The following is a 72,089-nucleotide window of genomic DNA, read 5'->3' on the forward strand; positions in this document are numbered from 1 at the left end:
AGTTGGAGAATACAGTGAAGCAAAATTGGGAAGAATTGGCTGAGGCCTTTGTTGATCAGTATTCTTACAATACCCAAGTTAAAATGACCATCCAAGAGCGTGAAGCAACCCGCCAGAACCCAACAGAACCTTTTGTGGAGTTTGTTACGAGGTGGAGAGCAAAGGCAACACAGATGTCAGATCGTCGCCCTTCTGAGAGGGATCAAGTGCAAATGATGGTGCGAAACCTCGAGCATGACATGTTGCAAAAGTTGATAGTCGCTCCGCTATTCACTTTCAAAAGTTTGCATGAACTGGGGGTTCAGATCGAGAATGCGTTCAACAGTGGGATCATTCCCAGAACAAGTGAACCAACAAGGAGGGTTTTTGCAGGGAGTACCAATGCTGGTAGTAGCGTTATTCCCAAACCCACCGAAATCAATGCAGTGCCACAGCCAACCCTTTTTCCAAACCAAGCCTACAAACAGCCGGCCCAGCCCGAGCTCAGGGCAGAACTTTCACCCCCCTCTATATGAGCCTGACTAGCGCACTAAAAGTCTTGATGGAAAGAGGGTATCTCAAACCCCTCAATCCTCAACCTCTGTCTGACCCACTCCCAGCCAGACATAACCCCTCCAAGTACTATGTGTACCATCATCAACGCGGTCATGGCACCGACCGTTGCTACCGCCTTCGTCACGAGGTCCAAAATCTCATCGACAACCGGACGATAGCTCCACTTTCAGACCCCAATGACCAAACATCTCGCGCCTACCTCAATCTCATCCATATATTGCCATCCACCTATGACCCCAGCATATACATCACCCTGGCCCATCTACCCAAGCCTGAGGTGTTCATTCCAGAAAGCATGGACTTATGCATGATGGATGCACCTGGATCCCAATCATCTCAAACCCATGAGCCCACTATTTCTGAGTTGAAGAGAATGATCAAAGATCTTCAGAGAACTGTGACAAATCTGGCCTCCAAGACATTGGCTCCCTCATCGACCACATCACATACTGGGAATTTCATGACAAAAGGCTCTCCAATCTTGGGACTGGCTGCATTTGAAGAAAGCCAAGCCCTTGGCAAAGGGGAAGTAGGTGGTAAGAACAAGGTAAGGGTAGGCATTGGTCCCCGTGAACACCTTCAACGGGTTGTTGAGGCTTTGAAGACCGAAGGACTAAACAAACAGCAAGTGCTTGTAGTGGTTGCAAAAACTATGGATGATACTTTTGCCACTCAAGTTGGGGGCAGTCTGAATCAAGGGGCAAGCCGAGACAAGAGATGTTGTACCAGAAACACCCCTTTCAGCTCCAATCCTACACTCGGAAGAGATCATCAAAAGTCAGCACCTACCGACCCTTTTGCCGGTACATCCAATACAACCAGCTCACAACCTGCCAAATACCCACCTCGGGGCCAGAGGGTGTTCACCCCACTGGACATGTCTCTGTCAATGGCCCTGAGGGTCCTGATCGAAAAGGGACATCTGAAGCCCCTGGAGCCGCGGCCATTACTGAATAAACTTCCTCTCTCCCACAACCCGGCAAAGTACTGTGTCTTTCATCAACAAGCTAGCCATGACATTGACATGTGTCTTCGTCTTCAGCATGAAATACAAGATCTGATTGATAAAAAGGTTATCTTCGCGTCAGGTCCTGCAAAGTCTATCGGCACTGGATCGGTGAACTTGGGGGATAATGTGAGCATGTGATTGGGGGATGAACCGCCTGCGGATGGCACTCAGTTTACTCCAGATATGGTGGATGCATGCACTGTTTTGAGCACATTTGCGAATGTTGTTAATTTGTACTTTTTGACTTAGGTATTGGGTTAGTCTTGTTATTTTGTATAGAGTCAGTCTTTTCTTACTGAGTCAGTTGGGTCTGTCTTGTTGTACCGAGTCAGTCCTATTTTGTTTGAATCGGGTGATTTTGGGGGTGTTACCTCGGACATCACTTACTTGTTTTGTGTTTGTCTTTTCGTTTTCTTTTGAGTCTGTTTCTGCCTTGGAGCCAGTAATGCCAACAGATTTGAATGAACAGCAGTGATTTTCACATTCTTGTGTTCGCTTCTACCTTGTGCCAGTTGTGCCAAAAGTTTGAATGAAACGACAGTGCTTTTCACCTGCTTTTCTGTGCTTTGAAAATCATTGCATTGACCTAAGTTTCTCAAAACTTTTTGAATATTGTGATGAAAACGAAGAGGGAGGAATTCCTCGGGTTTTGCAAAATTTGATCAACTGAGAGAAAGAGAGACGTGCTAAGCCCTTAATGAATGAAATCATGCTTGTTAATGTGAGTATTGAGAAGGATCCTGACTTGATCCAGATTGGTCTTACACTGTCTTCAGCGCGAGCAATTAGTCGCTTTCTTAAAAGGTTTCAAAAATGTTTTGCGCCGTCCTGCGAAGACCTGTGTGGAATCGCTCTTGAGATTGTGCAGCCTAGGATCGCTCTCAGTCTCGAGACTCGACCCCTTGCTTTCGAACCTTGAACTTAGATTCAGAATGTTCAACGGTCAACCAGCATGTAAGGCCTGTGTGGCTGAATCAGAAGCACCCCTCGAACTTGGGGCAGGGAAGTCAGATCAAGAAGATCAGAAGTCATGAAAAGGAGCTTGCAAAGTTAGATCAGAAGCACCCCTCGAACTAGGGGCAAAAGATGCCAGATTGTACTCGAAGAGCCGAAGATGGATCATTCCACAAATCAATGAAGATCGGCAAGAATGCCAAACCCCCGAAGCGAGGACAGAAGAAGACATTGCTGAAGGACAACCTAGTTCCTATCCACAACACTAGGGGCAAATTCACCCTCCATTGGATGGACTTCTACATTATCAGCGAACAGCAGCCATTCTCCTGGATTCAGATGACTTCAAGATCTCAAACCATTCAACATGGACAAAGCTACACTTTTACCCTTGAGAGGCTCGCTGGGCCGAAAACCCGGAAGGGCGACCCAGGCAAAAGTTAGAGCAAGAAAAAGAAGAAAAAGAACAAAGAAAAAGAAAAGAAAAGAAAAGAAGAAAAAAATGAAGAAAATGAAAAGAAAAGATGAAAAAGAAAAAAAAAAGAACAAAAATAATTGAAAAGAAGAAAAATAGAGCTCGCAAGGTTGAAAACCCGGAAGGGCGGCCTTGGCAAAAGTTAGATCGCAAAAGGAGAGGTTAATACCCGAGTGTACCTTAACCCCGAACTATGTAAGGCTTGATTCCCATCTTTGGGATACGAAGGCAACTTCATTCTGAAGTCTAGCCGTAAAACACTTCAAATTGATTGTGCCCATGTAATGGTTTTGATCATCTTCGCCTTCTCTGTATCCGAGAATTTGGTTGTGTTCGTCACTCTGAGGATTGACTACAATGCGCTGCAGTGCCATTCAAACAAGGGGCAACTTTTCGTTGCCATTCAATGCGCCGCGGTGCCGTTCAAACAGGGGGTAACTCTCCGTTGCCATGCAGCTCTCTTCAAGCAAGGCGCAATTTTCCTTCGGATCTGAGGTTATGCATCTCAAGAGTAAGTTCCGTGTTGGTCGAGCAGTGGCCATTTGCAAAAATAGTTTTTGAGAATTTTTACTGAGGTTGACTGATTCTCTCGAAAATTATTCCACTTTTTTCAAAAACTGGACTCTTTCTTGGACCCAAAAAAGGAAAATTTTCAATGCTCATGACCTAACTTGCATGATTTTCAAAATCAAAAAGTTGAACAAGTGTGTTAATCTAACTCTCATATTTGTCAAATTGTTTTAGTAGAAAACCAAAAAAACAAAAAATGGTCAAAATGATGAACTAGAGGCACAATTGAGTTAGGTGTTCTGTCTTTTCCCCATTGTTAACATGCCTGCCAGAAAGGGCACTCTACCTGCCAGAAAAGGGCACAGCTGAAGCTAACAGCAAAATGTCGAAAGCTCTCTCATCCTCCAAGGAACGAGCTATAAAGCCAAGTGCGAAGCACGAAATGGAATGGACTAAGATATTCCACTTCCTTGTTTGGACACATCTAATCACACCGAAACTCCTGAGCAGAGCATCGTCAACCGGTGTCAGCTGCTGATTTGCTACACACCCAGTTGTAGCGCAACTCCTCTGTGGGAGGACTCACTAGCTGTGCACAGAAGAAAAAGAATCTAGCAAAATGCTAGGGGTAGGAGCCCGCAATTTCTTGTTTATCCATCAACCACCCAGGGGAGGGATAAAAAATGAGAGGTTAAAGAATAGAGAGATGTGCGCTGAGAGAAAAAGTGAGGAAAAGGGTTTTGTGAGAAAAGCCGAGCCTGAGAGCCGAGTGATGTGAGAATCACAAATAAGAAAGGGTGGGAAACAATACTCGGAGAAACTAGCTCCTCGTGCACCGAGAGGTCTCTTGCCTTTGTAACACAGCTGAGTGTTGTGTTTGTGTATTTTGTTTGTCTCGATTCTTGTTTTGAGTCATTTGTGTGTCAATAGATGTGTTGAGGTTGTTTTACCTTGTTTTTCCTTTGTTAAGTTGTGTTTAGATTGTTCTACCTTTGTTTTCCGTTGTTGAGTCGTTTTTACTGTGGTCAGTTGTAGGCTCAATACGCGGTTGAGAACCCTTTTCTCATTTCAATTTCAAAAATCGTTTTGTGCTCAGAGTGCCTTGTCGTTCTCTACATTTGTGCAAAACGGGATTGGTTCTTTCATAAAGCCGCAGGGTTCAACCCAGGTCATGTCAGAATAGTAAAACAAGGACCTATCTGAAGCTATTTAGGTTCCGGACTGCAAAGCAAAAGAAAAGAGGGAAAATTTGGAGCATCTTAGCATGTTTCAACTTTAGCAAAATCCGAGATTGCATTCCAGGTGCATCTTGTCAGGCCTCACCTTCCTCTGGAGTATGAGTGTATCTCGACCTCAAGTGTAAGCCTGCTTCAAGTCAGAATGGCAGTCCAAGCAACACCCGAGGGTTTCACATACAGATGTTATCTCTCGCCAATATGAACAGGGTGTGCCCTTTTTGAGCTGAGCGTATTGCGAAGTCCTCTAAGAGGCAAATCAGAGGCACCAGAGTACATATTTGATACTCCTCTATTGCATAGAATGTGAACTTCCATATACATTGTTGTTGCATGCGTGCCGCGCATCGTTATGATTCATGCATAGAATATGCTTTGCTTGTCTCATACATAAATATGCTTTCAATATTGCATAGAATGTGCTTCCATACTTGCATAGAAAATGCTCGTATCTTTTGCGTAAAAAATGCCCCCATACTTGCATAGAAGATGCATTTTATCGCACTATTTTGTGCATTTCAAATCACTCACGCTATTTAGCGTATTGCACTGTTTAGTGCATTTCAAATCAATCGCACTATTTAGCGTATCACACTGTTTTGTGCAGTTTACATTCGCGTTATTTTGCGCATCGCACTGTTTTGTGCAGTTTATCGTTCGCGCTATTTTGCGCACCTCAATCGCACTGTTTTGTGCATTTCAAATCACTCGCGCTGTTTAGCGTATCGCACTGTTTAGTGCATTTCAAATCACTCGCGCTGTTTAGCGTATCGCACTGGTTAGTGCATTGCAAATTATCCGCGCTATTTTGCACACCTAAATCGCACTGTTTTGTGCAGTTTACATTCGCGCTATTTTGCGCACCTCAATCGCACTATTTTGTGCAGTTTACATTCGCGCTATTTTACGCATCGCACTGTTTTGTGCAGTTTACATTTGCGCTATTTTGCGCACCTCAATCGCATTGTTTTGTGCAGTTTACATTCGCGCTATTTTGCGCATCGCACTATTTTGTGCAGTTTACATTCGCGCTATTTTTTGTGCCCACCTCAATCGCACTGTTTTGTGCATTTCAAATCACTCGCGCTGTTTAGCGTATCGCGCTGTTTAGCGTATCGCACTGTTTAGTGCATTTCAAATCACTCGAACTGTTTAGCGTATCGCACTATTTAGTGCATTTCAAATCATTCGCGCTATTTTGCGCATCGCACTGTTTTGTGCAATTTACATTCGTGCTATTTTGTGCACCTCAATCGCATTGTTTTGTGCAGTTTACATTCGCGCTATTTTGCGCACCTCAATCGCACTATTTTGTGCAGTTTACATTCGCACTATTTTGCGCATCGCACTGTTTTGTGCGGTTTACATTCACGCTATTTTGCGTACCTCAATCGTACTGTTTTGTGTAGTTTACATTCGTGCTATTTTGCGCATCGCACTGTTTTGTGCAGTTTACATTCGCACTATTTTTTTTGCGCACCTTAATCACACTGTTTTGTGCAGTTTACATTCGCGCTCTTTTGTGCATTGCACTGTTTTGTGCAGTTTATCATTCGCACTATTTTACGCACCTCAATCACACTGTTTTGTGCAGTTTACATTCGCGCTATTTTACACATCGCACTGTCCTGTGCATTGCATTCATTCGCGCTATTTTGCGCACCTCAATCGCACTGTCTTGTGCTTTGCATATCACATCGCGCTATCTTGCGCATCTTACCTGCACTTGTTAGTGCATTGCATCGCGCTATCTTGCGCACCTTACCTGCACTTGTTAGTGCATTGTATCGCGCTATCTTGCGCACCTTATCTGTATCGCACTGATTTTGTGCATTCACCCTGCTCGTACTATTTTGTACACCTTTAGCATCGCACTATTTTGTGCATCTGTTTAGCACTGTTTTGTGCATTCACTCTGCATCGCACTGTCTTGTGCACATTGTATTTTTGTATCATCCGCATTGTCTTGTGCACTCCCTGGTCTAGGAGACCTTAAATCCTCTAATCTAGGAGACCTTAAATCCTGCATCTTTATTCGCACTGTCTTGTGCACCCTCCGGTCTAGGAGACCTTAAATCCTCTAAAGGTGCAAATCCTTTGGTGTTTGTCATGCCCGAACGACTTCCAGTGGTCTGGTATAGCCACATACTTGTGTTAGCAGTGAGTTCCTAGGAGACCAACTGAGACGGTGGAAACTAGAGTTCGAATGGCTCGTGTCTAGAACGCAAAGGTTCGGGATTTCCGAGACTAAAGTCTGGTTTAAATACCCAGAGATATATCCTCGGCTTGAAATCTGTATGGCAACCCCATAGATTGAGATAGCATGTGTATGCGCCTCAATTCTAGATACCGAATCAACCTAGTCTGTCACCCTGTTGGAGAATAGGGAAAGCTGCGACCATGGCCAGGGAAGAAAGTAGTACCTGCGGTTCAACCAAGAAGAAGCGAAAGATCCCCAGTAGCATGAGGTAAGTCATTGCCAATTTCCCCTGTAAGGTACCTTCACCTCTTAGCCATTACATTGCATTTTAGCCACTACATTACAGTGCATTGCATAAATCCTTAAGTTCCAAACTGGCTTCGCGTAGCGTATAAGTCCAATTTTCAAAACGATTTTGCGTAGCGTATAAGTCCAATTATCAAATCGGCTTCGCGTAACGTATAAGTCCAATTTTCAAACCGACTTCGCGTAGCGAATAAGTCCAATTTTCAAACCGGTTTCGCGTAGCGTTTAAGTCCAATTATCAAAATCTTCCGGCATAACATTTTGCATCCTGCCCCTAAACTACGCTTGTTTGATTCCTTGCAAAAGGATATGTAGGCAGCCTGCGAGTTCAACCAACTACATCTGTATTTTGTCTGTTTGTCCAAGTCTTCGGCCTTGTCAAAAATGGGTCGTCTCTGGGCTTCGACATTCACTCTCGTCACTTCTTGACTTCTGAGTTCTGTCAAAGAGGGGCAACTGTAGACACCCCATTTTTTACCGCCCCGAAGACTTGGGCACTATTGATGGTTTACTTGGTGAAGAAAGGTGTGCAGGGCAAAGGTTCAGTTTCTTCGGCAAGGAAAACGTCAAATCTCAAATTCATCCCCCTTTTTTGGACCAAAGCCATTTTGGATGATTTTAGACCTTAAAACTCTCTCTTTCAAAACTTTTTTGAAATAAAGTTTCTACGATGCTCTGAGGCTCGTATTTTGTTAAATGTTACGCTTTTCGGTAAACCGAGCAAGGGTAGAGTTGAAATGAATGAAAGAGAGTTGAAATCTTTGAAAAATCTTTCAAAACACCTTTTTTAGGGGTTTGGAGTTGAAGAAAAGAGGAGAAGAGAGAGGAAAACTAGTTTGGGAGAAGTTCGGCATGAATCCGGGTAGGACCAAATCTGCGCGGCTTCACCGAAACGGGCATAACTCTTTGTACAGAAGGAATTTTGATGCAAGGTTGGCGCCATTGGAAAGATAACTTTCGGGGCTTGAATGTGTCCACATGGTCAACCAAAAAATCAGATGGAAGGCCACTTAGGTGGTCAAAAGTGGTTCGACATGAATCCGGGTAGGAGAGAGAGGAACAGCCCTCGCTGAATCGGGCTGATTTGTTTGCATACTTGGATTTAAGATGTGAGGCCATTACCGTTGGAAAGGAGACTTTCGGGGCTTCATTTAACACTCAAGAATATCCCGAGTGGGGGAGATACGGTTGGTTGAAGTAGGGCATCAATCCGGTTGGACGGAATCTGCGCGGCTTCACCAAAATAGGCATAACTTTTTGCACAGAAGGAATTTTAATGCAAGGCTGGCACCATTGGAAAGCTAACTTCTGGGGCTTCATCTAGGGGGTGGCCGACCACCTTGGACCTTTTGACCTGCTCGGCCGACCAGGTCAAGTGGTCGGCCAACCAGGTCAAGTGGTCGGCCGACCACTTGAACTAGTCGGCCAACTCCCCCCTTTTTTGTCTCTCCAAGTGTGTTCCAGTTGTGCCAGTGGGGAGGCATTTCCTGCATCCTCCATACACGTATATGGAGGATGATTCACCTAGCTTTGAAGCTTCTTGGAGAAGTTTTAGCCTCTCCTCTCTATAAAGGAAGGGCTCCTCTTCCATTGCAAGGGTTGAAGAAGTGGCTGAGGCATATACATCATATCTCCCTCTTGTCTCTATTTCTTATGTTAGAAAGAGTCTTGTTCTTGACCCCTATTTACACACCACCTTACAACCACACTTCCACCATAGCTTGGAGGTTCTTGGAGGCTGTTTCCAGAGGCTAAGGAGCTAGTTTTTGAGACCAAAGACTGTTGGAGTTCTTGGCTACAAGGGTAACATACTCTTTCCCTCTTTTGGCCTTCATTTTGCTCCTTATTTTTTCCATAATTTGAAGCATATTTGGGCCTTGGCATAAACTAAAAAAATTCTTATTTTGAGCTCCTCTTGAAGTTCGTTTAAGGTCATTTTTCTGTTGGGGGTCATCTCCCCCCTTGCATGCTTGTTTTCATCTTGTTTTGAGCTATGCATTAAGGCCGTTGTACTGTGCTTGGTTTGGTCTTTTAGCCACTGAAATCCAGTGGATTTTTAGTGGCTAGCATGCTGTTTGGAGCCCCAAAATCAGAGAGGGGTGACCCTCTCACCCCTTGTTTTGTTTACTAGCTTTCTTAGCCTTAGAAAGGGGCACCTATTTGCATGTTTTCAAGCCATGTTTTAGGCCACTTTTTGTGAGTTTTATGACCTGCATGAACTCTGTCCAGAGTTTTTTTTTCCATGCTAGGTGTCCCTCTTGCATGTGTAGAGTAACCCTCTACATGGCCTTTCAAAGGAGCCTTTACTTGCATTCTTCCTAGCCTCATTTTCAGGCCCTTTTTAGTGAGTTTTAGGGTCTTCATAACCTCTGTCCAGAGGTGGTTTTGTCATATTGAATGTCTATCTTGCATGTGTAGAACAACCCCTAGCATGACCTTCCAAAGGAGCACCTCATTCTAACTTGTGTTGACTGAGTTTCAGTGGGTTTTTGGTCATATTTTGGCATGCCATGTTTCTGTTTTTGGCTAGTTTGGTGACCTCTCATGTGCTTCATATAGTTGTAGTGCAAATCATGGTTCACTAGCTTACTTTGCATGCTTTGTTGACCCTTTGTTCTATCACTTTTTGACCATGCCTTAAACTAATGTTGTGCATATTTTGGACTACCTTAGCTCTGTTTTTGGGTCTCATGGTCGAATGATGTTTGTTTTGCATGCTTGTAGTTCAATGTCCATGCTTAGCTTTGAGTTTCGAGGTCTATTACATGCATATACTGAGGTGTTTTCATGTTTTAGGGCCATTATACATCATATTTCAGAGCTTACATGTATGCCACATTCCCATGATTTCCACTCTTTAAATGTGTTTGAGAGTTGTGTGTGAATGCCTTGTTTTCAGACCATTGAATGAGTTTCCTTTCTTTGCATGTTGAGCCATCATTTTAGGCCATTTTCCCACTGTCTTGGACCTGCCTAGGGTCTGTTTGGGGCTAGTCTTGCCATTTGTGCATCGCTTTGTCTACCTCTAGTGTAATCCGCTTCACTAGTTTCGGTAATAGTGCCATCTAGCATGCATTGTGTGAAGTGTTTGCATGATTCGGGACCATTGTGCATCATGTTTTAGAGCTAGAGAATGTGTGTTTGTGTACCATATTTCATCCCTTGCCATGCTTTGTTAGAGTTGCTTGTTGTGCCTTAGGATCGGTCCTTGGCATTCGTTCATGTTTGCATGTATTTCGGTTGTCTCATTTTCATCATATGGCCACTGATTTGAGTGTGGCTGAGGTCCATTCATTTTAGTTTAAGTCCATCTATCATTGTGTATGCCATATCCATGTTGTTGCATGATTGATCTTCGCATTTTGTATGCTTTGATTATGCCTTTGTGTATGTCCATCTTCGTATGCGTGCATTGTGTATGCCATATAGCTCATGAGCATTGTCTATGCCCTTTTAGTCCATAGCATTGTGTATGCTAGGTTGCATGTTTGCATATCATCCCTCGCATGCCAACATGATTAGGTTGCATTGCATTTAGGGTTTCATGTTAGTCGCATTGCGTATGCCATCTTGTTGCATTGTGTTTGGAGTAGGGTTAGTCCAAACACGAGAAACGAGAGACGTTTCGTACTCGGAGCGACGAAACGTGTCTCAATTCCCGGTCGCTGACACTCCGGATCAGCCATGATGGAGTTTAGGCCTTGTTGTGTTTTCATGTGCATTCATTTCACATCGAGTCGTGCAATTCAACTCCTCGGCCATCATGCATTGAGATGCGAGATTAGTGGCACGAGGATCGAGATATACACTCCTTAGATCTTGTGCAATGACGGGGAGAGTAGTCGTGCACACATATGTGAAAATACTTTGTCATGCCCCTTTCTTGTTCTCTGTTGCAGCAAACTGGGAATCGACAGCAAAACTGGTCAACAACCTTCTGGAGCTTTGTACAGCATTCCGGGATCAATTGCAAATAGAAGCAAATCGGGACATCGCAAGGAATTTCCCGACGAGGCGACTCGACCATGCATCCATCTTTCATCATTCGGAACAGAGCTGAGGCAGTCCATCCTATTTAACTTGCATGTTAATTTATTTGCTTTTCTAGTTAATTTGTTAATTAATTAGGGTTTTGTAATATTTAATTAGCTAGAGTAATTAATTGTTTATTCGGACCGTATTATTTATTCGGACCCTCCGAGCGAGGGCAATTGTGTAATAAGTGTGCGTGTGTATGATGTATGTCTTCCAACCCCACGTCTTTCTCTCTTTTATTTACCAGCTTATGATGGTTAGATTACAGCATGTTTCAATTAGCATACTTATGCTTGCATGTTTGCATCATTCATCTGTGTTGCATGCACCGGGCTCGGCGCATCACACTAACTGCATTGTATTTCAATTCCGAGTTGAATATGTGTTATTTGTAACATCTCATATGCCATTCTTAGGATAGCCGAGCCTATTTCTAGTTGCATTTTGCATGTGTTGCATTAGCCGTCTTAACATGAAACTAGGATCATGCATATGATTATTAACTAGTTTCTGTTTTGGCTCAGAGTACTCGGTGAGTGTTTATGCTTTAGCATCCTTGCATGCGTGTGAGTGTTTCCATGATAGCATGCTTACCATGAGGCTAACTGCTTATGTGATATAACTGCCTGAATGCCTGTGGGTGAAGGTTAGGTTATTTTGATTGGAACAATTCGTCGATTGCGAGTTTTAAGCCCACTAGATAGTGGCAAAACCATGTTTTCTAAGCCCACTTGAGGGTGGCAAATTCACGTCTTAGCCTACTTGCGAGTAGCACCATCAAACCACTTTCATAAACAAACATGAAATGTTTTGTTCCAATTCAGGCGATCCAGTCTATACTTATATGTTGTGCGCATCACATAGTAAATCTAGGCTAATAACCAAAATAAGAACGCATAATGTTTTCAAAACAAGATATCATGGTTAGTAGAGGCCGATCTTTGATCGGGCGAGCGGGGGTGCTCACGAAGTGACCTTCCCCGATCGTACCCAAGTTCCCGAGCCGAGGCAACTTTGGTGATGACGGACACATGGCCTTAGGCAACGAGTCAGGGTTTCCTAAATTTCCCAAAATAAAATATTTAGGTGGCGACTCTGTATCTGGCAAAGCAGTCCATGTTTGGCACTTCTTTCAAAAAATCTATTTTCAAAAACTATTTGCCAGATTTGGACTCTTTGATGATTCATCGGTTTTGCATTGCACTCTGCGAGATTAGATACAGGACCGTGACTTTGAGTCCTGAACTGTAGTGAGCCTAAATGAACAGAACGGGATTCCCTCCTGGGACGTTCAAGGACGTCTACAACGACAGTAATTTTTGTTTTAGGATTTTGAATGTAATGTTACAGCTTTTTTCTTAGGATTTTGAATGTAATGTTACAGCTTTTGTTTTAGAATTTTGAATGTCATGTCACAGCTTTTGTTTTGTAGCTTTCGTATGTAAAATGGCCACAAATTTATGTCCAATTTACTAATGAAATTTTCCTTTTTACTTTGCTATTATTTGTGCTAAATTTTGTTATGGATGAATGGTATTGCTTTTAATTGTAAAATGGCAACGTTTTCTTTTCAATACCAAGTGCATGAGCTTCAAAAGCCAGATAGGACTAGCTCATGGAGTGGCTGCAGCATAAATCGATTGGCGTTGGGTTTAAATACTTGGCCTATCAGATTAATAAATATGCCCTTACCCCAGCTAGTGCATAAGCTTCGAAAGCCGGATAGGACTAGCTCATGGAGTGGCTGTGGCATAAATCGATCGGTGTTGGGTTTAAATACTTGGCCGATCAGATTAATAAATCTTCCATTGCCCCAGCTAGTGTATGAGCTTTGAAAGTCAGATAGGACTAGCTCATGGAGTAGCTACGGCATAAATCGATCGGCGTTGGGTTTAGATATTTGGCCGATCAGATTAACAAATCTGCCCTTGCCCCAGCTAGTGCATGAGCTTCGAAAGCCGGATAGGGCTAGCTCATGGAGTGGTTGCGACATAAATCGATCGGCGTTGGGTTTAAATACTTGGCCGATCAGATAATAAATCTGTCATTGCCCCAGCCAGTGCATGAGCATCATAAGTCAAATAGAACTCGGTTATAGAATGGTCCGATCGGCGTCTAGCTTTTGGCATTTGGCATTAATGACGTCGCACCAGTGATTCCACTTATTCTTGTTCAGACTCAATTTAAACTAGCTTGGGGCAAGTGCGAATGTCAAACAGACTGTTCTTCAATAGCAGAGGAGAAGGACGAACGTTGGCTGAGCTAGATGCGATGAATCGCAGTATTGAGCCTATATGCACAAGAGGAAGGACGTCCAAGGAACGGGAAAAAGTCAGCCCCCAAGTCGTCGAAGCAGATCACCCCGAAAAGAAAAATAGCAACAAGGAAGTTCCCCGCGACCGTGACCGAAGAACAAGCCAGACGTGACGCCACGACCATTGAGTTTTGCAATTTTCGTGGGGAATAAACTGATGACCAGACGGATTCCATCGTTAATGATCCGGGTTTAGCGGTCGAGTTCGCTCGACAAATCTTTCTACCGGAGGTCCAGCAATCGATGGTTGGACGACAAGATTTCGAAGTATTTCGAGAAGGTATCCATGAGGCGGTGAAGGGGTTGTACACCGCCTACAAAGTCGGCATGCGCCTGCGCGCCGTGCGACGGGAATAGAGAAGAAGGACGAATGAATCTGCAGTTTGGAGGCTCGCGCGGAGAGGGCCGAGCGTGAGCTTAAGGAGCTTAGGAAGGCTCAAGCCACTAAGCCGCGTGTGGCGGGTCAATCTAACCTGATTGTGGAAGAGAGGGTGACCCAACGGCTGTTAAGTCACGCCATCGCCGACCGAGATACGGCAAGCATGTTTGCCGTAGAAAATGTAAGGACCATGGGTTATGAACAAGGCTTCCATGCGGGCCAGCAGGTCGGGATCGACAAAACCAAAGAAAAACTTGCAGAAGAGGTCTGCCAATGCGAGAACCGGGGCTTCTGACACGGTTGGATCGAGGCACTTCAGGCCACGGAGGCTCTCCAAGCAAAAGGTGTTGATTCGGTGCTGTCGCTGTACCAAAGTGGTCATTTTTCCTTTTCCACTTTTGAAGTCGAAAAGAGTAACGATGAAGGAGACGTCGTATAAAAGTAGACATTGTAGGCGTTGTAATGAAAAATTCATGTAATTTTCAGCTAATTGAATAATAGTGCATTTTTTATCTCATGTCTTTTCAATTATTTTGAACGTTCACATGTTTTAGCCTGGAGTCGCCGTATAAAAGTAGACATTGCAGGCGTTATAATGAAAAATTCATGTGATTTTCAGCTAATTGAATAATAGTACATTTTTTATCTCATGTGTTTTCAATTACTTTGAATGTTGTGATGTCTCGGCCTTCATTTATAGAACGCTGCGAATTCGGAGACTTTGTTTGGCCAATCGTGACATCCATGAATGGCGTTTTGAATCCGGAGACTTTATCGGCCCAAAGGCGTTATGCGCCGATGGGGCTCCGAATTCGGAGACTGGCCAATCGTGATATCCATGAAGGGCGCTCCGAATCCGGAGGCTTTTTTGGCCCAAAGGCGTCATACGCCGATGGGGCTCCGAATCCGAAGACTGGCCAATCGTGATATCCAAGAAGGGCCCTCCAAATCCAAATGCTTTTTCGGCCCAAAGACGTCATGCGCTGATGGGGCTCTGAATCCGGAGGCTTTTTCGGTCCGAAGATGTCATGTGCCGATGAGGCTCTGAATCCGGAGACTATTTGGCCAATCGTGATATCCACGAAGGGCGCTCCGAATCCGGAGGCTTTTTTGGCCCAAAGACGTCATGCGCCGATGGGGCTCTGAATTCGGAGACTTTATTTGGCCAATCATGATATTCACGAAGGGCGCTCTGAATCCGGAGGCTCTTTCGGCCCAAAGATGTCATGCGCTGATGGGGCTCTGAATCCGGAGACTTTATTTGGCCAATCGTGATATCCACGAAGGGCACTCCGAATCCGGAGGCTCTTTCGGCCCAAAGACGTCATGCGCCGATGGGGCTCCGAATCCGGAGACTTTATTTGGCCAATTGTGATATCCATGAAGGGCGCTCCGAATCCGGAGCCTCTTTCGGCCCAAAGACGTCATGCGCCGATGCAGCTCCGAATCCGAAGACTTTTTCGGCCCAAAGACATGATGCGCCGATGGGGCTCCGAATCTGGAGACTTTATTTGGCCAATCGTGATATCCACGAAGGGCGCTCTGAATCCGGAGGCTTTTTCGGCCCAAAGACGTCACGCGCCGATGGGGCTCCAAATTCGTAGACTATTTGGCCAATCGTGATACCCACGAAGGGCGCTCCGAATCTAGAGGCTTTTTTGGCCCAAAGACGTCATGCGCCGATGGGGCTCCGAATCCGAAGAATTTATTTGGCTAATCGTGATATCCACGAAGGGCGCTCTGAATCCGAAGGCTTTTTCGGTCCAAAGACGTCAGATGCCAATGGGGCTCCGAATCCGAAGACTATTTGGCAAATCGTGATATCCACGAAGGGCGCTCCAAATCCGGAGGCTTTTTCGGCCCAAAGATGTCATGCGCCAGTGGGGCTCCGAACCCGGAGGCTTTATTTGGCCAATCGTGATATCCACGAAGGGCGCTCCGAATCTGGAGGCTTTTTTGGCCCAAAGACGTCATGCACTGATGGGGCTCCGAATCCGAAGACTTTATTTGGCCAATCGTGATATCCACGAAGGACGCTCCGAATCCAGAGACTTTTTCGGCCCAAAGACGTCATGCGCCGATGGGGCTCTGAATCCGGAGACTATTTGGCCATTCGTGATATCTACGAAGGGCGCTCCGAATCCGGAGGCTCTTCGGCCCAAAGACGTCATGCGCCGATAGGGCTCCGAATCCGGAGACTTTATTTGGCCAATCGTGATATCCACGAAGCGTGCTCCGAATCCAGAGGCTCTTTCAACCCAAAGACGTCATGCGTCGATGGGGCTCTAAATCCGGAGACTTTTTCGACCCAAAGACGTCATGCGCCGATGGGGCTCCGAATCCGAAGACTTTATTTGGCCAATCGTGATATCCACGAAGGGTGCTTTGAATCCGGAGGCTTTTATCAAAAATCTTTTGAACTAGATTGTACAGTGAGTAAACAAGAATCTTTGCATTACAAAAGTGGAATGTGTACATGGTATGCCATTCAAAACCAATATCATTCCCCACAGGTCGAGTTTAATGATAGAATTTGCCCAAGTGCGTTGAATTTCAAGGCCGTGGCAGACTCCTTCCAGACATGTCTTTGAGCCAATATGGCCCCACTCCTGCGATCGAATCAATCTGATAGGGGCCGTCCCAGTTAGGACCCAATTTTCCATCCGCCGGTTTCTTGGCAGCTGGGAGTACCTTTTTCTGGACCAACTCTCCTGGTGTGTAGCGGCGCAGCTGAACATGTTGATTATATGACATGGCAAGTTACTGCTGGTACCGCGCTGTCACGACCCAAACCCGGCCCTATGGGTTTAGCACCGTAACCGGCCAGTAATCCGAGATGACCGAAGGCCTGCAGGACAGTAATACAGTAAAACAGAGTACAGGGCCTGGCGGAAGCCAAAACAGTAAATAAACAATGCCCAATGAGCTGCGACAGTCTATATGAAAAGATTTTTCATACATTTATACGTAAACAGTACAGAACGGTATGCATAATATTTACAATCATTCAGACTAGGGACTCAACCCTAGATAACAGTACGGTAAACATTCAGTCTATACAAAACAGTGAAACAGTACAAAAGGGGGAATTGTAAAACACCCCTAAGCCCTAACACGTTAGGGTCGGAACCTCGCAGTGAAGCACAAAGGCTGGCTTGACAAAACTGGAGTAACCCTGACGCCTCTAGCTTCAATCCGGTGCCTGTACACCTACATATATATATGAGCAGTGAGCTAAGGCCCAGTGAATAACATAAAGCGTAAAGGGGTTTAGAATGAATGTCCTTACAGTAATGAAAACAGTTCATTTCAATCAGTATTTCAATTGCTCAGTACAGTAAACAGTCATATGTGGTACATCCATTAGCATAACAGTAACAGTAGGTCTTAAAAGACCGAACAGTAATGATGGCCATCAGTCAGTAAACAGTAGTGGTTCCAACGAGGGAACCGACAGAGAATTCTGTCACAGTAACAATAAGCAGTAGGTGCCAAGGATGCCACAATACAGTTCAGAATGTAGGACATACATTCATCCAGTTAACAGTAATCAGTTCAGAAAACAGTACAGTTCAGTTGTTTAGAAAATAATCATTTGTGAACATATCTTTACACATTCGTTACTCACAGAGTTCGGGCTATAGTATGCTAGAGCGTGCCTCTCCAGTCGCCAACCCTACACAATTAACAGATTGAACACACTAAGCTACACAGCTGGGAAAGATAATAACTTAACCCCTAATGCCTCGGTGTGTTCTACATCTATATCCTCAACAAGATGTCTACAACTAGGCCTAAGAATGCCTAGAATGAGATGAGGATGCAAAGATGCACATTTAAAAGCATTTTCAGAAAAACAGAGTTCCACTCGAGCGCAGGTTTCCCCGCTCGAGCGGTAATGCAACAAAGGTACACGCTCGAGCGTAAACTTTCCCGCTCGAGCGTACTGTAAAAGTACTGGATGAGTGAAATCTCCGCTCGACGCCCGCTCGAGCGTGAGACATGACTCCGCTCGAGCGCCCAATCCTTCGCTCGAGCGGACTGCAAAACAGTGCAGAGAGATGCTGGATGCTCGGATTCCACGCTCGAGCGCCACTTTCCCCGCTCGAGCGTAAGTGCAAAATCTGGGAATTCCAGATTGCACCTCCAAGCTCCAACTCACACTCAAATGCATCAAAACCAATCCTCTTGGGCCCATTTTCTAGAAAACATTTATAAACACATAGTATAACATGGTTCAAAGCTCAATTTTGAGAAATCAAAGCCCAAGGGTGTTTAATTCAAGCTCAATTTCAAATCATTTTCAAGAACAATCTTCAAACATGACATGCATGATCTTTAAATAACTTTCAAGCTTCAAAACATGCTCTAGTGAGCCAATTGATTCACAAACAAGATGAAAACATGGACCATTACAAAATTATGGACATGCATGTGACAATTTTCCATGAATTCAACTCAAAATCCAACAATTCAAACATGCATGCATGAATTATGTTTTATTTCAACATGTATGAACTAAAACAAGACTTAGCTCCTTAATTTGACATGAATCATGCAAGAACAAGCTCAATTCATAAGCAAGAGGGTAATTACTCTACCTTAGGTCTAGAATTAGAAGACTAGGAGCTCAATTTAGCAATCTACACTTCAATTCTCTTCAAATTCTAAGCAATATTGAGATGAACTCAACTCCTCAAGTCTCTCTCTCTCTATGGTCGGCTAAGGGTCTCACAAATAGGCTAAAGAAATGTTTGATTCAATGTATAAGGCTCAAGTGTGTGTGTGAGATAGTGGTCCACTAGGGGTAGTTTGGTAAATAAGGCCAACTCTGCAATTGATCAATATTTAATCTAATTTAATCATACCTAATCAGTTTTTAGATAATTATACCATAAAATCATATTAAATATGACGATCATAATACACTAACCCATTTCCGATTCGGCCGCCGATAAGGCCTTCAATTAATAGTTTAAACATAAAACACGAACAGATCAAACAAACAGTCAACAGATAAAATGCAATTCAAACAGATGTATTCACTCAATTCAGTTTCAATTTCGATCAGTCAGTTCAGTACTTTAATCAGTTCAATTCTCAGTCAGTTATCAGTCATTATCAGTTCCGTTTAACAGTAATCGGTGATTATCGGTAATCAATCAGTCATTAATCAGTAAACAGTATGAGGGTTGTTACACGTGCCATGAACGCAAGGGCACGGTCTCTTCGTTCTTTGATCAGAATCAAATCCAAAGCCAGCATCATGTTGTTTCGGCCCATATCAAAAACTTGCAATTTCAAGGTTGGGTGGCCGATCTCGAGGGGTATGATCGCCTGGGTTCCAAAGCATAGAGCAAAAGGCGTTTCTCCAGTGGATCATCTCGGCGTAGTTCGATGAGCCCACAATACACTCGGCAATTCTTTGACCCATTTGCCTTTAGCCTTCTCCAGCCTCTTCTTGATGCCGTCCAAGATGGATTTGTTAGAGGCCTCGGCTTGACCATTGCTTTGTGGGTAAGCCGGCATAGAAAAGTAAGGCTGGATACTATACTTGCTGCACAGCTCTCGGTAGACGTCACAATCAATCTGGGTACCGTTGTCTGAAATAAGAGCTCTTGGAATGCCGAATCGTGTTATGATATTTCTCCATACAAAGCGCATAACATCAGCATCTCGGATGTGCATTAATGCCTCCGCTTCGACCCATTTTGTGAAGTAATCTGCCGCAACGATCAAGTATCGCTTGTTCCCTGGGGCCCTTGGCAATAGTCCCACGATATCAAGTCCCCACTGGGCGAACGGCCAGGGACTGGTAATGGAGCTTAACTCTTCAGCAGGCAGGTGGGTTAACAGAGAGAACTTCTGACACCGTTCACATTTCTTCACATAGCATTCGGCATCAACTCTTATTGTTGGCCAGTAATACCCCTGTGTTATAGCTCGATGGGCCAAAGAGCGCCCGCCAGAATGGGCACCGCAACTGCCTTCATGTATTTTAGTAAGAAGCTCTTCGACTTTGTCCGGGCGTACACATTCCAGGTATGGACCAGAAAGGGATTTTTTATAAAGCTTTCCTTGCGGATCCAAGTAGTATCGCAGGGCTTTGTTTCACAGCTTGTGCGCTTCTTTTTTGTCCGCTGGGAGCTGTTCGGAAGATAGGAATGAAGCAATGGGGTCCATCCAACTCGGTCCTGACTCTATGACATTGACCTAGATTTCCTCCAAGGGGCCAATGCTCGGCTCCGGGATGAAACCTACTTCGATGGTCCATTTAATCTCTGAGTTAATGGCGGAGGCTAGGCAAGCAAGGGCATCTGCATGTGTGTTCTGATTACGTATTATCTGGTTCAATTCATGATGGTCAAATTTTTCCAGCAAGTAGTTGGCCATTTTCATGTAAGCCGCCATACGGTCGTTTCTTGCCGCGTACTCCCCCTTTAGCTGATTGATCGCCAGTTTTGAATCGCAAAATACAAGCAAACGCCGAGCACCCAGAAGATGTGCATTCCATAAACCGGCTAGAAGGGCTTGGTATTCGGCTTCGTTATTTGACACTTTGAAGTCGAGCTTGACAGCCTGCTCAATTATTGCGCCGTCGGGAGCCATGATTACAACTCCGGTTCCACTACCCCGCTGATTGGATGATCCATCACAGTACAACTGCCAAATGTCCCCAATATAAATTCTTCAGTTGGACTCCGATCGAATTTCATCGGTCTTGAAATCGGTAAGACCCCCAGTGAATTCGGCAACAAAGTCGGCAAGCACCTGTCCCTTGACTGAGGTTCTAGGTAGAAACTGAATGTCGTACTGGCTGAGTTCAAGAGCCCACTTTGAAACACGTCCTGATGCTTCTGCACTTCGTAGTACTGATTGGAGCGGATAATCTATTAGCACCCCAATGCTATGTCCTTGGAAGTAATGCATCAATTTTCTTGCCGCCATGACTAGGGCTAGGATGAGTTTTTTCAGCGGAAGGTAGTGTGTTTCGGCGTCAACCATTGCCTTGCTCACATAATACACTGGCCGCTGCTCTCCCAGCTCTTCCTTTATTAGTACGGCACTGACGGCCCTGTCGAAAACTGCCAGATACAAAATGAGCGGGTCACCGGCAACGGGTGTTGTCAAGAGTGGTACTGAGCGAAGATAGGTCTTGAGGCCGTTGAAAGCGGCTTCGCATTCGGCGGACCATTCAAAAGCCTTGCCCTGCCGTAGTGTATGAAAGAATTGTCGGCAGCGATCTGTAGACTGACTGATGAACCTGTTGAGTGCGGCAGCCATCCCCAGTAACTTCTGAACTTCTTTAACCGATCGAGGGGAGCCGAGTTCTAGGATTGCTGTGATTTTCCTTGGGTTGGCTTCGATTCCTCGGTGGTTGACAATGTACCCCAAGAATTTGCCATAGCCGATCCCAAACGCACATTTGGAAGCGTTCAGCTTCATTCTATATTTGCGTAGAATGCCGAATGTCTCTTCCAGATCGGCTATATGATTCTGCTCTTCCTTAGACTTGACCATCATATCATCAATGTACACTTCCATAGTGTGGCCGAGTTGCTCCTTGAACATGGCGGTGACTAGTCTTTGGTAGGTTGTCCCTGCATTATTCAGCCCAAAAGGCATAACCTTGTAGCAGTAGGTTCCTCTTGGGGTGAGGAATGCAGTTTTGTCCTGGTCCTCTAGATGCATGGCGATTTGATGGTAGCCTCTATAAGCATCGAGGAAGCTCATACGTTGATGGCGTGCTGTCGCATCTACAAGTTGGTCAATTCTGAGTAGGGGAAAACAATCCTTAGGGCAGGCTTTTGTTTAGGTCCATGAAATTGACGCACACTCTCCAAGTCCCATTTTTCTTCTTCACCACCACTGTATTAGAGAGCCATGTAGGGTAGGTCACTTCCCTGATTGCCCCGGCATCAAGCAGCCTGTCAACCTCCTCGACAACGGCGGCAGTGTGCTCTGCAGCTGACCGCCGGCTTTTTTGAATGATCGGCTTGCACTTAGGATCAACATTCAAACGGTGCTATGAAATGGACGGATCTATACCCGGCATCTCATATGGAGTCCACGCAAAGACATCGAGGTTGCTGAGCAGGAAAGAGATTAGCTGCTGTCTTTCGGCCTGATTCAGGGAGGCGCCGACCATGAAGAACTTGTCTGGGCTTCCATCGATTTCAACTCGGTCTAAGCCTTCCGTGGCCTTTTCATTTGGGAGCCGCCCAATATCGTCGAGGCTCTCTCGATCCGGCACCTCAATGGAATTCACCTGCAGCTCCTTTGGCGTTTTTTCGGCAAGGAGATAACATGCTTGTGCCGATTTCTGGGAGCCATGGATTTGCTCAATGTCGCGTTCTGTCGGGAAGCGTAGCAGCTGATGATAGGTTCTTGGCATGGCCTGCATAGTATGCAACCAAGATCGCCCCATGATGAGATTATACAGCGACGGGAGCTTGACGACCAAGAATTCCACATCCACTGTTCGAGAGCCCCGCTCGAACAGGTAGTGTGATTTTCCCCAACGGGTACTCTAGATTAGCGTTGAAGCCGAATAGTGGATAAGGGGCCAGAGAGAGATCCGATTCGGAGAAGCTGAGTTTGGTAAATGTCTTGTAGTAAATAACCTTCGATGTGCTCCCTGGATCAATGAGTACGTGCTCAACTATGAATCGGTTTATGTGTAACTCAATCACCAAGGGATCAATATGGGGCAGTGTTACTCCGACCAAATCTGAATCGTCAAAAGTAATGACTGCGGCTTCATGGGGCCGTTTAGCCAGAGTGAGTTGATTTTGAGGGTCGGAGTTCGACTAAGTCGTATGCACCGCCGATGACATTGCCAGGCTGTATATCATGTGGATCACGCCGAGCGGAAGTGAATCCTGTCTTAAGGCTATTGCTTTGGTTGGGTTGCTTTTTCGGACGTACTGTTGTAGCCGGCCATTTTGTCCCAATTCCTCCAGGTGATCCTTCAGTGCATAACAACTCTCAGTATCATGGCCATGGTCCTTGTGATACTCACACCGTCTATCCCGTCTTCTCGTGTCAGGAGGTCCCACCATTTTGGACGGCCATTTGAAGAACGGAAGGTGTTGGATTTTGGACATAACCGCACTGATCGGCTCTGTCAACTCCGTATATTTCTTATCGGCGCACCTCGTGCGCCTGTTGTCAACTTGCAGTTGTTCATTTTCTCGGTGGGAGCATTGATCGCTTGATCGGCGGGAATCCCGTCTCTTGTCCCGTTTGGCCCGATGTCGTGGTTCAGGGCTCTGAGGTGGTACAGAACTTATTGGCTGAGCAATTTCACAAGGAGCTGTCTTGTTGGCCGTGTTTCCGGCTTTAACCCGCAAAGCGTCATCCTTCACTTTGCAGTATTCTTCAACTTTCTTCATCAATGACCAGACCGTCTTGGGGAGCCTTCTAGTCAAAGAACTGCGGAGAGCACTGTCAGGATGCAAACCCATTTTGAAGGCGATGATGGCCATGGAGTCGTTGCAAGCGTCATCAACAAGATTAAAGCACTCCCAATAGCGCGCCGAATACGCTCTTAGTTTTTCTCCTGGCTAGATCTGCATTGCCCAGAGAGAGTCGGCTTGTTTCGACTGGACCTCATTGGTAATGAATCTGGCCCTGAAGGATTTCTATAATTGATGGAAGCTTTTGATCGAAGTCGGCTCCAGTTTGTAATACCACCTGACAGCCAATGGTCCCAAACTGCTGGGGAATATTCGGCACATAAGGGCCTCGTCGTCTGTATGCAATGTCATGGCTTGCTTGTAGTGACGGATGTGATCGGTGGGGTCTAATTTTCCATCATAGAGAGTGAACGACGGAGTTTTGAACTTTTTGGGCAGAACCGCCCTGGCGATCCGTCGTACAAAGGGATCATTCTGGTCTTCTTCATCTGAGCTGTTTCTTCTGCGCTTATGCCTTATACGTAGACTCTCTTCAGAGGAACTGAAAGTTTCAGATCATCCCTTCTTCTTAGGCTCCGGGGATAATGAGTCGAAGTCGCTATCAGTGTCTTATTGTCGGGCTCGAGATCGTCGACCACCTGCCCTCACAGGTCGTTCGAATCTTGGTGTACAGCTTGTTTGGACTTCGCCACCTCCAAGGCCAAATCCTGATGGAGACGTTCATTCTCAGTGATCATGTTCTCCAACCTCTATTCGTTTTGATTTGCTTGTTCCATGATTGCTTGCATTGCCTCATGCTCTGAAGTCGAGGGTGAGGCGAAGTTTAAAACGCGTCTTGCGGGGATAGTCTCCGGTCCAAGCATGTTTGTTGGAGTGAGGTCGTCTCTCTGTGTGGTTTCATCAGTGACTATTGGAGGGTCTTCCGTTACGCCCGCCATGGATGTGTTTGAGTATTCCCACAGACGGCGCCAATTGTGGAAAAGTGGTTTGGAAATAATCTTTTGATCCTGGGGGGCGTTCGTGATCCTCTGCTGGTCACCTGAAAATGAATAAACACTCGGGTTGGGGATGCTGGAATTAGCACTCCGACGGGCAAGTCAGTCTTTACACTCAGGATTACTTGTATTCTAAGTTAAGCATAATAGTTCTCACATATCTTCCTTTAACTGATGACCCTGTATTTATATTGCTCTCTTTCTTGGGCCTCGGAACTGGGCCCACCTTCAATTTTCCGTATAACTATTTATTCGGCTTCGTTTGTAACAAACCGCTTCTCGCTCGGCTCCTTATTCAATCGGCTATTTGGCCAAATGGGGCAAGATTTAAATCGAGGGACGGGGTTGAATGAAATATATATATATAGTTCGACCCAAGTCCAACTATTCGGCCTCTTCATGACTTCCAATATTCGGCCCCCACATTATAGATTCTTTTTCATCTCCAATTGTTGCACAAAAAATATTTTGACCTATCACCACTTTGAAGGTTCAATACTATTAATTTCTCTTCTTTTCGATCATCTATTTGTACTAACCGTGATTTCATTAAATAGAGACAAAACCTTACAGTTGATTTTTCTTTCTATAGAAATAGATTGCTACGATCTAGAGAGAAGAAAAAAAAAAGTGCATTTTTTTTTATTCATGAAATGGATATGCATGTAGGTTACTCCAACAAATTCGCCAGGGAGTATTATCCCTTAGCACCTACAGCATATCTATGACGAACTCCACCGTACCTACGTCGGGGCTAAAGCTTAGGCCAACGTGCTCTAGGTGCTAAAGAGTATGTTTAACCTTAACAAGGGACTATGGAGATTCGAACTCAAGCCTTGAGCGAGGGATTCGAAAATTTTATCAACTAAACCAACCCACTGTTGGTGAAAAAAAATAAAAATAAAACAAAACAGAGCATGGGAGAAACATGAGTATGGGTGCCAGAGGTTTTCGATAGCCTTGCAATCTTATATCTTTGTTCCAAACATTACACAATTCATTACATCTAAGGCCTCGTTTGACATACAACAGTTTCAGTTTAAAAGTCAAAAAGTCACTAAAAAATTAAAAAACCTATAACTTATACCAAAAAGTCAAAAATTTACTTTTCTCTTTACTTTTTGCACATTTTTTTTTATAAAAAATCAAAAATTCATGCCAAACCTACTGGTTTTTTTACCTCATATTTTAGCCAAAAAACTAAAAAATTACTAAAATATCATATTCTCAAATGAAGCCTAAGACGAACATAGCATATACACCAGATCGGTGGTTAATTGTTGCTTCCTCTTCTGCACCATTGTGCCGTTGGCAGTGGTATAAAAATTGCAAATACTTTTGGATACCTAAGACCATCTCCAACGGTTAAGCAAATGCATCACCAAATTTGAATTTAGTGAAAAAAGTACATCTTTTTTTGCTCCAACGGTTTTATCAAACTGATATCAAATTGAGAATAGCCCCAAATTTTCACTAAACTGAAGATGTGTTGCACCTTTCAGCATATTACTGTGTGTAGTCGTTGAGTGTCGACCCACCGGACGATCACCTCAAGCAAAATTTTGTGAAAATTTTACACTGCGAGGTCGACCCCCCGGTCAACCACCTCTTTGTTTTCTCAGTAAAAAAAAAAAATAGGGAAAGAAAGAAAGATCAACAGTATCCTCGGTAGCAAAGCTGAAGAAGAAATCAAAAATCAACCAAATAAACACATATAAGTCTCCATAATGATGTATAATCAAAAACCCAAAAGCAAAAACTCCATTAAATTTGAAATCGATAAACAAAAACTAAATCTTTGTTCCTACTTCTATAAATTTTCACTCAAGTTTGATGTAGTGAAGAGAGAGAAGAAAGGAGTGGATGCTAGTATGATAAAAATGGTTCGTCTGTAAAGGGATTATAAAGAGAGAAACAGAGTGAGTGAGGTTTTTTGAATTGTTATAGAATAGCCCCAACACAACACAACAGCCCCAATTGTTTCAGAACCAAGTTTTTCATTTTTTTGCGTTGGCCGATCGTCCGCTCGGTCAACCGGTAGTTTGATGAAAAGCCAAATTTCTCCGTTGGAGCAAGCAATATCAAATAGAGGAAATCATCTTTTTTTTACTCAAATTTGACAAAAAATTTGATTAACCATTGGAGATGCTCTAAGTATTCCTCATCTCAAGAATCAATCCTATAGTGCAAGCCTAAAATTTTAATTTTACACAACGTGACGTGGCATAATTACAGTAAATTGAGACAGGTGAATGATATTGTGGAGAGCCTTATAAAATAAATTGTTCAAATTATCAAAATAGTAGACCTACAGTTTCGTTCTCTCAAATTTAAATTTAAATTAACAAAATAAAAAAAACTCAACCCATTTGTAAAATATGCTACAAACCAACTAATCAAAATTTCTTTTTTTTTGTATTATTAATATTTTATTTAATATAATTTGATCTCAATAAAAAATTAAGGGATCTACCAAATAGGATACACATCCGTTAGAAATCCATTGTTTGATAAGTTTAAATTACTCTGTTTGATTAACAATTTTTAAAAAAAATATATTCTTTTTTCATTTTTCGTTTTTTTTTTTTTTTTGGTCTCTATTAATATTTTGATTATTTATTTTTTTTTGGTTACATTTTAGATGTACATTCTCTACATACTTTAAAAAGTAAAATAATTGTGAAAAAAATCTTTTGAAAAATCAATAAATACAAAAATTTGTATTTATTGATTTTTTTTAATAGATTTTTTCGCAAATATTTTAATTTTTAAGTGCACCCAAATTAGATGCATCTAAAACTTGAAAAATTAATTAAAATATGTATTTCTTTTAAAGTTGAAAAAAATAAATACTTGGAGGATATCACGTGCACAAAACTTGGGGGATATCAGATCGTTCTAAAGTTATGGCGATACAACTACCTAGCAAAAACAAAATGAAACTCCCAATTAGAATTTCGACAGCATTTCGACTCAATTCGCATAACTGATCATTATGCACACTGAATTCAACCCCTCAAAACGATATGCCTAACCCACTGATCAGATTTGAGAACCCCAAATCTCATACATTGTACATAGCAGAAAAGAGAACAAACACCCCTATGAAGGGGTAGGGTTATCTTGTTCTAGCTTTGAAATGATCTAGGGTTTCACTATTCAAACAAATGGCATCATACATCCTGAATGGGGTAGCATCCTACCCTAATTTTGGAAGTTGCACTAGGTCAGTCTAGTCAAAAAGGACACCTCAACTCGATAATGATATACCTGCCTACTCCAGCAAATCAAGAGGTACGTCGTATTCCTCATTCCAAGGCTTGTGCTCCTACATATTAGAGCCCATGTCCGTCTATCCACCCGAAGCCAAATAGCCATCCAAGATAACAGATGACGAGCACGGGGAGTTAAGAGCACCATGCATGCAATGCAATGAACATAGAATTGAAAAAAAAAAAAAAATACACACATCATGGAGTTCAAGTCAAGGTTTCAAAATATCCCCAGCAAAGTCGCTAGAAACTATAACACCGCCTGGGGGTTACCATGTGCGTTAACAGTTCGGACCCTAGGTCTCTTTGATCTAGTCTCACGAGTGCAATGAGAAACATAAATGAGAGTTCACATTTGGCAACTTTTAAAAAATCTATTTTATTGCAAAAATATTTACCAGAAATAGACTACGTCATCAGATTTCAAAGTCGCCATCTAATATTTATTTTGGGAGAATTAGGAAACCCATGACTCGTGTCAAGGCCATTGTTCGTCGTAACCAAGTATACTTGGCTCGAAACCTTAGGTATGAAGGGATAAGGTCTTTAATTGAACACCCTCACTCATCTGATCAAAAGATCGGCCTTTAATAACCATGATATAAGTTTTACTAACCTGACATGTTCATATTTCGATTATTTAGCGAATCCTAAAATTTACTATGTGAAGCAAACAAATATAGACTGTGTTATCCATTTTGGAACGATTTGATTTCATTATTTCAAAAAGGTTTTAAATAGTGCAATCATGAAAATCAATTTTATTCCAACTTAAATAACACAACATTCACTCACTGGCATGCATAGAAGTATATCAAATAAGCAATTAGCCACAAAGCAGGATACTGGACATAGTAAAAAAAAACACGCACAAACAGAATGTTAAAGCACCAAAACTTACATATTTTACTGGTGTCCCGCAAATAGATACAAAACAAAAATTAGTAAACATGGATGCTTCTATATACAAGATCCTAACGCAATTCACTCATGAAATGCAACTACAGATCTGACTTCTAATACATGACATATGAACCATCTCAAAACATGAGGTAACGCACAAAACCACATAATAATTTATTAAACTCATAAATGCAAAATTTTGCCAAATCTTAAGGCATAAAGCATGGATGCAAAGTATAGATATGATAACAATCATGCTATATTACATATTTACATATAGGGAAAGCGATTGAAAGAACGGGATAGAATGAAGCGGGGATGGGAAATTATTACATCGCTTTGAAAAATTACAAATCTGAATAGAGGGGGAGAGGAAAAATATCACAACACTCTCTAATTAAACTAAAAATAATAAAAACAGAAACTGCAAGGGGCCTTGGAGACCGTCAAAAACTGTTCTGCTTATCACCAGAGGTTGCTGGGTCCTGTCTAGTAGAATACTAGCTAGCCAGCCAAAAGAGGAGCTGGCCAGCCACAAAACCTGCCGGCCGACCACTTTTTTGGTCGACCAACCAATAAATTGGTCGGCCAGCCACTTAGGCTAGGCCAAAGACTCTGTTTTGTCCAAAAACCAAAAAAAAAAAAAAAAAAGGGAAAATATACAAGTGGCTAACCATTAGTTCCTTTTCCAAATCATTCTTCGAACATTGACTAAAACTGAATTTGTCACCTTTTAAAATGGGTGCTGCATTAGGAGTGCAATCACTCGTCCCGAATTTCTCCAAAACTCTTTCAATGTAGGCTTTATGAGACAATCTGAATGTCTGTTTGGACTTGTCTCTGTGAATCTTTGTGCCAATGACATAAGAAGTGTAGCCCCCTAAAATAATAGGCAATAGACCATCCATTATATACATTAAAATAACTACACTAAAATAAGTAATTATCTTTCATTAATTCCAGTCGACTTTACAAAAGAGTGACATATGCAGATATACATTTATAAGCTTATTCCTGAATCTATAGCATATGTCATAGCAAGAGATAAGATATGAAAATAAAACAGATAATAAATGCCCTAAAGGCTTACAACTTTCCAAGACAAAGCTTGGTTACAACAAAAGTGGAATTTAAGTCCAATACAGTTAAAGGCCCTTGGATTGTACAAAACATATACAAAATCAACAAATGAAGCCCTTGCTCCAAGTCCTCTCAAGCTATTGCCTTGGCGGAGGCATATCATCATCACCTGAAATGTTTTCCCACATAAGGTGAGCCAAAGCCTAGTTGAAATAATCCAACACAGTATATAAATCTTAACAAAGCTATAAGGTGAATACATATGCAATGCTTGTGCCAAAACATTTTATCTCTTTCCAAAAATCATGCAATGCCAAATGAATATCATAGTTCATAAAGCATTCTCTTTTCAAGGGATAACAGGGCAGTGAATCATATTTCTGGAAATCTCTAAAACAGTATCACATTTCACAAAAATTTTGTCCACGGAAAATCGTAAACCGACACCCATGTAAACGTAGGCTATACAAGCACTACTATTGTTATTTTACGGATATTTCATCCTCAAGACACACATGCCAACTTATTTGATGTAACAACTCCTTTCCAGATTCACCCATTTTCTCAAAACAATATACACTTGCAATGCATAAATATGAAATAATGACCGATGCAAATGAATGAAAACAAATAGTTTTAATTTCCCTAGTTGTCATACAATTTCTACAACAGTCATAGTTATCCTCCATCGATAGTCCAAAACAGATATTTCTAAACAGATAAACAATTATCAATAAAGATAAATTCTTCAAACTTTCTAGAGGTGAGTGATAATACATATTCAACTCCACCATCCTTATCAACATGATTCCAATTTCATAATTTCAATATCAATTCTAATTATTTATATAAAATCAACATTTGAGGCATTTAGGACGAAACCCTTTTTCTTTCCAAAACCAATCCCAAATATCAAAATCAACCATTTATTCCCAACTCAACATTATTTTCCACATCAAAATCATTTTCAAGGATCCATATGAAAAAAACCCCTGTTTAGATTTTGACCCAAAACCCTAGATTTTGTTTCAAATCTTCCAAAATCTCATTGTTATTTGGAATTGACAAATAACTAAATCAAAACTCATAAAAAGTGCGGAGATATCCCTACCTCAAACTTAGAAGATGAGAGAGAGAGAGAGAGAGAGAGAGAGAGAGAGAGAGAGAGAGAGAGTGGGAAACTCAAAGATGCCAAAAACCAACTTCGCTCTGATTAGAACGAAGCCCTCGCTGAGCTCTACCTTTTAACAAAGAGACACGGGTGAGGAGATCGATGGATCTAGGTGGATTTGAGTGAAATATATGAGTTTTAGAGAGAGAGAGAGAGAGAGAGAGAGAGAGAAGTTAGGGTTTTGATCAAAATGACAAAATCAAAACTTAAGAGAATGAAATGCCAAGAAACATATACTTTATTGACTAAAATTTTCTTTTACCCTATTCCAAGTTTATATCATTATTCAAGCCTCGTTTGTGAGTAAAAAATTAATGTAATGGTGATATTGATAACGTGGCATCACAACACACAATAAAACTACACAATACCAATGATATGGTATCATCTTTCTCCTATGGTAAAAAAACTAACATATCCTCACATTAATTTTTTTTTTCCATACAACTAAAATAAGGGTAAAATGGGAATTTTAGGGTAAAATGGGAATTTTAGGCTAAAATCCAAAATATCACATCACTCAAAAAGCCAAATATTAGTTTTTTTTTTTACCTCATTAAAATAATAAAAATATAAAAAGCCACCTCAAAAAAATAATTCTTAAACCATCATATAGTATCATAATCAATTCTCAAACCATTCCTTAGTATCAAAATCAATTCTCATTAGGAATTCTCAATTGGAAAACGATAAAATTTTAGAAAGGGGGATTTGGTCAAAATCCCTTCATAATAAAATTTTAATGTATTAAGGACAAGCATAAAAAAAAATTCTTGAAAAGACCAACACATACCACCATTACTAAAACATACTTAGTAAGTAATCTAATATTTGGCTATGGCGGTCGGCTGGCCCAGCTCTCTCTTGTGTTTGTGTGCTGGTTTTTGCTTTTAATAAACTTGATTCGAATAATCTCTTCCCACTTAGTTGTGTTTTGTGTGCTGCTGATCTTAAACGTTTTGGTGTTTGTTGCCCGTTTTTGGATGATGCATTGGGGTTGTATGTTTTGTTTCAACGGGGGGTGTTTGGAATAAGGGTCAAAACAGAGTAGAAGGAGGTTCGTTTTGGACCGGATTAGAGGATTTTCAGATCTGGTTTGGATCTTCATTCGGGCGCTCCTTTGCGAGTGGGATTTTGAGGGATGAACTCTGGTTCGGATCTATGGAGTTGCTTCAGTGCTTTGTTTGAGGGGAAACATGGGTGTTGAAGTCGATCCAGATCTATTTAAGATTTCATTCAAGCGCTCCTTTTCGAGTGGGAGTTTGAGGGGTGAACTTCATCCAGATGTATGGAGGTGTCTCGACAGTTGTTTGATGTTTTGGGTTGTCAACATCGGAGCTTCTGCAGTGGGTGTACTCGGAGTTTGGATCGGAAAACATGTGTCCAACCATGGAAGTAGAGATGGCAGTGCGTCTTGTTCAGCTGTGGTTGTGAGTTTTGATCGTCCTTGGTTGTGTTCGGTTGCATGAGTGCTCGGAGTTTTGAATCAGAAAAGAAGTGTTCCGACCATGGAAGTGGTGCTGGGTGTTTAACGGTCATGGGTGTCTATCGGTCTTGGTAGGCACGAATGGCGGAGAGGTAGGTATGGGAGTCTCTGATCAGTGGGTGAATAAAGAGTGCTTTTACTGTTGGTGGAATCGAGGAGAGCAACATGCGTGTATTGGGTTTTGTGGGTTGAATTGTGAGGTTTCATGTTTTTTATTTTTGTTGAGTTAAGTTCTTCTTACCTCTTTTATTTTTATTTAAAAAAGTATGAGGCTGAGGGGTCGGTTGTATGAGTGCGAGTAACAGTAGTAGGATAATTTGTACTTTCTGAATCTCTCTCGATGCATATCATCTTCTTGTACCTTTAATTTCATGTTGTTAATGAAATTTTTCTTTGCCGATCAAAAAAAAAAGTAATCTAATATTTTAAACTTTAAAATAATATAACTTTTGATCTAAATGTCAATTTTTAATAAAATTAGTATATTTAGAATCCTGTTATCAAGATCTATCAAATAAGATCTATGTTGACTATGAAATTAAAGAAGTAAAAATAAAATTAAAAAAAAAATATTGTCGAAATTGACATAAATAATAACATGTTACTCAGTCTTACAGTAACATGTTATTCTAGTTTACAGTAACACTTTATTGTTACAAAAAATAGAGTACATACTAGATGAACTAACCAAAAATACACATACACAACATTTATAAATTTGTATAAAATAAAATAAAAGTGTTCCTCGTCAAAAGAGTTTTGTGAGATATATATATATATATATATATATATTCATGGGCAATATGTCCAAGAAGAAAAAAAAAAAACAGAAATTTTACTCTGTCCTTACTCGATTATGTGCCTCCTCCTTAATAGGTTTATGAAGTAAAATAAATTGGATTGTCATTTTCACTAAATAAGGGTCCAATTGAGGGGTTTTGGCTAAATTTCCCTTTTAGAAAGGAAATTGTAGGCCCAATTATTATTTGTGGTCTTAAATACTAGTCAGGATAAAAGATAATTTTAGTCCCTTAAGTTTTAAATTTGTTATTTTGGTTCTCTAAATTGTCAATTTGGTTCTATCTCTAATAACTGTCTCGACAGTTTTAATCCATAATATATGTGTTGTTTGTCATTTTAGTCCCTTAAGTTTCAATTTTATTATTTTGATCCTCAAAATTTTTAATTTGAGTCAATTTATGTTTAACATCCGTTTACATTGATAATGAGAAAAGTATTTTACCCTTGTTTTTAGGGTAAATTACATTGACACACACCCCTCTCTTTCTTTCTTTCTTTTTTTTTTTTTGGTTTGAAATATCATTGTCACCTCCCCATTAAATGCAGTGGTTAAATGACTATAATACCCTTCTAGATTAGTCAAATTTCATCTATCAACCACTATCCTCAACTTTACTTTAGTTTAGGAAATTAATTTTTTAGCTTTTTGGCTAAAATGTGAAGTGAAAAAAACTGAAATATTTGGAAATAACTTTGATCTTTTTATGAAAAATGTGTAAAAAGTAGAAAAAATGTGAATGAATCTTTGACTTTTTGTATGGCTTTAAAATTTTCACCTTTTTTTTTTTTTTTTTTTTTGCAACTTTTTGAACTATATTAGCGTCATTCCAAACGATTCCTTAATCTCTTTCACCTTATGCTGGTCGTGATTTTATCCATACTAGCTAATATTCCTTTAGAAATGTGAGATTCTTCTAATGTGATTCCTACTGAAATAAATAATCAGGAATCACTTTCTAATTTTGATTTGAACCAAACACTGGAATCATGGCAATACGGAATCACATTTCCATTCCTTTTAAGATTGCAGTTATTCAAATATAACTTAAGCTTGTGTTTAAATTATTGATTTAGGTATAGATTTGAAAAGGAAAAAGAAAAAATGAGTAAAATGTGAAATAGTATATGACAAATTTTTTTTCTCTTTCTCTTTTCCTTTCGAGTTTGTTTCACTTTCTACCCTAGAACTATCAATTGAATATATTAAATTTCTAAAATATTTAATTCAAGCATATTTGGTCCTTGAAAGAAATACAAAAATAACCAAGGGGTTCTAGCCTGCGTGGCTAGCCCTTTGGCCACCAAGTCTCTCCTAAAAAGATGTCTTGGATTTCACTCTTAAGAGTGAAATATAGCGCATGACTTAAGTGCTTGCATGGAGAGGATGAGAGTTCAACTCTTCCAATATACTAATCTAACAATTAACTACTAACTTTTTTCGATAAAAAAGAAAAAAGAAAGGATTACAAAAATAAAATATAAATTTATAAATATTATAAATTAGTAAAAGAACCTACTTAGTTAAGATTTTATTTATAAAAAAAAAACTTTAAATTTATATTGTCTTTAAAAAGTTTTTTTTTGTGTGTGTGTGTGTGTGTGAGAGAGAGAGAGAGAGAGAGAGAGAGGGAGAATTGGTATAAGAGTCTGATTTTTTAGTCTTGGCAATAAAATTATATGAGTATTAGATATACTAAAAAATAGAATTATATAATTTCAATAATAGCAATTGTTATAAATAATAATTGAACAAAATAATACTTTAATCAAGTTATTAAAAGAACTTAACGAAAATCTTAAAAATAATCAATTAGAAATTGTGAATGAAATTCAGTATATAATACTAGATAAAGGTAAGCACCATTCAATTATAGAAGATAAATATGAAAATCTAAATAACTACCCTTATTCTTATAAAAGGAAATTTAAATGAAGATCCTTTCAAGTTAATTCTACCTTAAAAACGTAAATAACATGGAAATTTAAGATTTTTAAAAAATACAATAAAATCTTATTTAGGTATAATCTTTTATTGATTTGTAATATTTATGGATTTATATTTTATTTTTCTAATCCTGCCAGAACTAAATATGTTTGAATTAATTTTTTTAAGAACTTGATAGATTCAATTAATAGTTCAAGGGTTAAATAAATTTTGATTTATATACTTTAAGGACTTGCTAGACTTAATTGATAGTTTAAAAGGGTGAATTATAACCATAGTCCCTCAAGTTTGACACCTTTTCATTTTAATCCATGTAGTTCTAACTGTGCCAATTAAGTCCATCCAATTTCAATTTCAAATCAATTTAGTCCCTCAAAGAAATATAGAAATAAACTATAAACCCAAAAGTTCTATTAATTACTATAATGCTCTATTTCCCTTTTAATACAATTATAAATTCCATATAAATTATAAAATCTTTGTAAAATTGCTCGTGTTTAGAATTGGTATTAAACTTTGATTTCTCAGTCTTACCAATATAAATATATACTGAAGAAGTCGAATTAGATAATTTAAATAATAGTACTGAACTACAAATAATAATTGAACAAAACAATACTAAAATTTGGTTATTAAAATAACTTAACGAAAATCTAAAAGAAAATCAACTAGAAATTATATACGAAGTTTGATATCTACTATTAGATAAGGATAAGCAATTAGCTATTGTAAAAAATAAATAAGGAAACACCACAAATAATTATTTTTATCCTTACATGGAAAACTCTCCAAATGAACCTTTTGAATTAATACCACCAGAAAAACGAAAATATAATGTGTGATAAAATATAAAATAAAATAAAATAAAATAAAATAAAAAATATATTTTTATAATATAACAAAACTTAAGAGGCGGGAATATAATAACTAAAACCTTAGGGTTGAGATTGTAAAGCAAAAAGGACCAAAGTGGAACAAGATAGAAAGTATAAGGATCATATTGACAAAATTCAAAGTACCGGAGCCAAACTAAAACTTAGAAAAAATTAGGGACCATTGATGTAATTAGCTTAAAATAAAATTAACCTTTTTCCTTTTAGAATCTTGTTTCAATTTTCAAAGAAAGTATAATAGTATTTTTTTTATAGGCAATTATGTGATTAGTATTAGAATAATGCTAGCTATTATGAAAAAAAAAAATATTATGAAATATTTCATGAAAATTCTCCACTCTTGAATTATACATGCAATAAAACACCATACACTAATCAAATGATGAAAAAATTTCATGAAAAATGTTATGATATTTTTTTTCATGATCCCTAACATTACTGGTTGTTTGGAATGTACTAATTTAGTATATTTTTTAATTTTTTACAAAAAGATATGTGAAAAAATAGAGAGATACTATGACTAAAAAAGAATAAAAAGGTCAAAAAAAGTATACTATGTTAGTTCATGTCAAACAAGCTCTTAGTATTATGTGGGTAGAATTGTTGCAAAATTAAATGCAGATACACCGCAAGAAGTTAAAAAGTGGAAAACTTATGCAGTCCTTAAATCTCTCCCCGTGTGACTACCCTTAGATTAATTCATGATATGATATAAGATATCATTACATCATTACATATATATAAGTTCAAACCTTTTTTTAGATGGATATATATCCAAATCTTAAATGTCAATAAGATTATCCAAATCTAAATTCAAATTGGTCAAATCCAAATTTTATATATCTAATCAAATCAAATATATACTTTTTTATTGCTCAAAAAATAAATTTCTTTAATTGTATCATCAACATCAATTTGGATAAGAATCAATTACCAGGTAAATCTATAACTGATCTAATCTTACTATGACTAAAATAGGTCTTCTTCACATATCACATATATATATATATAGGTATACACTGTCGACACCAAACCAATCGTAAGTTTGAGGGCTTGTTTGTTTGAAAAGAAGGGAAGAAAAAAAAAACATGGGTAAGGGAGGAATATCTGGAGAGAACATGGCAGCGTGGCTGCTTGGCGTGAATGCTCTTAAAATTCAACCATTCCATCTTCCTCCTCTTGGTATATATATGTGTGCATGTTTTGTTATTTGTGTTTAGAATGATGAAAATTCTAACATAATTCAAACGTTATGGCGTCACAACCTTACCCCAAGAGCACTTAATTGATTTCTAATTAAATTTGTCATTTACTCCAAGAACACCTAATCAACTTCTCCTTAAATAGATCCATATAATAATTGTTCTATCAAAAAAAAAAAAAAAAAAAGATTAAATTTTTGAAAATAGACTATTATTTAAGAACGTCTCAAATACTACTTTGCTTTGTGTTTTCTATTTTATTTATTTATTTATTTATTTATTTATTTATTTTGATTGTTTTAAGCCTTTTCAAGGAACAATAATGTAGTGTTCTTGGGTTTAGATCACCTGTCCCAATTTGTTGTACCAATCTTCTGTCCCATTACTTAGATGCCGCCACGTCACTTTGAATAAAATTAAAACTTTAGGCTTGCACCACAGGATTATTATTTTTGGTGTGCACATCTGGTTAAACCGGTAGACTTTTATTACAGACAGAGCACCGTTTCGACTGCATAGCCATCGGAGTCCTCTCATAAAGATGTGTACAAGTCATATTATATGATCTATATTTAGAGGTCAACGTTTATGTGACTCCCATAATGTTATTTTAAGAGTATCAAATATTTTTACAAGTTCATCGCTCACTTCTCAATACATATGATCAAGCAAACGTTATAGCGTCACAACCGCCGCTTAATTAACTTCTAATTAAATTTGTTATTTGCTCCAAGAATACCTAATTAACTTCTCCTTAAATAGATCCATATAATAATTATATAATCAAAAACAAAAATTAAATTTTCAAATAGACTATTATTTTAGGATGGCTGGAATATTATTTTGCTTTGTGTTTTCTTTTTTTATTATTTTTAGCCTTCTTTTTTTTTTTTTTTGGGTGAATAAGTCATAAAATAAAACAAAAGATTTACAAGAATACAAGGGGATACCCAGGCCTTAAACCAGCTATACAATAGAACCAAACAAAAGGCAGCCAGACACCAGCTGCAAACAAGGCTACTAGATAACCACAAAAGCAAAAACACAAACCACAAAGGTAGGACAGCAAACTTCTGCAAAGGGACCACAACCTTGTTCACCCACCATATCTCAAACAAAATAGGGAGAGAGAACAAAGAAGGAAACCCAGAAACTACAACAGCCCACAAACTAGAGAGGGCGAGAACAACATGGCCCAAGAGAACCTGAATTTGCAAAGCAACCACACCATGATACATACAGCAGGTGTAATAATGAAAAACCCTACACACCCCGTAGGGCTAGGGAAAACAGCAACCGTAACTAGACAAAAAACCATAGAACAATTCGATACCGATCAGAAATAAAAACCATGTAACTAGACTATTTAATAAAAACAACGTATTTTCCAGCAGAAATATTCCACTCAGACTAGCGCAGCTTGCAGCCCGATCTGTGTAACATCTTCACCACGTGAGGCCTCAATCTGGACAGCACTCATATTATAACCCATCTCCACTGCTTCCCAATACTGATCAGAGTAGCCTGGAAAAGACAGCGAAACACATTTGAAAAAAACATAAAAGATTGTTCTCATAACACTGTATATATAGCAAAACTCACAATGTATAAGGGCTATATCACTCAACCCTCAATAACCACACCCCTCAAAACAAAACAGTGTTCAGAGCTCAGAAAGAATCATAACAAAGATAGAGAAGTAGAAAAAGAACTAACAACAATTTATGGCTCACTTCACTCAACCCTCACCAACTAACATTCCCTACCCCAGTACCAGCTAGGATCCCAAACCTGCTATACAAACATAGAGCAAACATTAGCACTCAGTATGTGGCTAACATCACTCAACCCACATATAGTGAACTCACAACCCTCTTTTAAGAGTAGCCACATCCCATACCTGCAAAGCATAGAAGCTTATTAACAAGAATAGATGAAGGAAACTCACTATAGAACCTTGCCAAACTTAACCCTCAATATAGTGCTCCCATTCACTCAACCCACACAGATAACATTGCCCTCAAATTTTGATGGTATTTGGAGGCAATCTCCATTCCTGCAGAAACCACATATCATTTTTGGATTTCTAAATATTGTTGAGGGCAAGGGCTCTATATCTAACCATGCTTATGATGTTCTTCAAAATTATTTCTTCTGGTTTCCTTTCCTTGGTAAATATACGATTGTTTCTCTCTAACCAAACATGGTACACAGTACAACAAAAGGCAAGCCTTTTGACAATAGTAGCAAGAGACTTGCCATTACAGTCTCTGGCTATCAAGTCCACCAAACCCAACTAAGTAGGGCTGTGCCAATTTGTATTGCATTTGGACAGCACAACAGTCCACACCTTAGAAGAGAATTTGCACTGAAAAAACAAGTGACCATGGTCCTCACCAAGTATACCACATAGGGGGCAAACTGGGTTAGGGTTAATACCAAAGATGGCAAGCCTATCACCAGTATTTAACCGACCCAGAATAGCCATCCAAACAATGAAACCCACCCTAGGAATAGAGTAAGGAGTCCACACTAGGTTAGCCCAATTGACAAGGGGCCACTTCAATATCCAGGAATTCCAAACATAACCAATATTGAAATTCCCATCCTTTTGAGGCAGCCAAAAGGCTCTATCATGACATACCAAGGAGGGAGTAATGTTAGGAGGGGTAAGGGCAACAATCTCCCTCACCTCCCAAGAAGAAACATTAGACCAATTCCAACCACTAGCCCCCACAACAGAGGCCACCTTAGCCTTAGCATTTAATGCAGTGTCATTCATCACACTATTACCATACTTAGACTAGAGGGATCCAAGAGGGTGCCAATTATCATACCATAAGAAAATGCCTTCCCCATTACCAATCTGGTACTTAATCAATGGAAACATAGCCTCCCTCAAAGATAAGATTTTCCTCCATACCCAAGAGGGGTCACTAAGGACACAACAGCCTAGAAACTATGGCCTTTCAACAAATAAGACTTCACCCATTAACACCATATAGCATGCTCCCCACCTGCCACTATAAACCAAATACGCTTGGATATAGCAGCTCTATTCCAAATATCTACGGACTTAAAACCTAACCCCCCCCCCCCCCCCCCCCCCTCATTTTTGGGGGCACAGATTCTATCCCAAGCAACCTTACCAGCAGATTTTTTAAGCTCAAGGCCAAACCAAAGAAGAGACCTACACAAGGCTTTAACCTCCTTAATAACTTTTTTAGGAAGGATAAAAAGGGAAGCCCAGTAGACTTGCATAGAAAACAGAATTGTACTAATCAATTGGGCCCTCCCAACATAGGACAGAGTTTTGTTAGTCCAAGATTTGATCCTATTAGTAATCCTACCAACAAGACTTTTACAATCACTAGCCTTAAGTCTAGTAGTAATGAGAGGAACACCAAGATACCTCACAGGTAAATTACCTTCCTGAAATTGAGTGATCCTCAAAATGTCAATTTTAAGAGAGGGGGTACAACTAGAGAAGAAAACATTACTCTTATTTGGGTTCAAAGATAACCCAGAGAGGGATTGGATTTCCATAAGGCCATTTTTAATGAGTTGGATAGAAGGGACATGCCGTTTCCAAAAGACCATCAGGTCATCAGCAAAACAAAGGTTAACAATTTTGTTCCTCCCACAATTCAGACCCATATTTTTCCATTGGTTGGAGACACTATTCTTCACATAATTATAGGGTAATTTCCTATCAAGGAAATACCCCACTAAACATGATTCCCACTTACCCAAATCCTCATTTCGAGGGGGGAGTTCCACAACATTCGGGTTTACAGAAGGAGGGAGAGGAATATACCTTAGTTTAATTGGTGATCTGCTCGAAATATTGGCTACTTCGGCCCAGGTTTTTTGTAGGCTAGTTACATTAGGATTCCTTCCTCCTTCACCCAGATTTCCCCTACCACCTCTGCCACGACCACCTCGGTAAGCCCCATAACCTCTACCGCTGCGCTCCCCTCTGGTAGGTTGGACTCGAACCTCATCATCGACCAATCGAACTTGGATATCATCGGTCACTTTATCGCTACCTGGAATAATTGCTTCATGGGACGGCGCAAATATCCCTCGATTCCTTGTGAGGGGAAGACTGTCTTTAACCCCCATCGAATCGCTTTGCCTTTGTACCTTCATCCACCACTTCGATCCATCTCAGATGGCCTACCTGACTCCGAGGAGTATTCGCAGTAGGACCCATCAACGATTCCACCTCAGATCGAGATTGATCTCTTTTACGTGTACCAGGAACGTCAAAATGGATCTGTTCCCTCAACCTTTAGAGTCGATCTGCTAACTCAGACAAGGATGTCTGCATTACTTTCTCCATACCACTGCGTCTCACAATATCGACAATATTAGCAAGATCTTCCTCAGAAATTTGGTTCTACCCTAATTTACCATCGAAGCCTAATTTCGGGGTTTGACAACTTAGAAACCAAAGAACAATTAACACGATGGTTAAGATTTCCTACTACGTTACGCTCAAATGAGGCAACTTCAGATCCCAAAGCTCGCATATTTAATGAAGACAAATCCACATTTACTCCGGCCATTTCAACAAGAAAATTGAAATCTGGAAACCCTAGAAATAGGATGTTCCTAGAGAGAAGCCAGAGACTCTCACTAACCCATTTCCTTTCTGAAGGCTTGTTTCATTTTTAGCCTTTTCAAGGAACAGTAATGTGGTGTTCTTGGGGTTGGATCACCTGTCCCAATTTGTTGTACCAATCTTCTATTCCATTATTTAGATGTTGCCACGTCACTTTGTATAGAATTAAAACTTTAGGCTTGCACCACAGGATTATCAGTGTATTTGGTTTGAATTTTTTGAATTAAGTTTTTTGAAAACTGAATTTTTTAGTTTTCGTGTTTTTATTTTTATTTTTAGTGAATATCTTTAAAATTTTAAACATTTTCTTTTTTACTTTTTTAGATGTACTTTACTTAGAGGTATCTAAAAAGTAAAAAATTTGTGAAAAAATATTTTAAAAAATTAATAAATACATAAAAATACAAAAAAAAAAGTATTGAATTCTCGTATTTTTTTGTATTTTTTATATTTAGTGAATTTTTAAAAGGTTTTTATCACAAATTTTTTACTTTTTAAGTATATTTATGTTAGATATGTCTAAAAAGTAAAAACAATTGATTAAAATATTAAAAAAATCAATAAAAACAAAAAAACACAAAAAATAAAAAAATAAAATTTTGTGAAAAATATTTTTGAAAAACCTAATCAAACATTTTTGGGGAAAATTACTATGTAGTCCTATGTAGGGGATCTATTTCCCTTCTAATCCCAATATATTTTTAATAGATTAATAGGTCCATAGTTTTTTAAGTTTTATACCTAGAGGTCCCTTTTTTATTTTCGTATTTTGTAAATGACTGTATTACCCTTTGTTTTGAGATCTATATATACGTGAAAAATCAAATATTTGCTCCGTTCAAAAAAGAAAATCAAATCTTCGCCTCTGCGATCTCGATTTCTCTTCGATATGGCAATCTCATTGTGCTATGTGGTCGATCTCATTGTGCTGTGAGGTGGATCTAGTTGTGCAATCTGAATCTCTGTGTACAGGCGATCTCTGCGTACATTCTCTCTCTCTCTCTCTCTATCTCTCTCTCTCTCTTCTCTCTGTGTATCTAGTTTGTATCTGTCGATACATATATGTATGTATATGTATGTATCTGTCGATACATACATATACATATATATATATATATATATCTCACTGTGTGTGTATCTGGTTTTTATCTGTCGATACATATATGTATGTATATATAGATAAGCAAATTTGCGTGATATCTGGTTTGTATTTGGCAATGTTGTCTTAGTTCTTTGTTTTGTGATAAATTTTGTTTGTTTGATACTTATTTATTTAATTTTTGTATGTGATATAGTATAATGATTTTGGTTTTGTTGATTTTGTTTGTTGTATAGTGTAATGTGTTTTGAAGTTGTAGTTTGGAATTGTGAATTCTGGTGTTTTGATACTGATATGTTGTAAGTGTATAATTTTGCAGTTTGGAATTGTGAATTGTGCACTGTTGGTACTGATATGTTGTAACTGTATAATTTTGCAGTTTGGAATCTGTGAACAATTGTTTGTTGGTTTGTGATTTTGTAGTATGGAGGGGCGTTTCATGTTAATGTGCAAATACAGTAATTCTTGTGCTTCTATTAAGATTACTGAGGGATGTAGTTATCATGAAATTGTTGAGAAAATATCTGCGAAGTTCAAGGAGTTGAGTGTTGGTAACTTTTGTTTGTTTTTCTCTATTCCTGGATATTCTAATTGTATTGTTGAATATGATGATGATTTGGGGAATATGCTGTCAATGGTAGGTTGTAGTGGTTCTCATGTTGTTGATGTTGTTGTGGGTGATAAGAGAATTGTGGAGGTTGATGATGATAATTCTTGTAGGATTGATTCTGTAATTTGTGAGAGTTCTTTGGTTAACGATTGTGATGATTTTGGTGATTTGTTGCCTAGTTTTTATCCAGAACTAGAGAGAATTTTGTTGTCTGCTAGTTGGAAAGGGATTATATATAGTGTTGGTCAAGAATTTGAAGGTGGAGTGCCGGCGCTCCGCATTGCATTGGCTAAGTATGCAATTGAGTGTGGTTTTGCAATGAATTATTTGAAGAACGATGCAACAAGAGTAACTGCTGAATGTATGATGAACTCGTCTACGGGTTGTAAATGGTTTGTGCATGGAAGGGTGTTGATGAATTCTGATTTTTTTTTTTTACAATGAAGTTGGATAATGTGCATACTTGTGGGGTTGTTGCTCGTAGATCTTGTAGCAAAATGGTTGGTTCTAGACTTGTGTCTGATATTGTGCATAATGATATTAGTGATAATCCGTTGACTTGTCCTATTGAAGTTAAAAAGAAGTTGAAGAAATAATATGGTATAGATATTTCTTATCGGGTTGCATGGTTAGGAGTTGATAAGGCAAGAGGTGGGTTGTTTGGTGATTTTGCAACTTCTTTTGACCAACTTCGATGGTACCTTGAGACGGCTATGAGAACGAATCCGAAAAGTGTGTTTGAATTAGATGTGGATGAAAGTAGTGGGTGTTTTCGGAGGATGTTTGTGGCATTTCATGGATGTTTGTATGGCTTTCAATTTTGTCGTCCGTTGTTGTTTGTTGATGGTACATTCTTGAAGGGGCGTTACAAGGGGCATTTGCTTGCAGCAACATCAAAGGATGGTAATCAAGGTATGTATTTATTTGCAGTTGGTATAGGTTTGGTTTGTCAGTGTGTTATTGTATTGTGAGTCTACTAATTTTTGCAGTTTGTTGTTATTTTGTTTGCAGGTTTGTTTCCTTTGGCTTTTGCGATTGTTGACGCTGAAAATCAAGATAATTGGATATGGTTCTTAAGTCAGTTGTTAAAGGCTGTTGGTTCAAGTCGGAGATTGACCTTTGTGTCTGACCGTCAACATGGATTGCTAGGCGCTCTTTCAGTGGTTTTTCCCAATGCACATCATGCATATTGCTTGAATCATTTGAAGAGAAATTTGATTGACAAATTGGTGAGACTTCGTACTGACTATAAGCTGAGTTTGATGAAAATATTAGTTAAATATGCTTATGCGCCAACGGTTGCTTCTTTCCAACATTATATGGAGAAATTGAGGCGTATTGCTAGGAAAGGTAGAGTTGATAGTATGTTGGATGGTTTGCAAAATGATAAGTGGGCGAATGCATTTTTTAGAGGGAAACAATATGGTGAGATGTCATCTAATGCTGCCGAGTCTTACAATAATTGGATTGGTGGGGCCCGTGAATTGCCTATCACTTGTATGGTTGATATGATTAGGGTTCAAATCATGACTCAATTGTCTAATAGAAGAGCTGAATCTAAAAGATGGACTAAGAAATTGTGTCCAATTATGGAAAAGAAGTTGGTGGACTCTTTGAAGCTAGCTAAGTCTTGGGATGTGATTGTTACTAGTGATACTGTGCTTGAGGTTCATTCTTCTAATTCTTTTTATGTTGATATTGGTAGACAGAGTTGTTATTGCCATGAATGGCAATTGAATGGTTTTCCTTGTTGTCATGCTGTGCATGCTTTGCGTAGTAGTGGTAGAGATATGTATGATTTCATTGATCCCTTTTTTCATGTAGATTGTTTTAGAGAGTCATACAAGAAATCTGTTTATCCAGTACCTTCAAGTGAGAGATTTGACTTTGATGGTGTCGGTAGTTCAATTATCAAACCTCCTATAACGAAGAAGCAGCCCGGACAGAACAAGAAGAAGATGATACCTTCTAGGGGTGAGAATGTGAAGCAAATCAAGTGTGGGAGGTGCTTGAAATGTGAGAATCACAATAAGAAGACGTGCAAGGCTGCTATTTGAGGCCACAATCTATTCTTTTGGATTTGTATTTGAATTTGAGGAATTATGATAATACAAAATGTGATACTTGGTATTATGGAAGTAATGAATAAAGTTGGTTGAATTGTTTTTTATTTTTTGATGTGTTCTTTAGTTATTGAAGTTGTTTTGTAATAGTCTCGTTTTGTTTTTTACTTTTATTTTTTTGTGGGTTTGGTTGGTTTTATTTTTATGGAATGCTGAGAAGGTTGTTGAAAATTTCATATTGAAATTGTATAATATTGAAATGCAGTTTTACTACATGATTCATTTATTTCATATTTCATAGTGACAAAACTGTAAAATTTTGCAGTTTTATTTTCAATTTTGAAATACAGTTCATCTATTTGTTGAGTCATGAAATTGGATGCATAATTGTGTAGCATAATTTTTGTTTGAGTGATGAAACTGCATAATTTTGCAGTTTTAAGAATTATGAAAAACAACCTGATGAAACTGCATAATTTTGCAGTTTTAAGAATTATTAGAAACAACCTGATGAAACTGCATAATTTTGCAGTTTTAAGAATTATTAGAAGAATTATTATAAACAACCTTTACTGTATGAAAATATATGCAACTACAAACAAGTACACAAATATCAGAAGAACAACCACAATAATAATAACAAGAAGAAGAGCAACAACAACATCAATGGCAACGATCATTTTCACCATAATAACCAGAAGAAGATCATTCCCAAAAGCATATAAAGTACTTGTCACATGTTTAAAAAAAAAAAGTACAAAAATATGTTCACTTGAATATTTGTATTGTCAAGAAGTTTGTTCATTGTTTCTATGGTTTGGTATGTTTTGTCAACATTTGGTAGTGCTCGAGTTTCCAAGATCGGTTCTCATCATTGAGGAATTGACTGATGATTTCTGCTCGAAATTTGACCCACTCATTTGGTCGAAGTGATTTCTGCACAAGTTGCCAGTTGATATATTGGTTGATAACATTGCAGACGACGATTGCACAATCATTCCTACAAAGTTTTAGATGAAGTGAATTAGTTAGATAAAACTGCAAAATTTAGCATATTGGAAGATTAGTTTATTGATTTTGTATCTTACGAATGTGGGTTTGTTGTGGGCATTCCTCAATTGATGCAATTACTGTCTCGCACTCTTGAGATGATAACATGTTTCCTTGATTGCTGAGTAATGCTTTATTCCATTTTAGTTGATGTTGTTGCTACAAAATAGTTAGTGGGTGTTTTTGTTAGTTATAGTGATGAGTTGAGATATTTTTAAAGGAATGGAACTAAGTAGGAAATTTTATTTAACTTACAATTTCCTTTGGAATTTCAAAGTTCTTGTTGTGGCAATCTTTTGCTGGTCTCAAAGAGTCATAGTGCCTCCATATCCCATCAGCATTGTCAAAGACCACAATGGTCCAATGGTTGTCATGGTTGATTGAGAAATGGATATATCTGTTTTTCATTGCTTCTGGAAAATGGTTGTCCATTATTTTTTCTCTCAGTGCTTGATCTTGGTTTTGTAGAGGAGTCTGTAAGTTATATATATGTTTGAAATATGTTATAAAACTATGTAGTAAGACATGTTAAGAAAGTAGAAAATTTTGTAGTTTGAATAATATTGAAAGGTATGTTAAATTTGGCTTACATTGATGAGTGTTGAGAAAACATAAGATCTTCCCGCGTATGAATTTCTTACAAAGGCTAGATCATGTTTCTCAAATTCTTCAATGGTTGGTTGGAGTGCCAATTTCATTTCTGAGAAGGCATCAATGACCTGAAACATGTTATATATGAGAATGTGTTCGGTTTGTGGAATAGGTTATTGAATATGAACAGAAACTGTAAAATTGTGCAGTTGGAGACCTACATTCCCATATAAGGGTTCCCTGTTGGTCAATCTGCATATATCTGAAAAGTATATGCAATTTTCATCTTCGCTGTTAGACCAGACACAAGCACTTGATTGTGTGTCGTTGATGAGTTGAATTTGGTCTTGGTCTTTTTTGGATAGGCTATGCCAAACCTTGTTAGTTTTGCAGCAGGAAATGACGAGTGGCTTGTTTTGGATTGATTCTTCCTTGAAATCATCATCACTTTCCAATACTTGAAGTTGTGTCTTCTCTTGATTGGCACCCTCTTTTAGGTTGGTTTCAGCAGCAACTTGTTTCTCTTGGCCAATATCTTCTTGCATTTTTTCTTTCTGCTATTGCTTTGCTTCATGGGCATTCTCTTTTTGCTCAGGTTCAGTAGCAGGTTCTGTCTCTGTTTCGATTTCTTCTTTTTTCTTTTCATTCTTCTTCTCTTTTTCTTCATCGGTACCCTCTGTTGGTTTGGGTACATCAGCAGCAGTTTGTGTCATGTTCCTTGTATCTTCTTTGGCTTTTGTCATTGGTTGGTATTCAAAATCTGGGTCATATGCTTGTTTTCTTGACTTTTGTTTGATTCTCTTGACCATTGATCTTTGTTGGGGACTGCCAGTTTTTTTGGCGAACATTTCCTTCAATTGATCTTCTTTTTTACGCAATTCAGCCATGAATTTTTGTTCCATTTCTTGCATTTTTGCTCTCATAGCTGATATGAGCTTGTCTTTGTCGTCGTCTTTGGTTGATGTTTGTGCTTGGTCATGACTTATAAAAATGTTGGATTGTGTTTTGGTTAGTTTAATTAAATTTTACAGTTTGCTTTAGTATTAGACAAGAGTTTACCTTGTGCATGAAATATGTCAGATTTCTCTTGGAGTTCTTCTTGTTGGTCTATCAGTTCTTGTTCATTGACTTCTTGTTGTTGGTTTGTTTGTTGTTCTTCTTGTTCTTGTTGTTGGTCTTCTTCTTCATTAGTGTCTTCTGGTTGATCACCTTTTGCTTCTTGTCTTTCTTCTACTTCATCATTGTCTTGTTGTTCATCAGGTTCTTCTTCTTCTTCAGTTTCTTCTTCTTCTTTAGTTTCTTCTTCATCAGCTTCTTCTTCATCAGCCACTTGTTTTTTTTCATCATCACTCTCTTCTTCTTGTTCATCACTTTCTAGTTCTTCTTGTGATTTTTTATTTCTTTTTTCTTTTTTTTTTGTTCTTCTTGTTCTAATTCTAATTTTGATTCTAATTGATGTTCTTCTTCGAGAAAGTCATCCTCATCACTGTCTAGAAGTCTTTTTTTTTTCTTTTTTTTGTTTTTGTTTGTTTTTTTCGCTTATTGTCTTTTTGTGGTCATGTTTCTTTGCTGAAGAGTCTGTTGATGTGCTTTGATTGATATGCAATAATTGTATTTCTTGTTCAGTTGGGGTTAAAGCACTTTGGTCAACCTGCATTGGAACAATGTGGCATATATTAATAATACTGTAAAATTGGTCAGGTTCATAAAATGAGTTGTACTGTGAGTAATGTGGGTTAAGTGTCGAAATATGTTGCTTGAAACTAAAAAATTTTACAATTTCATAATATGAGTGATGTGAAATAGATTTGTGCTTTTAAACTGTAAACTTTTGCAGTTTCATAACATGAGTGATGTTAAATAAGTGTGTGCTTTGAAACTGCAAACTTTTACAGCTTCATAATATGATATGTACTGTGAATAATGTGAGCCAAATATTGAATATATGTTGTTTGAAATTGAAGAATTTGACAGTTTCATAACATGATTTTTACTATAATGATTGTGAAAGGAGTGTTTGAATAGATTTGTGCTATGATAGTATAGAAGAGTTTGAATACCTTTTCAAAGTGAGCAAGGCTGATGTGTTTCCACTTGGAGTACATTTTGCCAAGGTTCCATTTCATAAACCTTGGGAAGCCTTCTTTGTTGGATGGTCGGAGGAGTTTACTGTGCTCACAGTACCAGTACTGTAAAAAAAATTAAAATATGTTAGATAGTTAGAAATAGGTGGATGTCTGATATTTTTGTGTGAAGTAGTTGAGTAATGTGTTTACCAAGAGTAACATGACGCATCTAGTAACATGCCTTGGGTTGTTGTTTTCATTTGCCATTGAATTCATCAGTGTGTCTTTTATTGGCTCAACCCAATTGTACTTCTTGATTTGTTGAGATTGTCAACATAGTTGAGGAAACTCCAACTGAGTGTATGGCATGTTGTAGGCATGAGAAGTTTCAAGCATAAGTAAAGGGTGATGACCCTTGCAAGATCTTGACGATCATTGGTTGATTTTCCTTTCTTTGTTTGTTGAAACATTTTGGTCAAAGACTTGCCATCCAATCTCTTTACTGATTTGCATCTTCGTTTGTAAAATGGAAGCTCAAAATCCTTTGGTCTTGCATAGGATTTGGTGGTGATGTTGTCTTCTCCACAGTCGATACCAAAAATGAGCTTGACATCACTGGTTCTGAGTTTCATTTCCTTTTTTGCCAAGTATAAATGCTCTTTTTCTTTTGTTGTAGAGTGTTGTCATTTCTGCTACAATGGAATTGTAGCATCTGCACCAAGAGGCCTTCAATTGTGTTGAGGAGAGAGCATTTATAATGGGCCAAAAAGGGGTTTGTTTCCAGTTCTGTCTATTGGGCTTTTGTGAATTTGACCCCCTTCAACAGTTTGATTACTGTTCCGATGTTGGAACGGTAATTAAACTGTTGGACTCTCTTTGCAGGGACTGCTGCTTTTTTCCCTTTTGATGCCTTGGTTTTTGTTTTGGGAGTTGATTGGCTTTCTTGGAGCTTTCTTTTTTTGGTTGGAGGAGCTTCTTGTTTTTTTGTTGGCTTTCTTTTGTTTGTTTGTTTGTTTTTGTTATGGTTGGAGGTGTGGCTGATGTTTGTTGTGTGGGTGGGGTCTATGGTGTAGTTCTTAGGCTTTTTCTTGTAGGTAGTGTGGTTGTTTTGTGGGTTTTTTGGTGGGGTCTGTGGTGTTTGGTTGTTTTTGGTTGTGGTGGTTGGGTTTTTTGTGGAGGGGGAGATGTTGGTGGCATTTCAGTGGATACAAGAGAAGGACTTTCAAAAAGGGAGATACTTAAATCCCTGATTGGATTTTTGGGCATATGGGTTTGTTTCTTCCAATATCTTCCAACAGCTATTTCTGAAAAAATGAAAACGACAGCAGGGTATGAGTAATATAGTGACAAAACTATATAATTTTGCAGTTTTATATGCAGTTTAATATGACGTTATATGTATTTGTTGGTAACAGTTACGAAACTATATAATTTGAAAGTTTGATTTGCACTTTATAATAAGTTACCTATTTGTTTTGAGTAGTGATTAAACTGTGTAATTTTGCAGTTTCATTTACAGTTTGAATAAATTTAGATATGTTACTTGTAGAGTGATGAAATAAAACTGTATGATGTTGCAGTTTTTATAAACAGTATCAACAATAAGAACAACCCATTGTATTTTGTAAACAGTAACAATAACAACGAGAAGATTAAGTATTCAACAATAACAATAAGAAAAGCCAATATTGAACAACAAGAATAAGAATAAGGTGTTGAATGTGTAAAAACAGGGATTTATGTGTAAAAACAGTGGATTAGAATGTTTAAAAACAGGGGAGTAGAATGTTTTAAAATAGGAGATTATATATAAAAGAGGGTTTATACATTTTGAAGTATGTAAAATGTGTATATACGAAATATGAAAGAATAATGTACAAATTTGAATGAAAAATAATAGATAGGTGAAGAGAGATGTTACTTTTTTTCCCCATTTCTATGAATCTAAAGTAAGGAACTATGAAATTTCTTCAAAGTGGTGATGGTTCTTCGTGTTGTTGAGAGTTGCCGATTGGAGAATATGAACGGCTTGGTGTTGTGTTGAAGATGAACGGTTTCGTTTTGTGGTTAGGGTAGGGTTTCAGATGGAATGGAGTCGAACGGAGGAGAGATGGAGAATTGAGAATGCGATTTCGAGCGGCGGAAATGTGACAGTGTACTGATCAAACTGAGATGATCGTGGGTGATGGTTGCGCGCGTGTAAATTGGATGATATATTGTGGGTATTTTCGTCTGATTGATAATTTGAGGACTTAATAGAGTATTAAATTTGTTTTGGGCCTAAATAGGGCATGATATGTTGGGCTTGGACCTTTGGGTCAGTTCCCCAACATTTTTGGTGTGCACATCTGGTTAAACCCGTGGACTTTTATCACACACAGAGCACCGTTTCGACTGCATAGCCATCAGAGTCTCCGCTACAGCCGAAACATTTGCAAAAGTCGAGGAAAAAGGAAGAAAAAGACTTCAAATATCTAAACACCTCCAAGAGATTTCTTCATTATTATTCTATTATATTAATCCCCTTTTTCTGGGTTTTTCTCCTCTTCTTGGTTCCCATTATATACCTTATAGATTCCTCTTCATCTCCAATTGTTGCACAAAAAATATTTTGACTTATCACCACTTTGAAGGTTCAATACAATTAATTTATCTTCCTTTAAATCATCTATTTGTACTAATCGTGATTTCGTTAAATAGAGACAAAACCTTACAGTTGTTGATTTTTTTTCTATAGAAATAGATTGGTAAGATCTAGAAGAAAAAAACAATAATAATAAATAAAAAAAACAGAGCATTGGAGAAACATGAGTGTAGGTGCCGGAGGCTATTCGACAGCCCTGCAATCCTACATCTTTGTTCCAAACGAACATAGCATATAGGGGCAATTTGAGAAGTTAGTAAAAAGCCAGTTTTTTTAACTTTTTATCAACTTCTTTAAAAAAAATCACCAAAAAAGTCAAAAAGTCAATTTTTTACCAACTTCCCAAAACACTTTATAGTTAATTGTTGCTTCCTCTTCTACACCACTATGCTGTCGGTGGTGGTATAAGAATTGCAAATACTTTCGGATACCTAAAGCCTTATTTGGGTTAAACTATACATTTTTTTTTATATAAGTACATTTATTTGGGTTACATCAATCAACTTTTTCTCTTTACTTTTTTAAACATCTTTTTATAAAAAATCAAAAAGTATATTTATTTAGAACATCACAAACCAACCCAAAGTATTCCCCATATCAACCCTAAGTATTCCTCATCCCAAGAATCAATCCTATAGTGCAAGGAGTCTAGATCCTCTCCTTGGATCTTTTTACTTGGCTCCCTACTTGGTGGGTCATTAGGCCCACTTTTGGGCCCAATTTTTATGATCCGAATCATTCATATTTTAAGATTTGTCGAGTTTTCAATTTTGCAATTCTTATCACTTTAGCCCTTTATGTTTGCAATCATTATTACTTTACTCCTAAACTAACTTTCATCTAAAAAACTAAAAGTATCTACCACATCACCAACACATCAAGTCCATGTGATGTGTAAAAAATAAAAATAAAAATTCAATTTTTTGTTTTCTATTTTTCATTTTTTGTCCATGTGTGATGTATAAAAAATAAAAATAAAAATAAAAATTCAATTTTTTGTTTTCTATTTTTCATTTTTTGCATCTTTAGTAAATTTTTTACATCACACGTGGAGCTGATGTGTTGGTGATGTGGCAGATTCTGTTAGTTTTTTGGATGGAAGTTAGTTTAGGAGCAAAGTGGAAAGGGTTGCAAGTATGAAGGGTCAAAATTGGAAAAATGAAATTTAAAGGGCCAAAGTGAGAAGAATTATAAACATGATGGGCCAAAGTAAAAAAAATTAAACTTACAGAGCCAAAGTGAGAAATGGGTGAAACTTTAGAAGGCAAAGTGTAATTTACCATTTTTTTAATAAGCAATTTTTTATTCGATGATCCGAATACGTGATTTTCAATATCCAATCAATTTAATTTTTACAGGTATAATATACTCGACAAGTTCTAAAATGTGAATTATTTAAATGATCGAAATTGAGTCTAAAAATAGATCCAATAACCCACCAAATAAAGAGCCCAGTAGAGAGATCCAAGGAAAGAGGATCCTTGCTCTAGTGCAAGCCTAAAATTTTAATTTTACGCAATGTGACATGGCATCATTACAGTAAATTGAGGCATGTGAATGATATTGTGGGGAGCTTTATTTATAAATGGTTTAAATTACCGAAATGATAGGCTTACAGTCTCGTTTTCTCAAATTTAAATTTAAAAATAAAAAACTCAACGCATTTGATTAAGGATCCCACCAAATAAAAAATTAAGGATCCCAACAAATAGGATAGACATCCATTAGAGATCCATTGTTTGATATGTTTAAATTATTTTGTTTGATTAACAATTTTAATTACATTTCTTTTCTTTTTTTCTTCCCTTTTTTTTTTTTTTTTTTGGCGTGTGTTTCTATTGATATTTTTTTAATATTTTGATTAATGTTTTTGTTAGTTTTTAGAAGTACAGTATATATATATTTAAAAAGTAAAATAATTGTGAAAAAAAATCTTTTGAAAAATCATTAAATACAAAAATTCAATATATTTTGATATTTTTGTATTTATTGATTTTTTTTTTGTTTAGATTTTTTCACACATATTTTAATTTTTAAGTGCACTCAAATTAGATGTATCTAAAATGTAAAAAATTGATTAAAATATGTATTTCTTTACTGAAGACCAAAAAAAAAACTTGGGGGATATTAGTGTGAGTCGACAAAAGTTTAGAGATATCAGGCCATTCTGAAGCTATGGTGCTACAACTACCTAGCAAAAACAAAACAAAACTCGCAATCAGAATTTCGACAACATTTCGGCTCAATTCGCACAACTGATCATTATACACACTGAATTCAACCCCTCAAAATGATATGACTGACCAACTAATTAGATTTGAGAACCCCAAATCTCATACATTATACATAGCATAAAAGAGAGCAAACACTTCTATGGAGGGGTAGGGTTATCTTCTTTTACCTTTGAAATGATCTAGGGTTTCACTATTCAAACAAATAGCATCATACATCCTGAATGGGATAACATCCTGCCCTAATTTTGGAAGTTGCTACAGTACACTATATGCACTAGGTTAGTCTGATCAAAAGGGGTACCTTAGCAAGATACCAATATACCTGCCCAATCTGGCGGATCAAACGGTATGTGGTATTCCTCATTCCAAGGCTTGTGCTCCCACCATATAAGAGTCCATATCCGTCTATCCGCCCCAAACCGAATAGCCATCCAAGATAACAAGTGACGAGCACAAGACTCAAGCGCACCATGCATGCAATGTAATGAACATATAATTGGAAAAAAAAAAAAGAACATATCATGGAGTTTGAGTCAAGGTTTCAAAATATACCCAGTAGAGTTACAAGAAACTGTAACACCGCCCAGGGTTACCCATACGCATTAACATTTCGGACCCTTGTTCTCTTTGACCTAGTCTCATGAATGCAATATGAAACGTAAATGAGAGTCCACATTTGACAACTTTTATAAAATTCATTTTATTGCAAAAATATTTATCAGAAATAGATTGCGTCATTAGATCTCAAAGTTGCCACCTAACATTTATTTTGGAAGAATTAGGAAACCCGTGCCTTGTGCCAAGGCTAGTTGTAGCTTGACTTTTTCGTGCCCTCTTTCAGGAGTTTAGAATAAGCTCTACAGTTCGGACTCCCGCGGTTCTGAATCTAATCTCACAAGTGCAATGAGAAATTGATAAACACTAAAGAGTCCAAATCCGGCAAATCTTTTGGAAAATCGATTTTGAATCAAATTGCAAAAAATGGACTGCTTTACCAGATACAAAGTCGCCACATAAATATTTTATTTTGAAAAATTTAGGAAACCCATGACTCGTGGCAAAGGCCACATATCCGTCATCACCAAGATTGTCTCGGCTCAGGAACTTAGGTACGAGAGGGGAAGGCCATGAATGCTTTTGAGCACCTCCACTCGCCCAATCAAAGATCGGCTTCTACTAATCATGATATGATTTTTATGTACATTATATGCCCTTGTTCCATTTTATTAGGCTAGCATTACTATGTGATACGCACACACACAACTATAGACTAACTTGCAAGAATTGGAACATTTTGATTCATGTTTGTTTTGAAAATCGTTTCGAAATATGTACCACTTGAAAAAGTGATCGCATATAAACATTACTCAAATCATTCCAATTCAAGCAATAAGCCTTCATCCACAAGCATTCAAGCAGTTAGCCTCATGACAAGCATGCTAAATATGGAAACATCAACACTCATGCAATTATGCTAAAACAAGTAAAGGCTCACCTAGTACTCCAAGTCAAAATAAACAAAAGAGTTAGAAAAATACATGATCCTAACTTGATGCAATATGACTAATGCAATACACGCGATATGTAACTAAATAGACTCGGCTACTTAACATGGCATTTTGAAACAGTTTGACAGCATGCAGTCTAAGCACATATTCAAAGAAGTATTTAAACTAACAATGTAGTTAGAATGATGAACCGAGCCTCGGCGCATGTAATACAAATGGATGCAAACATGAAGTATGCTAATTGAAACGTGATGTCCTTAAACTAACCATCATAAGCTAGTAAATAAAAGGAAGAAAGACGTGGGGTTGAAAAACATACACATTATTACATTGCACTCTCACGAAGGAGAGTCCGAATGAAAGCTAATCAACAAGCTAATTAAAGCTAAGCTAATTAAGCTAATTATTATAACACTTGAATTAACTAACTATTCTAGTTAACTAACTAATTACAAAACGAAATTAAATAACTAATTAACTAACTAATTAATTACAACAATTGACAAAATTAACTAGCTACAACTAATTAATTACAGTAATATATAAGCTAAATATTTAAGCCAAACAGGCTCGATATGCGAAGAATGCTCATGTTCATGCTCGATTTCCACCCAAAAAGCCACTGTTTTGATTCTAAATGCCTCTGTTTGCATAGTTGAACACATACACTGCTGCCCACTTCTAGAACAACTACGCTCTGTCTCAGAAACACACTGCTCAATTTTGCATCAGTGGTCGGCCGGCCAGTGATGAAGACTGCCAGCCGCCAGCGATGGCCAGCCGGCCATCTGCCAACCATGAAAAGTGGCCTGCTAGCCACTGCAGCACAGGTTCATCTTGCTGCAACAGAGGACAAACAGAGTATGCATAGGGTATTTTCAAGTGTTGTCTGCACAACTCACCTCCCCTTTTCATGAATAAATCAAAGGAGAAGTGAACTTTAGCCACAAACCACCAACTCAAGTAATTTCATTGCATGATGGCTTGTGAGCCAAAGTGTGTGCAAGATTAATAAATGCTACAAAATAAGACTCTTAACCTCCTCCCTTTCATGAAAGATCAAGGGAAGTGGTGACCTTGGAATCTTGAATCATTTCATCACTAATGAGTATGAAAGGATTCAAGGTTCCATGTGTTCAATTAACGCCCGATTGAACACAACCAAATTATTATCTTGCACCATTTTAATCCCAATTTTAATTACTCCATTTTAAATCACCTACCATCCTTTAATCAATTAAGTCCAATGGTGAGTTTAAGTCCTCTAAATGGAAAGAAGGCTCAAACCAAGAGTTGTCTTAGGCATGAAAGAGACATCATACCGTTGATAATGAATCCCCTAAGGGATTAAACCATTAAGCATGACATCTCAATCTCATGCATTAAACATATAAGTTGTTTGAACCACTTTCAAAGCAAAACAAAAAGCCAAGCAAGGAGGGAAGTTGCTGAGATTATTCGTTCTAAAAAAAAGTGAGAAAAGCATAAATAAATGCTATCAACTCCAATAAGATGGTGTCTAAGGCCTAGAACACCAAACTCATGAGGACAATTACACTACAAGCATGCAAAACAAAACTCAAATGCAACTAACAGCCCAAAATGCTGCAAAAATAATCTAAAATAAGTCCTAAAACATGCTGGAATTGGGACAAAAAATAGCTAGATTAATAACCTAAAACATAGCACAAGCTAGGCTAGTAAGCAAGACACAAAGAGGGGAGGCTAACCCCTCCAAATTTGAACTTCAAAACATGATTTTGGCCACTGAAAAAGCTCTGAAAGTTAGTGTTTAAAAGCTTGGAAAAAGATAGTAAAAGGGTGGGAAACACAAGGACTAAGGCCTCCAAACAGGATATAAAGAAGGGTGAACCACCCCCCAACCTTTAATGGCCTTAGGACCCAAGTTTCAGTCCAAAAATCCAGAGGTTTTACAACTCAAAAATGCTTGAAAAACAATGAGGAAAATAGTAGATAAAGTAAGCACATAGGTAAAGCCTTATACCTTTTGAAGAGAAGAAGCAATTCAAGCAACAAAACCAAGCAAACAACACCCTCTAGATCTCAAACAAGCCTCAAAAGTACCTCAACTCAAAGATGAGAAGATTTGGTTAAGGGTGTATAGGCAAAGGTTGAAGATTTGTAGGCAATAGTGTAGAGATTTGGTAGGGAGAGAAAGAGAGAATTGTAGAGAGAGATGAAAATTTTTGATCTCAAAATTTTCTAAACTTAAAACATAAGAGAGGGGCCTCCTATATATAAAAAAACATGAAATCCCCTCAAGGAGATCCAGCCCTACACGTGGCGATAGATGCATCCATCTGTGCAAACAACCGGCACAGCTGGCATAAAATATCTGTAAAATACACTAGTGGCCGGTAGCCAAAAAGTGATGGCCGATAACCTCTAGCAGTGGCCGGCCCACCAGAGGTTACAGGCTTGAAATGCACAAGGGTTGGTCCAAAACAGGGCAACAGGGTTGCAAGGCTTGAAAGGCTCAAAGTTGTGGCGTTCCGCTCTAGACTTCGAGCACTTGGCGAGCATATAAACTCATCATGGGGTGCGCATGCGATGGCATCCAAATCGTAAGGACCGTCAAATGCGGGGTGTCTACACTATTGTTTGTCGTAACCAAGGATGCTTGCCTCAGAACCTTAGGGATGAATAGGGAAAGCCATTAATTGAGCACCCCCACACCCCCGATCAAAAGATCAGGCTTTACTAACCATGATATGAGTTTTATTAACCTTACATGTTCATATTCGGAATATTTAGTAAATCCTAAAATTTATTATGTGAAGCAAACAAATATAGACTGTGTTGTCCATTTTGGAATGATTTGATTTTATTATTTCAAAAAGGTTTTGAATAGTGCAATCATGAAAATCAATTTTATTCCAACTTAAATAACACAACCTTCACTCACTGGCATACATAGAGGTATATCAAATAAGCAATTAGCCACATGGTAGGATGCTAGACATAGTAAGAAAAAACACCCACAGACAAGATGCTAAAGCAAAAAAACTCACATATTTACTGGCGTCCCGCAAATAGGCACAAAATAAAAATTAGTAAACATGCATGCTTCTATATACAAGATCCTAATGCAATTCACTCATAAAGCGCAACTACAGATCCGGCTTCTAATACATAACATGTCAATCATCTCAAAACATGAGGTAGTGCACAAAATCACATAATAATCGATCAAACTCATAAATGCAAAATTTAGTCGGATCTTAAAGCATAAAACATGGATATGATAACAAGCATGGTATATTACATATTTACATATAATGAAAGTGATTAAAAGAATGGGATAGAACGAAGCGGGGATTAAAAATTATTACATCGCTTTGAAATATTACAAATCTGAATAGAGGTGGAAAGGAAAAATATTACAACAAAAATTAAATCCTCACAAACACTCTCTAATTAAACTAAAAATAATAAAAATAGAAACTACAGGGGGCCTCAAAGACCGTTGAAACCTGTTCTACTTATTGCCAAAGGCTACTGGGTTCTGTCCAAGAGAATAGTGGCTAGCCAGCCAAAAAATGAGTTGGCCGGCCACAAAACTTGCCACCCGACCACTTTTTTGGCCAGCCGGCCACTCAGGCTAGGCCAAAGACTCTGTTTTGTCCAGAAACCAGAAAAACAAACAAGAAATATATAAGTGGCTGAACTAACCACTTCTAGTTAGCTTACAACAGATTTATAACATGAAATTGAAGTATAAAAAAAAATAGAAAAAAGAAAATGTATGGCAATGCAAGAAAATAAAAAGTGTGCACAATTTACCTTCCAAGGAAAGGATTTGATTTCCAAACTTCCTTTTGCTTACCCTTAAGCTTATGGAAGTGTGTTCTCAATTCTCAATTCTCAATTTTGAAATTGTAGTTGGAATGGTGTTTTTGGATGGTATAACAATGTTTGTTTGGGGGGGAGGGAAGAGTTACAACTCTTTGTTTTTCACTCAAATTCAAGAATATTCGCTCTCTTTTGATCAAAGCTATTTGATTATGGCTATATCAGAATTTATGGAATTATTCGGGTGTGTGGAAGATAGAATTTCAATGTGTTTTTGAAGAAAATGGAAGTTTTGCTCAACAACTTAAGCTTTCTCCCTTTTGTTTTCTCTAACTCTCAATTCTCCCTTAATTCAATTCTTTTTTTTTTCTTTTTTTCTTATACATACATTTTGAGTATCTCCATATAGACAAGGATGGAAAACCAAGTCAAGGAGTTGGGAGACATGAATGATGGGGCGACATAGGATGGTTGAATGAATGCAACCTCTTAGGTAAGAGACAAAAGCTCTTTTGACAATTGAGACCAAAGAAGGATCGTGGAGGGCTTCTACATGCACCTCGTGCATGAATAAATCAAGAAAATATCTAAAATGGCATGACCCACACGCTTTCATCAAGAATTCTGCCGAAACTGTCCTGCCTCTCGAAAAAGTAGCTGGCCAGCCAAAAGGTTGGTCGGCTAGCCAAACCAATGGCTAAGGCTGACTGCTTTGCATGAAATAGGATATTTTGACAAAATTCTCTTCATTTCCTCATATTTCCACACTTTTCTTTGCTCAATTTCCTAAGAAAATGTTTCATTTTGAAGTTTAAAAGTGAGCCTCAGAATAGTACAAAAATATTCAGAATAAAACGCAAAAAGAAAGTTTCGAAAGAAAGTTTTGAACAGGATTTAAAAACTTGGCCAAAACAGGCTTAGGTTTGGAAATGAAGTACAAATTCCATCTTTGTACTGAAAATTACGTGAGAAACACATTCTTGTTTTCATCATCAGGTAATCGAAGGAAAGCGCTCAAGTCTTAGGGTCAATCAAAATAGGATGTCTACAGTTGCTCCTTTTTGACAGAACTCTAAGTCATTTCTTGACGTGAGTGAATGTCAAAGTTCAAAGACATCCCTTTTGAGAAGGTCGTAAGACTTGGGCAAACAAACAAAATGCAATGCATGTTACTTGAACACGAGGGTTGCCTACATATCCCTTTACAAGGAATCAAACCAGTGTAGTTAAGGGACAAATGCAAAATGATATGCCATTGAAATACATTTTGAAAGCTGGACTTAAACAATTCACGAAGCAAGAGGTTTTGAAAATTCATTATCAATGTAATGCAACAGGTAATATGAAGCATAACAAGGGATACAATCCCAACACATTCACATAAGAGAACAAAATGTAACCAAAGAAATATTTTTAACCTACAACCCAAAGTAGGAAAGGTACTAACCGATGAATAATCTCAACTAATAACCCAAGAAAATGGAGGTATTAACCGATGGGGGTTTGGACTGCGAACTCGAGAAAGAGATAGTTTCGCCATCCCGAAAAAGGGCCAGTACAAATTAAGCGGTTTGATCCTACAACCCAAAAGAATGGGGCCAACATAAACTGATGAAAAAGGTGTTGTAATCAAATGTTGATGTGCAAAGATTGTAGCCAAGGAATGCAATAATATGACCATGCTAATGCAATTGAAAGTTGAATTTTTTTTTTTCCATTTTTATTTATTTATTTATTTATTTATTTATTTTTGAAAATGCATGAATACAATACAATATGATAGGTGGTGAGGCAAGCTTCATGCAAATGAAACAAACAAAGGGATACAATCCAAACAAGCTCACATGAGAGGAAGGAACAAAAGGGTTTTAATCAAATAGCGAGACCTAGATCGTACCTTAATACAAAATAGGGGATTGATTTCAATCGGGTAAAGAGAAAAGAGGTCTTAACCAGTGTACGAGACCTAAACTGTACCTCGATACGAAATAGGGCAATGGTTTTCAACCGGGCAATGGTTTTCAACCGGGTAAAGGAGAAAGGGGTTTGAACCAATGTATGAGACCTAAACCGTACCTCGATACGAAATAGGGCAATGGTTTCAACTGGGTGAAAGAGAAAGGGGTCTTAACCAATATACGAGACCTAAATCGTACCTCGATAAAAAATAGGGCTATGGTTTCAACTGGGTAAAGAGAAAGGTTGCAATAAAAAATATGTTTGAAGTGATGTAAACGGATTGTAACCATGCATAACAAATGAAATAGACAGTGCAAATGTGATGGTGTATGCAAAGCACGAAGGAGCAATATGAGACAAACAATATGCAATGTGATGGATGCACAACAGATAAAATGATAGATGCACAACAGATGAATACAACAACAACAACAACAACAAAACAAAAACAAAAAAATTGTGTTTTTTTTTTTTTCAAATACTCCTCTTTTTTCAAATATTTTCTTTTTTTTTTCCTTGAATTTTGATTTTTTTTTTTTACAATTTCTTTTTGAATTTTTTTTTTCAACAATTTCTCTTTTTAAACTTTTTTTTGACAATTTCTTTTGTATTTATTTACTTTTTTGAAAATTTTCTATACATACCATATATACATACACGAATACGAAATATAAAATATGGATACATATACGGTATACACACACATATATATATATACACAAACAAGCCATATACATATACACCAGTACATACACACATACTGACATAGTATATACATACAGGTATATAGACACAGACATGTGGATACGAATATATACAGATACAAATATATACAGATACGAAGACAAAATATATACAAAATATATACGGTATACATATACATATACAAATATATATATACAGATATACACAGACCCCTCTCTCTCTTGTTTTTGTCTCTCTCTTTACTGTAGACACCCCATTTTTGACCGACCTTAAGACTCAGATGTCATCGTCTGTGCACTCAGTGATTGTGCATGTTTGTGCTCGTTTTGAGTTTCCGGAGCCTTCGGCTGAGCGCCTTGTCTCAGGACCTCTTAACTTTCTCCTCTTGGCCTAGTTTTTGAACCATGCCTTGCTACCTTTTCCTAGAGGGAAACAAAGGCCTGTAGGCCACTTTTTGTAGCCGTAGGCTACCTTTCCCTCTTATAGGCCACTTGTAGTGGCCCTTAGACTAGTTTTCGGGGCTTCCGGCTGAGTGCCTTGTCTTGCGAACTCTTGTCTTTCTTCATTTTTGGTTTGTTTTTGAACCAAACCTTGTTACCCCTTGCTTGGAGGGTGAAACAGGGGTGTAGACCAGCTTTCTCCCCTGTAGACCACTTTTCTTCCCTGTGGACCACTTTTGGTGGTCGGTTAGCTAGGGTGGGTGGTCTGTAGACCACTTAAGGTGGTCGGCAACATGCCACCACCTTCTCCTCTCTTTGTAGACCCCCTTTTCTCCCTTGCTGACTAGTTTTCTCCCATGTAAACCACTTAAGGTGGTCGATCGACTAGGGGGGGTGGTCGGTCGACCACTTTAGCTGGTCGGCGGCCTTTCTGCACTTTCTGCAGATATTTTCCTTGCCAGTTGTTAGGCACAGAAGGCATCCTCCATATGTATGGAGGGATTGCACCAAGCCTCTAGCTTGTCTGACGAGCTTGAGGCATGAAATTCTATATAAGGGGAGCTTCCTCCCCCTTGTTCAAGGTTCAAAATTTTGATTAGGGCTAAACATATCCCCCTCTCTCTAATTCTCCCTCTCTCTCTACATTTGTACTAGTTTGTGCCTTAAAGTGAGTTTTCTTCACACTTTTGCGCTAAAGCACCTAGTGAAACACCTTCACTCTTGAGCTGAGGTTCTTGGAGGTTGCATTTGAGTGATTTTGGCTTGGTTTTGCCTCAGAAGTGGCTGGTTTTGAAGTTGTTCTTCAAGGATGAGTAGTTACCCTCTTTAAGCCTTGTTTTGCTTAAGTATTTGGCCATCCTTGCATGCTCTTTTAGGCCTTAATTTCAACTACAAAAACTCTTGCTTTTAAGTGTTTGAAATGTTTGTTTGAGGCTTTGTTTGAGTTAGGGGTGGTTTACCCCCTTTGGTGGCTTATTTTCCTTTGCTTTGTTCTATCTCTTAAGGCCTTTTAAACCACCTTGTTTTGGCCTTTTAACCATTGAATTCCAAAGGAATTTTAGTGGTGGAAAGTGGGTTTTGAGACCCAAAATGGATGGGGGTGGTCCCCCCTCTCTTGTGTTTTGTTTGCACGTGATGTTGGCTTAACACTTCGGCATACTTTTCTACCTTCATAAGGCTCTATCTTAGCATGTTTTAGGCCTTATTCTAACATGATATAACTCTGTTTTGGGCTAGTTTGGTTGCTTCTTACATGCTTCATATACTTGTAGTGCAATTCTCTTAGTTAGCCTAACATGCTCTATGCTTTGGACCACCATTTTAGCATGTTTTTGGCTCCACTCCAGCAAGCTTTTACTCATATTTTGGCATGCCTTAGCTCTAATTTTGGTCGACAATGTCACCTCTTGCATGGTTTATGCACTTGTAGTGCAAGCTGTTCACTAGCCTAGCTTGTTTGGTGTTTTGGCCTATTGATCTAGCATGTGTATGCTTTATCCAGTATATTTTTGGCTTTGATTTAACATGCTTTAGGTCTGATTTGAGTGGTCTTGGTCATGCATGCTTGGCTTTGCATAGCTATAGTGCATTTGGCTTCGCTAGCCTTAAGCTTTGAGACCTCTAGCATGTCACATTTGAGCTTTTCGCATGGCATGGCATCGTTTGGCATGTTATTTCAAACCATATACCTCTTCCATATTCTCACATTTATCATCCCTTTGTTGTGTTTGAGGGTTGAGCCTTATGCTTCACTTATGAGCCAATTTGTATGCATGCTTGCCTAAGCTTTTGGGGCTACCATCTCAGCATGTTTTTGGTGTTATTTTACCATGTTATAACTCTAATTTTTGTTGGTGAAGTCACCTCATGCTTGGTTTTGGTATGTGTAGTGTAATCCCACTCATTGGCCTTGCATGCGTCATGCTTTTATGCCTCCTATTTTAACATGCGTTAGCTCTACTCCATGCATGTTTTGACCTACCTTGGGACTATTTTGAGTCATCTTGGCCCTTTGGGGCTTGCTTCACATGGCTATGGTGCAAGTACCTTAGTTAGTCTTGAGTTTTTAGCACCCTACTATGCTATGTTTGTGATGGTTGCATGTTTGGGCATCGTTTAACATGTTATTTCAGAGCATGTACGTGTGTCATGTTCTCATTTCTTTCATTCCTTGAGAGCTTTTGAGAGTTGTGTCTTTGTTCATTGTTAATGAGCCATCCAATGAGCATGTTCTCCTTGTGTTATATGCCTTGATCTTAACATATTTCAGCCGCTGTTTTGGCATGTTTGACTTCTATCTGAGGTTAGTTTGACCATTTGAGATTGATAGTGCATGCCTTATGTGTAATATGTTTCATTAGCTTTGATGCCTTAGCTTTTAAACATGCCACGCATGCATTGCTTACATGATAGAGTCATGCACATGTCACTTTAGCATTGAAGGTTGGTCATCTTGTTTGCGTTGCGTGTGTTTGGATTGGACGTTAATCCAAACACGAGGAATGTCGCACGTTTCATACTCAAAGTGATGAAACGTGTAGCATTTCTTGGTCGCTGACCCTCTTGATCAAGCATGATAGAGGTGGAGGCCCTTATGTGTTATTTGTGCAGTCATTGACATTGACTTGTGCGAACTTGGCTTCTCGGCCATTGTGCATTGCGATGCTCGGTTGGTCGCCCGAGAGTCGAGTACTGCACTCCCTTGAGCTTGAGAAACGATAGGGAGGGTGGTTGTGCACACATATCTTGCAAATACACTGCTACGCCCCTTGTTCTCTGTTGCAGCAAAACTGGAGCTTGGCAAATTAACTGGTCGGTCGACCATTTTTCTGGTCTACAGCCTCCTTTTTTGGTCGACAGCCCACCAGGAGGTCCCCATGTTGGAGCAGAAGCAATCTGGAAGTTAGTGCACTTTTCAGAGATCAAATCAAATGCAAACCGAGGCAATTCTGGGCATGGCAATGGTTTTCCGAGCGAGGCGATCGAGCATGCATGCACCCCTCGCCCCGAGGACCTCTTTTAACTGCTTTAGCTGCTTTACTTAGTTAGCTAATTCGTCGGTTTTGTACTTAATTAGTTAATGTGCTTAATTAATCAATTTGTTTTGTAATAATTAGTTAACTAGGAATAGTTAATTAGTTTTGGTTTGTAATAATTAGTTTAATTAGCGTAGCTAGTTAGCTTATTATTCAGACCCTCCATCAAGAAGGCAAATGTTGTAATAACTGTGCGTGAGCATGTGAATGTCTTCCAACCCCACGTCTTTCTCCCTTTTATTTACCCGCTTTCAGTGGTTAGATTAGGGCACATTTCAATTAGCATACCTTATGCTTGCATGTTTGCATCATTCATTAGTCTTGCATGCACCGGGCTCGGCGCATCATGCAAACTGCATTGTATTTCAATACACTTTCTTGAATACGTGTTCCAAAGCATGTTATCAAGTGTTGTATTCATATGCGATCTTAGATAGCTGAGCCTATTTAGTTGCATTTTTGCATGTGTTGCATTAGGCATTGATAACATAGCTAGGATCATGCATTGATTACTTACAAGCTTTTGTTTTGGCTCGGAGTACACTGTAAGTGTTTATGCTTTAGCATCCTTGCATGTGTGTAAGTGTTGCCATGACAGCATGCCATGAGGCTATTTGCTTAAGTGCTAAACTGTATGAATGCCTGTGGGTGGAGGCTTGATTGCCTGAATTGGAACAACTCGATGATTGTGAGTTTTAAGCCCATTTTGCAGAGTGGCAAAATCATGTTTTTCTAAGCCCACTTGAGGGTGGCAAATCCGCGTTTTAGCCTACTTGCGAGTAGCACTTTCAAACCATTTTTCGAAAAATGAACATGAGATGTTTTGTTCCAAATCGAGTGATTTAGTCTATACTTGTATGCTGTGCGCATCACACAGTAAGTTAGATTAATAACCAGAATAAGAACACATGTGTTTTCAAAAACAACATATCATGTCAGTAGAGGCCGATCCTTTGATCGGGCGAGTGGGGGTGCTCATTTCAGGACCTTCCCCTCTCGTACTCAAGTTCCCGAGCCGAGACAACTTTGGTGATGACAAACACGTGGCCTTTGGCACGAGTCAGGGTTTCCTAAATTTTTAAAATCAAAATATTTAGGTGGCGACTCTGAAATCTGGCAAAGCAGTCCATGTTTGGTACTTTTTGATTCAAAATTGATTTTTCAAAACCAATTGTCAGATTTGGACTCTTTGGTGATTTATCAGTCTTACATTGCACTTTGTGAGATTAGATTCAGAACCATGACAGGAGTCCGAACTGTAGTAGCTAGAACCCAATTCACGCCCTCGTGCGCGGAGAGAGTTCGGGGCGGTCTACAGTTTCTGGCGACTCTGTTGGGGATTTAGAGAACTTGACTCGAACTCATGATATGTTGTTTTGTTTACACTTATGTGTTTCTTTGTATTGCATTTGCATTGGTGCGCCTAGGACACCGTGTTTACCATCTGCTATTCCTGAGTGATTTGCCAGAGGCTTGCTTGAAAAAGCATGCCATAAGGCAAATTAGTTACAGCATCTGCCACGATGGGAACATAAACCTCGGTTTTCACCAAGGCACCCTTTTTGACCATTCGACCTAGTTGCATATCGGAAGCCATAAAGACCATTCCAAACTAGGACAGGTTGCTTACCTGAATGTAGGTTGTTTGAAACTGTTGCGTGCGTAGTGAAACCCTAGTTCCTGACGAAATTAGGACAGGGAAACCCTACCCCACCATAGGGGTGTTTTGGCTCTCACTTGCTTGCTATGTGCTATTAGGGATGTGTCTCTACAGGATGTGTGTGTCGGTTTGCAAGTCTGGGTATCAGTCTGAGGACATCAGTATTTGGAGGTATCAGATTTGAGGCAGTGATTTGGGGACAACGATCGGTGTTGAGAATAGTGTGTTCAACTTACAATGTCAACTGTGTGTTGTCTTTATTTTAAGTCGAAATGCTGTCTGTTTTTCTGGTTGTTTGTTTCCTTATTTTGCTTTATTTATCTTTTTGCAATGTAGTATTGCATCATTGCTTCCGAGGAGGCAATTTCCCCCAAAGCACTCTGGGTTAGAGGTAGAAGGCTTCATCAATCCGAGGATTTAGTTGACAGACAAGCAGTGTTCTTTTCATTACCCCCGGTTACTAGACGGAGGTCAGTTAGGTGCAATTCATCAGTACAGCGGTTACTAGATCAGGCGTCCTTATCCACCCCACCAGTGTGTAGTCGGCTGAGGTTTACGTTTCTACCATAGAGAGAGATATACCTGTTGTTCGGTCATATCAGCACCTTATGGCCAGTATGGAGGACATGATGCGTCAGCTCCAAGAGACTATGCAAGCCATGCAGCGGGATGCTGCCCGCCAGACAGAGGTTACTGCACGTCAAGCAGAAGTAGTGGCTCAACAAGCAGAGTTAATTGCCAGGCTACAACAGCAGCAACAACCACAACAAGCCGGAGCATCTGCTTCACATCCACCCCTAACCCCGCCTAGGGTTTCGATACCCGGGGATGCAGCTCACGTCTAGGAAAATATAGACGTCCCAACAGGGCCAGTTCCACCCCCAATTCTACCTCAGCTGTCCAAAGCATTGGCTAATCCAGTGGACACACCGCTTGAATTTGAGGTGGATCCAACAACACTGAAAGTGAGGAAGCTAGAAAATTTGTTCAAAAGAGCTCAAGGCCTCAATTCCATTCCGGATATAGAGGATAGATACACCGATTCGGCAATGACTTTGCCTGACCGGTTTAAGATGCCGTATATAGACCGTTTTGATGGTTCTGGGGACCCTATGGTACATTTACGGTTGTTCTCAGATATCCTAAGGTCAATGGGCCTCTCCAGACTGCAAAAGCTTTCCCTCTTTGGCCGGACCCTGTCGGGTGTTGCGGCCATCTAGTACGCGAAGTTGGAAGATTTTGTCAAGAGAAGTTGGGAGGAGATGGCTGAGGCCTTCGTTGCCCAGTATTCATACAACACACAAATCGAGGCCACAACTTGTGATCTCGAGATAACGAGGCAAGAGCCAAAAGAGGGCTTCTCTAACTTTGTAACTCATTGGAGAGCCAAAGCTTCTATGATGACCACCATGCCGGTCGAGAAGGATCAGATACGGATGGTTGTGCGCAACCTCCAACCCAAACTGATGCAAAAAATGATCATCTTTCCCCTCCCCACCTTTGCTGATTTATACGAGATTGGGGTACAGATTGAGGATGCCATGAATCAGGGTCTGATTGACCACGAGAGAGAGCAGCCCAAAAGGGCATTTACCTGCAGTTCGAATAAAGGCACGAGTAATGCTGCAGCTGCCAAAACTTTGATGTGGGCATGGTCACCACCACCACATCAACAACAGCCACACCCTTTACCGGCACATCTAGTGCCACCCCTCAACCAGCAAAATACCTACCCCGGGGCCAGAGGACTTTTACCCCGTTGTATATGCCTTTGTCCAAGGCCCTGGGGGTTTTAATCAGAAAAAAGCATCTGAAGCCCCTCGAACCACGCCCACTGCCAAATAATCTCCCACCAACCCATAACCCGGCCAAATACTGTGTCTTTCACCAACAGCATGGTCACGACACCGACCAGTGCTTCAGACTGCGTCATGAAATCCAGGATCTTATTGACAACAAGGTGATTGCGCCTCCAGAGAAGCCGAATGTCACCACTAACCCACTCCCACCACACAACCAAGCTCCACCACCCAAACACATCAACCTGATCCAAACTGCGGCCATTCCATACGACCCAAGCATATATATCACACCCTCTCACTAACCAAGCCTGAGGTGTTCATCTTGGACAGGACAGACTTGTGCATGTTGAGCACCTCCCAAACCCAACCTGAACCGATGGTGGTGACTATCGAAGATAGAATTGGGTTGACTTTGGAGGAAGATGGGAATGATGATTCAGAGCTTGAGGGGTCTGGGAGCCTTGTTGAGGAAGCGTACAACCCGAGTGGTTATATCGTATCAACAGACCAGGCCAAGCCGAGGGTAGAATTGCCAATTGGGGCAGAGATTAGTGTGGTTCGGGAAGATGGGCCTAGTCAGGGGCTAGATGACCTAGCAGAGCTGGAGGAGGATGTCGCGAATCTGCAGTTCTTTGACGAACAGGACCCAGGGGATGTGAGCATCAACTGGTTTGACCTGGATGGATCAACAGAGGCTACAAGGTGGCTCAATGATGAGCTAGATGTTGTTGAGGAGCATCAGCCAGAACAGGGGCAATCAGAAAAGAGAAGATCTATAGTGGCCAGAACGACCGAGAATCAGGAAGCATCGCCAGAGAGCACCAGTGTAAAGAATTTTGCTCAGGATCAGGGCAGTTTGTGTATAGCAGATACAGAGCAAGAAGCCGCACTGAGGCAGTTTGAGCAGGAGAAGGTTGATAATGACAACAGGGCTAGAAAAGCCAAGGCACTCGAGGGGACGGAGTGTGCTGTGAGCATAGAAGCAATTACAACGGAGCCAGACAACTGTCTGTCGGTTGCCGATGGTATGTGGTGGGAAGACGATGACTTGCGTCTAGCCCACACTGACGAAGACTGGGGGCAGACCCAGCCGAATGACACCTGGTATGTTAAGGAGGTTGACCATATGCCTAGAAGTGGGTGGTATTTCAAGCCCTTACACTTGGACCAACCGGAGGCGTCCGGAAAAGATAAAGAAGCGGAGAGGCAGAAAGAAAAACTACTGGAGGAAGAGGCTGTACTGAAACAGCTAAAGAAGATTCAAGCAGACATCTCCATCTGGGGACTGCTAATGGCCTCGAGGGTTCATAGACAGGCCATCCTTATAGCCATGGATAGGGCCAAGCTTTCAAGTGATACGACACCCGAGCAGTTGGTAGGATTGGTTTTTCCGAGCGGGGCTTCACCAACCTTGACCTTCGCCGACAAAGAGTTACCGCCCGAGGGCTCCGATCATAATAAGCCGTTCTACATCTCTATGGAGTGTATGGAAAAGTGGATACCGGTGGTTCTTGTTGACACAAGGTCCGTAATCAATGTATGTCCGTCAAGAACAGCATATGTGTAGACGTCCCCGAATGCCCCGGGAGGGTGAGGTCCCGTTCTGTTCGTTTTGGGGTTACTACAGCTCGGACTCTCAAATCGTCACGGTTCTTAATCTTGAACCAAAGAGTCCAAATCCGACAAATCGTTTTGAGAAATAGATTTTTTGAAAAAAAGTGCCAAACATGGACTGCTTTGCCAGATATAGAGTCGCCACCTAAATATTTTTTATGGGGGAATTTAGGAAATCCTGACTCGGTGCCGAAGGCCACATGTCCATCATCACCGGAGTTGTCTCGGCTCAGGAGCTAGGGTACGATTGGGGAAGGTCAGCTATGAGCACCCCCTCTCGCCCGATCCGAAGATCGGCCTCTACTAACCGTGATATCCGTTTTTGAAAACGTTATGTGTTCTTATTCCGGTTATTAGCCTAGAATTAATATGTTATGCGCACAGCAAACAAGTATAGACTAGATTGCCTATTTTGGAAATAAGCATTGCATGTCCGTTTGTTTTGGGAAAAATGTTTTGGGATTTGCTACTCGCAAGTAGGCTAAAATACGGATTTCAACGAGTTTCCCCAACTCAAACAACCCAACCTTCACCCACAGGCATTCAAACAGTTTATAACACATATGCATCTACCCACATGGTAAGCATACTGTCATGGCAACATTCGCACGCATGCAACATGCTAAAGCGAAAATACTTACATCGTACTCCGTGCCAAAACAACAAACTAGTTAGCAAACATGCGTGATCCTAGTTCATGTTTAAAAATGGCTAATGCATCGCATGCAAAAATGCAATCTAGACAGGCTCGGCTAACCCTAAGCATGGTACGTGAAATGCTATGTACATTCAATCAATTGATACACGTATTCAATTTGGAATTGAAGTACAAATGCAGTTAGCGTGATGTACCGAGCTTGATGCATGCAATACAAATGCATATATGCACGCATGCATAGCATAAGGTATGCTAATTTTAAAAATGCCCTAGTCTACCATCGTAAGCAGGTAAATGAAAGGGGAGAAAGACGTGAGGTTGGAAGACATACACACACTCACGCACACTTATTACATAGTTGCCCTCACTCGGAGGGACCAAATAAATATTACAGACCGAATAACAAATACATTAATTATTACAGAATTTCTAATTAATTAATAGAAAGAAAGGAGAATGGTGGCCGCAGCCTCTGCCTCGGGATGCGCGAATGATGCATGCTCGAAACCCGGCTCGCCTGGAAAACCCGTACCATACCCCTGCCACCTCTGTTTATACTGCCCTGTCTCTCTGAAAAATGCCAAAGCCCTAGGGCAGGTTCCTTGCATGCTGCAGAGTACCACCAGCTAGGGGAAATTCCCACCGGCAGTGCAGAATTTCCATCGGCTGTTCTTAGATTTATCGGCCATTCACCAATGGCCGGTCGGCACTGAATTCTGCCGGTCGGCAGAATCTTCCTGCAGAAGACAGTTTTGACAGAAACAGAGAACAG

General features: G+C 39.3%; 2 protein-coding genes across 5 annotated transcripts; one reads left to right on the forward strand and one right to left on the reverse strand.

The window, feature by feature from the left end:
• Positions 1–38,092: 38,092 nt before the first annotated feature.
• On the reverse strand, positions 38,093–41,844 carry LOC114301078 (uncharacterized). Of its 4 annotated transcripts, none has more exons than XR_014336809.1 (2): positions 40,957–41,844; positions 38,093–38,663 (listed from the first exon to the last, which is right to left on the reverse strand). XR_014336809.1 is itself a non-coding variant. In XM_082881095.1 (2 exons), exon 1 carries the CDS (start codon positions 41,289–41,291, stop codon positions 40,131–40,133), a length of 1,161 nt encoding a protein of 386 aa, XP_082737221.1. In that variant the 5' UTR covers positions 41,292–41,817; the 3' UTR covers positions 38,093–38,663; positions 39,088–40,130. The 4 variants fall into 4 exon arrangements, 2 of the variants coding, with proteins under 2 accessions (XP_082737221.1, XP_082737218.1); XR_014336810.1 differs by having other exon boundaries at positions 38,093–39,039; positions 40,957–41,838; XM_082881095.1 differs by having other exon boundaries at positions 39,088–41,817.
• Positions 41,845–43,289: 1,445 nt separating this feature from the next.
• LOC114301073 (uncharacterized) lies at positions 43,290–45,532 on the forward strand. The gene is made up of 4 exons (XM_082905166.1): positions 43,290–43,823; positions 43,922–44,018; positions 44,109–44,387; positions 44,487–45,532. The coding sequence occupies exons 1-4, from the start codon at positions 43,290–43,292 to the stop codon at positions 45,530–45,532; spliced, it is 1,956 nt and encodes a 651-aa protein (XP_082761292.1).
• The last annotated feature ends 26,557 nt before the right edge of the window (positions 45,533–72,089 follow it).

This window comes from Camellia sinensis, chromosome 1, assembly GCF_055761805.1.
Source record: "Camellia sinensis isolate YWXY chromosome 1, ASM5576180v1, whole genome shotgun sequence".
In the NCBI taxonomy this organism is placed as follows: Eukaryota; Viridiplantae; Streptophyta; class Magnoliopsida; order Ericales; family Theaceae; genus Camellia; species Camellia sinensis.

Coding starts and splice junctions, on each gene's coding strand:
- LOC114301078 (XM_082881095.1), bottom strand. CDS start 41,291: ATGAAGGTACAAAGGCAAAGCGATTCGATGGGGGTTAAAGACAGTCTT.
- LOC114301073 (XM_082905166.1), top strand. CDS start 43,290: ATGGAGGGGCGTTTCATGTTAATGTGCAAATACAGTAATTCTTGTGCT. Junction 43,824..43,921: donor TGAAGAACGATGCAACAAGA/GTAACTGCTGAA, acceptor TTTACAATGAAG/TTGGATAATGTGCATACTTG. Junction 44,388..44,486: donor ATCAAAGGATGGTAATCAAG/GTATGTATTTAT, acceptor TTTTGTTTGCAG/GTTTGTTTCCTTTGGCTTTT.